The sequence below is a fragment of the Anastrepha ludens genome, unplaced genomic scaffold (assembly GCF_028408465.1).
Source record: "Anastrepha ludens isolate Willacy unplaced genomic scaffold, idAnaLude1.1 ptg000018l, whole genome shotgun sequence".
NCBI lineage: Eukaryota > Metazoa > Arthropoda > Insecta > Diptera > Tephritidae > Anastrepha > Anastrepha ludens.
Genome location: NW_026530029.1, coordinates 176,360 through 248,448, shown reverse-complemented (window position 1 = coordinate 248,448; position 72,089 = coordinate 176,360). Strand labels below are relative to the sequence as shown.

Here is a 72,089-nt window from a genome sequence, read left to right as displayed (position 1 = left end):
GCGCTGGCACGCCCTCAGATGACGTTTGCCAACTGACTTTAAAGCCGATTCGTACCATATAGTGGCACGATAGGTGGCACAGGCCACAAATAGGCCCCGATATACGGTGCGAACCGCACGTCGGCTAAGGCCCCAGTCAAATCTGACCACGCGACGAACTTACCCAACAATTGCCTCCTTCATAGTTAACCCCACGTATTTGACTTGCGTCACATACCTAATCAATACCCCATTCAAACGTACAATCGGTGGACGACTCGGGGACCATCTGCCCTTAAGCAGCATTGTCACCGTTTTGTCCATCGATATGCCCACTCCCACATCAACCCCACAATTGTGGGTAAATGTAAGGAGCTGCCCCCCCCACTCGCTCCAGTTCCTCACGCGAACGACCCTCAACCAAAATGAGAAGGTCGTCCGCATACGCGCAGTGTTTACAAAGTGGCTCTAACTGCCGAAGCAGAGAGTCCATCATGAGGTTCCAAATGAAGGGACCACTGATGGATCCTTGCGGACAGCCTTGCGCCACCCCAATCTCCACACTTCCGCCCACACCTACTATGGATGCTTTTCTGTCCGAAAACTAACTCCGCCATACAGTAATTTCCGGACAGCCAAGCTCCTCTAGCCGTTGTAACACCCGGTCCCAGCGCAAGTAGTCAAATGCCCCTTTGAAGTCAATAAACATGCCAAGGACATATTTATTGACGTTTTCCTTAACTACACTCTGAATATACATCCACGCATCTTCTGTACTACGTCCTTTCCTAAATCCATACTGCCTATCCGACCTAACACCCCGAGTTAGCTCCTGAAGCCGCTCAACCATAACCCTTTCCAGCACTTTTCCAAGTACTGGAAGGAGGCTGATACCACGATAAGATCGAGGATCGGGCGACTTCAAGAGTACAACAACCCTAGCAACTTTCCACTCGCGTGGAAAATTTCCCTCCCATATGCATTTATCATAAATGGCCTCCAAATATTCCGGAATGAACTTCCACAAGCATTTGCACATCTCTCCGTTCAAACCATCGAAACCTGGAGACCTTTTAGACCTGACCAGGCCAAACGCATAATCCAACTCCCCAACGTCTAGTGGAGGGACAGGCACCTCTTGTGCAGGAGGAACCTAAACCTCAGCCCTGGGGAAGAACTCGCCAGTATCACCTACGCGAAGAGAGCTAGCCATCTCATTTCGACGACGCCGACAGATCCTAAGGACCTGTCCCCAAGGGTCGTCCCTATTTTCCCCCACAAATCTCCTCCACTGTTCTTCCTTTACTCTCACAAGCATCTTCTTATATTCTTTCATCCCTGCACTAAATTGATACTTGAGCTGAGACAGATTCTCCGAATTGGTCCGCCTGCCGCGTTGAAACAACCGCCTCAAGCGTCGGACAGACCTCCTCTTTGAATTTAACTCACTCGTCCACCATTTCACACCTTTCATTCTCACAGCCCTAGCTTTCCTAAACACTAAGTCATTCATTCCCCAGACACATTCTGATAGACGAGCAATTTGCTCGTCAACCCCCAATTCCTCAAACTCACTAAGCGGGATACCCAATACCGCTTCCCTAACAGTATGTCCATATCGGTTCCAGTCAGTACACGAGGTATGCCATCGCCTCAATGGACTCCCCCCTTCTAACTGCGGGGTACGGGGAGTAACCATAATTTGTATTAAATTATGGTCACTAATTCCCCAAGCCCCCCTAACGCTCCATTTACACTCGAACCTGCTCGCTGCTGCCTCATTCATGAGCGTCACGTCAATGTCACTCACACCTCTAGGCCCCTCAAACGTATACCATTCGGTTGGTTCGTTTGCAATGAGGAGGCTATTCGCCACAAGCCAATCGCTCATAACCTCACCCCGATCGGGGCTCCGATATCCAGCAGTATGCCTGGATACCTTGCTGAACCACATCGGGGAGGTAGCATTCGCATCAAGACACACGATGGCCGGAATGCTACTCTCATGTAGTAGCACCGCATCTATGTATCTTAAGTAGGGCTCTAGAGGCTCGTCAAACTTGCAGTACAAGCAGACGACATTCATTCTGCCGAATTCCCCCTCGACACACACACATACTCCCCACTGTGATGAGTCAACTACTACACAAGAGTAGCTTGGCTCACACATAGCTACTGCGGCATTGACTCCAAGATCCGTAAAGACCCTGAAGCCCCCAGGAAGACCTCTCACCACCCCATTGGTGGAGTATGGTTCCTGGAGCAAGGCAATGCCGCAGCCCCCCTCCGACATACACGCCCCCAGTTCACACATCACGGCATAAGACCCCTGACAGTTCAGTTGATATAGTTCAACCATTAATGTCTAACGAGCGCACGGGCAACAATGGCACAGTACACCGGGCAGACAGTGGACATCATCAGATGTCTGGCTGGCTTGCCCTTAAAAGCACAGTTGCGACAATGCGGGGCATTGCCACAACCTGCACTCCTGTGCCCTTCTTGCCCGCACCTTCGGCAGACATCCTCCTTGGCTCTGCATTCTGCCACCCTATGGTCGAACCTCATGCATCGGAAGCAGCCGGGCGTCAGTTGGTCCGGCCGTACCCGGAAGGAGAACCACTTTACGTAGCAACGACCTGCTTCCAGGAGGGCGGACATTAGCATGTCCGTGCCCTCAAGGACAACATTCGTCACCCCATCAGGGCTGACCTTCCGAGGACGGCTGACCATCCTGACGTGTTTCTCAAGGCACCCAGGGCTGAACTCCTTGAGGTTCAGCCGGAAGAATTCCCCCATGAACTCATCAGGGGAGATCTCCGTGTGGACCCCCTGGACCACAACCCTAGGCCCCAGCTTCCGACGTACGCTCACATCGAGCCCCACCTCGGAAAACTTGGCATTTTTCGCCAAGTTGTCCCTCTCAGCAAGGGATAGGGTGCGAATAATCGCACCTCCATCCTTCAACGGGCGCACCTCGTGCACCCTAACCCCCATAGAAGACCCTACCTCTTTCACTACCTTCTTAATCACCTCCTTGGATGTAGTGGGGGTCTTACCCCTCACTACGACCGACCAGGTCTCAACTGGCTTGGGCATCGGTGCTGCAGGCAACACAGGCGCAGGCGCCTGAGGTGCCGGCATCGTCGCTGCACCAGCCAGCGGACCTCCAGCCGTCCTCCGAGGTGCTTCCTTCCTTGTTTTCTTCGTGGCTTCTAACTGCCCACGAAGATGGGCGATCTCCGCCACCATCTCAACGAAAAGTTCCTCAAACTCCAAGGAGTATCACAGGAGGTCCTTCGCTACACTCTTCGGGACGCCGTCCATGTCTATGACGGCTCCGCTGAAGGCAGTCACAACGGACTTGAAACGCCCCATATACTCAGCCCCAACTTTCTTTTGTTCGGCACCCCCACCGAACGCTCCCAAATTCTCCAGGGAAGCACCCAAACTCCTACGGAATTTCTCCAAATGCTTCCCGGCTGGACCTAATTTAGCCCCTGTCTTCCGCCCCTTTCTCCCACTCCCAATTTTTCCACTTTCGGAAACGCCCTCGCTTCCACTGACCCTCGACTTACTCGAAGGTACCTTCTCAGGCACCTTTAAAACCGCCTTCCCCAACTTCTCCACCGGGACCGCTGCACCCCCCACCGGTGTTCTTCTTGATACGAGGAGGAGACCGCAAAATCACCTCCTCCTCCCCCGACGTCGTCTCACCCATCGCCGACGATGGCACCGCCGAACCGCCAGGAAGAGGGGTTTTCGCCCTCTTCCGCAAACCTTCTAATTTGGGCATTGCCCAACGCTCCACCACTAAGGTTGCCGAATTCGCCGGATAAAGGCCTCCCGAGCAACAACAAAAATTGGGTCCCTTTTGGGCGACGGCAACTACTGCACGGCAGAAATGAACCCCGCACAGACACGCACACAGCGGCTGCACCTATCGGTGAGCCAAAGCAAAGCGCGAGGGCGTAGCCCACAGCGCCAACCAAAGGTCTGGCAAAGGTCACCACCAATGCCTTGCCAGACGGAACACTGTTCCCCGAACAAGGACGGGTCGACCCAAGTGGAGCTAACGCCGAGCTCGACCGCAGGCAAAAACGCAACACGCTCTGTTCGCAGCACCTGCACAATTATTCAACCTTGGCGCAGTACTGTACCCACGCAGAAAAGGGGACGCCCTTTTTACCGTTGCCAAATATGGCAATATAGCGGCACGACAACCTAGTATACGGCCGCACAGTACACCCACGCCGAAATGTAACGGCACGCGCCAAATACTACGCCAGAAATTAGCGGCACACACAAGTTGTAAACAACTCGGTATAGCGGCTAGTTGCTTCGGCAGGTGAGTTGTTACACACTCCTTAGCGGATTACGACTTCCATGTACACCGTCCTGCTGTTTTAAGCAACCAACGCCTTTCATGGTATCTGCATGAGTTGTTAATTTAGGCACCGTAACATTACGTTTGGTTCATCCCACAGCGCCAGTTCTGCTTACCAAAAGTGGCCCACTGGGCACATTATATCATAACCTCAACCTTCATATCAAGAAAGGTGAGGTTCTTACCCATTTAAAGTTTGAGAATAGGTTAAAATCGTTTCGACCCTAAGGCCTCTAATCATTCGCTTTACCAGATAAGATTATTTTATATAATTTTTAAATGCACCAGCTATCCTGAGGGAAACTTCGGAGGGAACCAGCTACTAGATGGTTCGATTGGTCTTTCGCCCCTATACTCAATTCTGACAATCGATTTGCACGTCAGAACTGTTTCGGTCTTCCATCAGGGTTTCCCCTGACTTCAACCTGATCAAGTATAGTTCACCATCTTTCGGGTCACAGCATATATGCTCAAGGTACGCTCCAGTTAGAGGTATAAATAATAATAAATTATCATTATACATAACTATATGGAACACCCCGGGATTGAATTAATTGACTATTTAAGAAAATAGACTAAAAATTAATCCCATTATATTTTTAAGTTAAGTTAATTATGCCATTAAGTTTAATATAACTCAATGACTTGCACATATGTTAGACTCCTTGGTCCGTGTTTCAAGACGGGTCCCGAAGGTATCCTGAATCTTTCGCATTGTTAATCATATAAATGCATACAAATAAATAGTAATATCATAGATATTAAATTTTTTGTAAAATTCAAAAAATGAATTTTAGCATTATATATAATAAAATCTATCAACACTTTATCAAATCATTAGTATTTATTCTATGTTAATATGCTTAAAAAGCAAATTAAATTAAATAAACTTAATATCACCAATGATCTTTTGATAAATACTTTATTATCTTAACAGATTGCAATGTCCTTATATGAAAAAAATGCACATTATTTTTATTTATTTAATGATGAATTTTTCATAATGGATATTCAGGTTCATCGGGCTTAACCTCTAAGCAGTTTCACGTACTATTTAACTCTCTATTCAGAGTTCTTTTCAACTTTCCCTCACGGTACTTGTTTACTATCGGTCTCATGGTTGTATTTAGTTTTAGATGGAGTTTACCACCCACTTAATGCTGCACTATCAAGCAACACGACTCTTTGGAAATATCTTTCTAGTAATCATTAACGTTATACGGGCCTGGCACCCTCTATGGGTAAATGGCCTCATTTAAGAAGGACTTAAATCGTTAATTGCTCATACTAGATATTGGGATATTCCATACACTGCATCTCACATTTGACATATAGACAAAGTGACTTAGTGCTGAATTATTTTCTTTTCGCTCGCCGCTACTAAGAAAATCCTTGTTAGTTTCTTTTCCTCCCCTCATTAATATGCTTAAATTCAGGGGGTAATCCCATATGAGTTGAGGTCGTTTTAATATTTTTTATCTTCTCACAATTTAATAAATAATTATATCATCTTTTCATCTCTATTTTTCTTTTCTCCTTTTATATAAATATATAACATATATATATATAAATAATTATGTAAAATGAGGCAATTCTAGAATAAAAAAAATTTATTTTTATGCTAGACATTCCTCCTTAATTACATATATAAATTATTATTTTATATATCTATATATATAAAAATGAAATGGTGTTCGTTTGTACGCATTTTTTTGGGCCGATACGAGACCAATTTTATTCGTTCTTTTTTCATATTATAGGGATCCACTAGGGGAAGGTTTTTAGCAAAAAAAAATTTCTTTTAAATATTTTCTTCATATAAAAAAAAGAAAAAATCAAAATATTGTACAAAACAAAACTTGCTCGATTCTTAGATTAAAGTAAGTTTCGAATCGACATTCATTTTATGTGTACAACTTTTTTTGAATTTTTCGTTATTGTATACAGAAATTTCAAATGATTCGAATGAACATTTTTTTTTTTTTATTTCTTCCATAAAATATTACACCTGTCGTTATACAATAAGTAATTTGATTTACAAAAAGATGGAATGAGAGTGATATTGAAGAGCCAATGCCCCCAAGCTCATTTAGAAGTAATATATACATATTATTGTATTTAAAAACAAGTGGTTAACAAACAATGACATATACGATTAGTTGACAATTGATTACAAGGATTTTGCAAGATCTGTGGGTGTTTGACGGTTAAGCCGACTTTGGGTAGATTTTTCTTTATTTGGTAGTCTTCTCATCATAGGATTTGTATGCGTTAATAGTCTATTTATGTGTCTTCTGCTAGCGCTTTGTATTGTTTCATCAATAGTATCGATGTCAAGGTCGCGATGAATATCTGCGTTAGGTATGTACCAAGGTGCATTAGTTAAGGTCCTAAGTATTTATGAAAATAATGTTTCAATTCAATTGAGCTATGCTTTCTTTGACCAATTCTATATGGAAATGAATGCGTTTGCAAACGATGTTTTCGGCTATGAACAAATGTTGGAATCGAATGAAAGAGGAAAGAAACGCGAAATGATAAAAAAAATTCTTGGAAAATTTAAAATGAATGGTGCTTCATTGGAAAAATTCAAAGGTAATAAGAACATACACAAGATAAAGTTAGAATTCGAATTTTTAGATTTATTTTGTTTATTTCTCATTTTTTTCAGAAGTACACCACACAACAACTCATTCCAGCTCTGATTTTGAAATCCTGTTGGAATTGGTGATCGATAATTTTGTCACTATAATGGTCAATGGAAATTTGCGTGTATCAGACCCTGCATATTATTTACCATATCAACTTTTTATGGAACATATGGACCAAATGAACACAAAAAAATAACTTAGTTTTGTTTTGATTTTTTGCAACATTTTGGTTTTCAGTTAATACAATAAAAACAATACTGGTTTTTCGTGAACAAAAAATTCTAAATTTATTACGTTGTTTGTTTAGAATTTTTTTAGAAAAAAAGTTAATTTTTTGGTTTTGAGGAAATTTGTTTATTGTTGCTATTTGTGAAAGCGTAGATATTTGTAAGTATTTGACTATAATCCTAAAAGTTAATGGAATACCACTATGACACATAGAAAACATTTTTTCAAAGGGGTGTTTTTCGAAAATTATAAAAAAAATTGTTTTAAAAAATTTTGAAGAAATAAAGTGAAATAAAAAAATTTCGAAAGCATGAAATTTTTTCAAAACCAAATTTTCCTCAAAAAGATAAAAGAAATTTCTTCGAAGAGGTGTTTTTCTAAAATTAGAAAAAAAAATTTTCAAAAATTTTAAACAAATAAAATAAAATAAAACTTTTTCAAGGGTATGAAATTTTGTCAAAACAAAATTTTCTGAAAACCAAACAAAATTTAAAAAAAAAAAAGGTGTTTTCAAAGCATTTCATATTCCACTATTAATAGAGAATACATTTTTTCGAGGGGGTGTTTTTCAAAGCGGACAAAAATCTTTTTTAACAAATCAATTTAAACTTTTACAAAAGTATGAAATTTTTTCAAGAACAAAATTTTCTCAAAAACGTTAAATTAAAAAAAAAATTGTTTTTTCAAAATATTTAATTTTCAGCAATTAACTGAGAAGAAATTTGTTAGAGCGAAGTGTTTTTCAAAACTTCAAAAAACACTTTTTAACCAAAAAAAATAAACCTTTTTTCAAAAACAACAGGAATGATAACATTGCCTAACAATTTCTGCACTTTTGCACAGTCTAAAGAGGCATTGATACAGAGTGTATTTCCAAACATAGTTCAACATTACAAAAACCATGATTGGCTCAGCGAAAGAGCAATTTTAGCTGGGAAAAATAAGGACGAAAAATAGCGAAGGCAAGGCGAATGGGAACTGCAAACGTTTGAAATCGAATGGTAAATCCGTTGGAATCAGTGGAATTCTGGGTATCAAAACGTCTTCTCCTTTGTACTTCCATTTCAAAATTGTTGCTTCGATAACGTTACCCATTAGCTTCTTCACAGCGAGTCTGGTACCGTTGGAAAGACGTGGCACATTAATGTTGCGCAGCATATAATCGGTGCTCCAATTTTTAATCGTAAATTATGAGGTAGTAGGCCTGACAAATCGAGTGAGTTTAAGAATTCAGTTGCATAATTTACGACATCATCTTGATCAGTAAATAGTGGCCATTGACTTACTTATATGCAACTATGTCACCAGGTATTTGATCCAAAATAGCTACATTTATATCATTTACGTCCTTATTTTTCCCAGCTAAAATTGCTCTTTCGCTGAGCCAATCATTGTTTTTGTAGTGTTGAACTATGTTTGGAAATACAATCTGTATCAATGCCTCTTTAGACTGTGCAAAAGTGCAGAAATTGTTAGGCAATGAAATCATTCCTGTTGGATCGACAGACATTTGGCCATTTCCGATTTTCAGTAATTGGTGTGAAAATTCAGCTGCCGACGGATCGTTCTGTAGTTGAACACGTACGTTTGTAACAAGTGTAAGCGTGTTTACATGTCTCCATAAATACGACGATTTTAAACATGCATTGATTTCATCTGCGGCCGTAGATTTTGGGATCACAGGTAACGTTTGCCTGAAATCATGGCCATACGATGAGCTTACATACTTTAAGAACTTTTGCCATTCCAGATGTTTTCGAAATATTACATGTTGGTGTTTCATTTACCTGCATATTCAAAGGCAACTTTAATGCAGAATGTGCTGTGCGACCGCCTTCCAGTAATGTAGCCGCAATTCCGGAAGAAGCGAGTGCCAATGCAACGAATTGTTGCTAATATCAATGAAATCAAAAAGGTCTTTTCTGTTCCCCCAGGAGGATCGAAGAAAAACAATCCACCAGTTCCATGGCTCACATTATTCATAATTGTATCACCAACAGCAACATGGGTCATTCAATTTCGTTAAATTTGATATTACAAATGTGTTTAATTCATTACAACAACTCGATTGAGAACTTCGGATTGTGTTTTCGTTTCGTGATGAACAATTTCAACGATGAAAATTTAGTTTATAACATTGATCAATTTATAGCCAAATAAATGATAGAAGTTTATTATACGTTATCTCCTTTTTAAGCCCTTTTTGGGAGAATATAAATAAGTTTTAAAATTATGCCAAAGACATACAAAATAATAATCATAACCTATTGTATATATCAAAAGAAAAATAAGTTTTAAACTCCTAGATAAATACAAATGTATGATAGGATAATGCTAAATAATCTAATTTTATCATAACTTCGTAAACTCCTATGTTAAAATGATTTTGGGCAATAAATGAAATGAAATGAAAATTGAGAACTGGAGCGTGAATACCATTATGATTGTAATGAACTAAACACAACAACAGCAACATGTTTATGATACAATCATAAATAATGTTAGCCATGGAACTGGTGGATTGTTTTTCTTGGAGGCTCCTGGGGGAACAGGAAAGACCTTTTTGATTTCATTGCTATTAGCAACAATTCGATCAAATAATAACGTTGCATTGGCACTCGCTTCTTCCGGAATCGCGGCTACATTACTGGAAGGCGGTCGCACAGCACATTCTGCATTAAAGTTGCCTTTGAATATGCAGGTAAATGAAACACCAACATGTAATATTTCGAAAACATCTGGAATGGCAAAAGTTCTTAAAGTATGTAAGCTCATCGTATGGGACGAGTGTACTATGGCACACAAGAAACCATTGGAAGCACTTGATATAACTTTGAAAGATCTACGAGGAAGCCAAACAGTCTTTGGAGGTGCCAAAATCTACGGCTGCAGATGAAATCTAAGCATGCTTAAAATCATCGTATTTATGGAGACATGTAAACACGCTTACACTTGTTACAAACGTACGTGTTCAACTACAGAACGATCCGTCAGCAGCTGAATTTTCACACCAATTACTGAAAATCGGAAATGGCCAAATGTCTGTCGCCCAACAGGAATGATTACATTGCCTAACAATTTCTGCACTTTTGCACAGTCTAAAGAGGCATTGATACAGAGTGTATTTCCAAACATGGTTCAACATTACAAACACCATGATTGGCTCAGCGAAAGAGCAATTTTAGCAGGGAAAAATAAAGACGTCAATGATATAAAGGCAGCTATTTTAGATCAAATACCTGGTGACATAGTTGCATATAAGTAAGTCAATGGACACTATTACTGATCAAGATGATGTCGTGATGTTATCCAGCTGAATTCTTAAACTCACTTGATTTGCCAGGCCTACCACCTCATAATTTACGATTAAAAATTGGAGCACCGATTATTATGCTGCGCAACATTAATGTGCCACGACTTTGCAACGGTACCAGACTCGCTGTGAAGAAGCTAATGGGTAATGTTATTGAAGCAACAATTTTGAAAGGGAAGTACAAAGGAGAAGGCGTCTTGATACCCAGAATTCCACTGATTCCGACGAATTTACCATTCGAGTTCAAACGTTTGCAGTTCTCTATTCGCCTTGCCTTCGCTATGACAATTAATAAGGCGCAAGGACAGTCTCTACAAATGTGCGGTATTAATTTAGAATACCCAATTTTTTCTCATGGACAATTGTATGTAGCTTGCTCACGAGTAGGGAAACCATCGTCATTATTCATTTACGCGAAAGATGGAAAACCCAAAAATGTTGTCTACCAAAAAGTGTTACAATAAAGTTCGAATGAAATTGTATCAAATAATTAGCTTGGTTTCGTATTAATTTTATTCTCTTCAGCAAATCATTGAGTTTATCGCCTAGCGAAGCGGGCGAGGGTACGCTAGTAATAATATATAAATTGATTTTCTTTCAATAATATATATCAAATATATTTAATTCTAAACATTTTTATTAAGTTGCGAATGTCTTAATTCAACAATAATACAGTGGTGGTATTTATTATGATTCATTATTTTGTATTTTTTAATCATTTTATTTATATAATAATAAATATATACCACTTTTGTTATTGTGAACAAATTAACTTATCATTCAATTAAATATATGTGATGAATAATAAATACAACTTTTTATTTTCATGTTTAAATGTTTTTTGAAGAAAAAACGAGGTGTGTGTGTGTCAGCTCCGACACGCGACTGGAGTTTACTCCTTAAGAACGATTACCGTGATATTTAAAAATATATTTAATATGCAAAAGGAGTAAATGAAGACCTTTTCTATATTACTGGAAAAATATAAATTTATTTATTAGCAGCGAATTGCGGAATTAAATTAGCTAATCCTTCTCCTTGTGTTTTCATCATATCGTTAAGATGAAAATAATTAAACAAAGCAAAAACACCGAAATATTCCACCAAAATAATTTCTATGAAGAAAAACCTTTCACAACAGTATTGATAGCTGATTGTCAATTTTGCAGGTATCTGCCATATGTGAACGGGTATATTAATTTTGTTGATTTATTGGTAATTAATGCATATGAGAACGTATTTTAAGCTCTCTGGAACCCTTATTTTTAATATCACGGTAATCGTTCTTAAGGAGTAAACTCCAGTCGCGTGTCGGAGCTGACACACACACCTCTTTTTTTTTTTTGAAAAATCACAGTGGTGTTCCCCCTTAATGAGATGAGAAGGCGCATATGTTACTGTTAACTATTTTTAGTAAAATTGAGATTTGAAAGGTTTGTGGCAGCAGATAATGTTAATTAAATGCAACAGAATGCAGAATTCTCTTGCATGTTAATTAACATTCTCTGCAGAAACTCATTTAAAACGTGCATTGGGTAAAATTTCCGGTACGTTGTGCTGCTAGCTACTCGTCCACTGTTTGATGTGCACTGTAGTATCGTCTTTGCAAAATGGAACCAGAAATGGTTCGTACCTTAGCTAGCGCAAATTCTTAACCAAGTTTCTATTGCTGCTCTGGTGTGGATGCCTTGGCCGGCGGCGTATAAAAATGGCTGTTCTAAAGTTTAATTTGCTTTACACGGTAACTGCGCAATTAATAATTAACATGCACAGTTTACAAAATTTACTTTTATGTAGGATAGCTAACAGAGGCGTTTTATGTTTCCAGCTAAGCATATTTGCTATTTGCAAAATTAGTGAATATACTTTGTAAGCCACACATTTATGATGATGAGCCACAGTTTGATGTCAAATGTAGCAGCGAAACACTCTGAGTAGTTTCTCCATTGTAACAAAACATTCGCAGGCACAATTACGCATGCACAGTTTGAGGTGAAATGTAGTAGCAAAAACACTGAGTAGCTGATGTATGGTTTGTTGTTGCACTAATGCGCTGCGCAGATAATATTCAAATATTCAAAGTGGTGGTTTGTCTCTTCGTTGGAAAAAATTTAAATAAACACTTACCAATTAAATAAACCATGAAAAACACAAACCAAAAGAGAAAAGGGCAACGCGTCACTTCCGTCAGCGTACACTTCCGGTGATTCACACGATTTTACTACCCATATTTTTCATACCATGGGCCTTATATATCGTTTCTTAAGGAGTAAACTCCAAAAATAAGAAACAACTTTACAAAATGTACCATCATATTATATTTAATATGATATAATTGATGGCTCAGAAATTGAATGAAAAAGAATAAAAAGAATATGGATTCAAAACAATCACATATTTTTCTTTTTTTTTTTCTTTTGTTTGTGTTTTTGATTTTATTTTTTTTGGCATGTACTATTTTTTGTTTGTTCGTTTTTCTTACGGATATGGAACACAATAATGATCCTTCCGCAGGTTCACCTACGGAAACCTTGTTACGACTTTTACTTCCTCTAAATAATCAAGTTCGGCCAACTTTTGCGAAACAACCGTGACACACGAGGCGTCACAGTGATCACGTCCGGAGACCTCACTAAATAATTCAATCGGTAGTAGCGACGGGCGGTATGTACAAAGGGCAGGGACTTAATCAATGCGAGTTAATAACTCACACTTACTGGGAATTCCAAGTTCATGTGAACAGTTTCAGTTCACAATCCCAAGCATGAAAGTGGTTCAGCGGTTTACCCGGACCTTTCGGTCTAGGAAATTCACGTTGATACTTTCATTGTAGCGCGCGTGCAGCCCAGGACATCTTAGGGCATCACAGACCTGTTATTGCTCAATCTCGTTACTGCTAGACGCAATTTTTCCATTTAAGAGGCTAGTGTCCTTATAATGGGACACACCAACAGGTACGACTCCACTTATATAAACACATTCAAACACTTGTACATTCAAGATGTACGCATGAAAGAAGGCTATATAAGTTTCAACATCATAATCCTGAAAGCATCTATTTAATATATTTCAGTCTCGTTCGTTATCGGAATTAACCAGACAAATCACTCCACGAACTAAGAACGGCCATGCACCACCACCCATAGATTCGAGAAAGAGCTATCAATCTGTCTTACACGCTTATGTTCGGACCTGGTAAGTTTTCCCGTGTTGAGTCAAATTAAGCCGCAGGCTCCACTCCTGGTGGTGCCCTTCCGTCAATTCCTTTAAGTTTCAGCTTTGCAACCATACTTCCCCCGGAGCCCAAAAGCTTTGGTTTCCCGGGAAGCGACTGAGAGAGCCATAGTAGTAGCTACACCCAATTGCTAGCTGGCATCGTTTATGGTTAGAACTAGGGCGGTATCTGATCGCCTTCGAACCTCTAATTTCGTTCTTGATTAATGAATACATCTTTGGCAAATGCTTTCGCTTAAGTTAGTCTTACGACGGTCCAAGAATTTCACCTCTCGCTTCGTAATACTAATGCCCCCAAACTGCTTCTATTAATCATTACCTCTTGATCTAAAAACCAATGAAAGTAGAACAGAGGTCTTATTTCATTATTCCATGCACAAAATATTCAGGCATTTGGAGTCTGCTTTACGCACTCTAATTTGTTCAAAGTAATTGTACCGGCCCACAACAACACTCGATGAAGAGCACTGAAGTAGGTTTAAATAGGAGGAATATATAAAAAATACATTGTGTTAATCATATATAAGAACTCCACCGGTAATACGCTTACATACATATGGTAATGTACATACCACAATATATAGTTGTACTACCAGTATGAAGCACAAATTCAACTACGAACGTTTTAACCGCAACAACTTTAATATCCGCTATTGGAGCTGGAATTACCGCGGCTGCCGGCACCAGACTTGCCCTCCAATAGGTCCTTGTTAAAGGATTTAAAGTGTACTCATTCCAATTACAGGGCCTCGGATATGAGTCCTGTATTGCTATTTTTCGTCACTACCTCCCCGAACTGGGAGTGGGTAATTTACGCGCCTGCTGCCTTCCTTAGATGTGGTAGCCGTTTCTCAGGCTCCCTCTCCGGAATCAAACCCTGATTCCCCGTTACAATTGCAACCATGGTAGTCCTGGATACTACCATCAAAAGTTGATAAGGCAGACATTTGAAAGATCTGTCGTCGGTACGGGACCATACGATCTGCAAGTTATCTAGAGTTCAATCAATTTAACGATCATTTGATCGCTTGGTTTTAGTCTAATAAAAGCACACGTTCCATAAGGTCCGTGTTTATATTGCATGTATTAGCTCTAGAATTACCACAGTTATCCAAGTAACTGTTAACGATCTATGGAACCATAACTGATATAAAGAGCCTTTTGCGGTTTCACTTTTAATTTGTTTGTACTTAGACATGCATGGCTTAATCTTTGAGACAAGCATATAACTACTGGCAGGATCAACCAGAATAATATTTATTTACATATTTTTCTTTGTTTTTCATATTTGAAAATTTCATAAATTACGACGGTGTATATAAAAAGTAAAGGGGAAAACACACATATAATAGAACGTAATTATAATAACACAATTTATTTATCATCATCATTATTTCTTAATAATGTGTTTTTATTTGTATAAAATATTTGTATTTTATTTGGTCTTCTTTGTTGTGTTTTTCTTTCATTTTCTTTCGTTCAATGTGCGCTCCCGCCGAACCCTTTGGCTTTTCTTATCAAAATTCAAAAAGCGTTTTTTATGAAAAAGAATTTTCGTTCTCTATATATATTTTATATATAGGTGCTCCGAGGTGCTTCCTACCTTGTCCTCTTCGTGGCTTCTAACTGCCCACGAAGATGAGCGATCTCCGCCACCATCTCTACGAAGAGTTCCTCAAGCTCCAAGGAGTAACCCAGGAGGTCCTTCGCAACACTCTTCGTGAAGCCGTCCATGTCAATGACGGCTCCGCTGAAGACAGCCACAACGGACTTAAAACGCCCCATGAACTTTCTCGCGCTCGTCATCCCCACCGGGCACTCCCAACCCCTCCTGAGAAGGGGCAAAACTCTTCCTTAGTTTTATCATCAGCTTCCCGGCTGGTCCCAATTTTGCGGTCTTCCCACTCCTTTTACCACTTTCGGAAGCGCACTCGCTTCCACTAACCCTAGACTTACCCTTTTCAGGTGCCTTTGCAGCCACCTTTTCAGCTGGGACCGCTGCTCCTCCAGCGGTCTTCTTCTTCATACGGGGAGGGGATCTCAAGAGGACCTCCTCCTCCCATCCATCGCCGACGACGCCAATCTTGAACCGCACTGGTGAGGGGTGCTCGCCCTCTTCATCGCCACGCCTAATTTGGGCATAGCCCACTGCCACCACTGTCACTCGCGTCACAGCACTCGCACAGTGAACAATTGTCTACACGCGATAAACCCACCGGTAATTGCCCGCACAACGATAATTGTTTTTCCCACAATAGAAATTACGCGGAACAAGCACGCGCAATTATAGCGTTCCTCGCTACCCGCACAGCGATAATTGTTTTTTCCACGCCACACGTGTTACACCGAACAGGTGCGCGCAATTATAGCGGCACCCACTTAACGGGAAGAGCCCGCAGACAATTACACGCACAGTTTAACAATAGTCTTTCGCACACACAGTTACGCAGTTACGCCGATCAGGCACGCGCAATTATAGCGTTCTTCGCTACCCGCACAACGATAATGGTTTTTCAAACAGAACACGTGTTACACCGAACAGGTGCGCGCAGTTATAGCGCGCCCACTTAACGGGAAGAACCCGCCAACAATTACACGCACAGTTGAACAATGGTCTTTCGCACAATAGAATTACGCCGATCAGGCACGCGCAATTGAAGCGTCTCTCGCTAACGGGAAAAACCAACCGACGGTCACACTACAGTCGAACAGTTTCCCGCACACACAACCACGCCGATTAGGTTCGCACAATATACGTCAGTTGCCAACGGTAAAAAACGGTATTTTCTCGCGAAAAACAACGCTCAAAGAAAAATTCACTAGCTCGCAAAGCAAAACAAGCGCTCACGCGTCCGCTCGCTTCAACGGTCACACTGCGAATGAGTAGATAGGGAGAGCGTCCAGTGTTTTTTACGTGTGCGCCTGCTGGCGACAGCTCCAACCCACGGTACCCAAAGGCACACGGATCAAAACAATGCGTTGATCAGCGCCCCAAGAATGCAAAAAGCACTGAAGGTGCCAATTGGTACTGTGGAATGGAAACACTAACCACCTTGGTAAGGTTCGAGGTCTATCTAACCCTCTGCCGTTCTATGGGTCCCGGCACCCGGTTGCAATGCAACTCAACGTCGAGCCAAAACGCTCTACCCGAATTTAGGTGTTAACCACAGCCACCACGATACTCCCCGAAGGGCCTACCTCAAGAACAGGTCGGAGCAAGCTCCGAGGGCCCCTTTTCCCCGTGGTACCAGATTTAGGTCTGCGGGCAGACCTCGTAGCCGAGACTACTGCCAGTTGAGCTTTCATACAGCTCTGGACTGGTAGCCATTCCCCATGTTTAATCCCCAATCACGTAGCAGAATAACAAGACAAGTATTACTAGAACCTAATCAACTGACCGTCTAATATTTCCTCGCCGCTTAAAAGCCTCTCGCGCATATTGCCCTAACTTTTCGACATACCCACGGTTGGCAAGCACACCGCTCACATCATACCGTCCGTCAGTGCAGCTAATCCCTACACCCACAAGATCTCTAATGTCTGAGTACATCGAGCATTCACAGAGAACGTGCACCCAGTCCTCTCTTGCCGACCCACATACACATTCCTCACTTGTAGACAAGCACCTCTCATGCAAATACGCATTAAGAGGCCCATGTCCAGTATGGAGGAATCCCAGGCTGAGGGAAAATCCAAAGTCAGGATTTTCTCCGACAAATGAAACATCCCGAATGTACTCGTACGTCGCACGGCCTTTGGAACTATTGTCCCAACGGTCTTGCCACCTACGAAGCATACTCTCGTTTAACATTATTTTGCATTCCAGATACCCCCTTCCTACATCACCGTCGGATAACCAAGGATCCTGCGGCAGCGGCATACCTAGCCTCCTTCGCAACCTGAAGGCAACAGCACGCTGAATGACCAACAGGTCAAGAGGAGGTGCACCCAACAACACCTGGAACGCATCCGTACTCAGTGTACGGCATACAGGCATGCCGGCAAGCAACATAATGCGCTGGCACGCCATCAGATGACGTTTGCCAACTGACTTTAAAGCCGGTGCGAAGCGCACGTCGGCTAAGGCCCCAGTCAAATCTGACCCCGCAACGAACTTGCCCAACAATTGCCTGCAGCCGCTCCCTCAACAACACTAAGTGTGGAGTAAAACACATCCTTTCACTCATAGTTAACCCCAGGTATTTGACTTGCGTCACATACCTAATCAATACCCCATTCAAACGTACAATCGGTGGACGACTCGGGGACAATCTGCCCTTAAGCAGCATTGTCACCGGTTTGTCCATCGATATGTCCACTCCCACATCTACCCCCCAATTGTGGGTCAATGTAAGGAGCTGCCCCACCACTCTCTCCAGTTCCTCACGCGAACGACCCTCAACCAAAATGAGAAGGTCGTCCGCATACGCGCAGTGTTTACAGAGTGGCTCTAACTGCCGAAGCAGTGAGTCCATCAAGAGGTTCCAAACGAAGGGACCACAGATGAATCCTTGCGGACAGCCTCGCGCAACCCCAATGTCCGAAAAATAACTCCGCCATAGAGTAATTTCCGGACAGCCAAGCTCCTCTAGCCGTTGTAACACACGGTCCCAGCGCAAGTAGTCAAATGCCCCCTTGAAGTCAATAAACATGCCAAGAACATATTTATTGGCGTTTTCCCTAACTACACTCTCAACACACATCCACGTATCTTCTACACTACGTCCTTTCCTAAATCCATACTGCCTATCCGACCTAACACCCCGAGTTAGCTCCAGAAGCCGCTCAACCATAACCCTTTCCAGCACTTTTGCAAGTACCGGAAGGAGACTGATACCACGATAAGATCGAGGATCGCTCCCTGATCTTATCGGGCGACTTCAATAGAACAACCACCCTAGCAACTTTCCACTCGCGTGGAAAATATCCCTCCCATATGCATTTATCATAAATGGGCTCCAAATATTCCGGAATGAATTTCCACAAGCATTTGCACATCTCTCCGTTCAAACCATCGAAACCTGGAGACCTTTTAGACCTGACCAGGCCAAACGCATAATCCAACTCTCCAACGTCTAATGGAGGGACAGGCACCTCTTGTGCAGGAGGAACCTAAACCTCAGCCCTGGGAAAGAACTCCACGTCGATAATACAGTGTCACCTACACCAAGAGAGCTAGCCATCTCATTTCGACGACCACGACAGATCCTAAAGACCTGTCCCCAAGGGTCGTCCCTATTTTCCCCAACAAATCTCCTCCACTCTTCCTCCTTAACTCTAACCAACATCTTCTTGTATTCTTTCATTTCTACACTAAATTGATACCTGAGCTGGGACAGATTCTCCGAATTGCTCCGCCTGGCGCGTTGAAACAACCGCCTCAAGCGTCGGACAGACCTCCTCTTTGAATTTAACTCACTCGTCCACCATAATTTGTATTAAATTATGGTCACTAATTCCCCAAGCCCCCCTAACGCTCCATTTACACTCGAACCTGCTCGCTGCTGCCTCATTCATGAGCGTCACGTCAATGTCACTCACACCTCTAGGCCCCTCAAACGTATACCATTCGGTTGGTTCGTTTGCAATGAGGAGGCTATTCGCCACAAGCCATTCACCCATAACCTCACCCCGATCGTGGCTCCGATTGAAAAGTATTTTTCTTCAGGGAAGAGCTTTAGAGCAAACCTGCCGACTAAAGGTTCGCCATGAGAAATCTTTATTATCCTGGAAGAGATTTAGAGCAAACCTGCCGACTAAGGGTTCCTTTTCAAATAAAAGATTTTTATTTAGTTAGGGCAAATGACTGCCTTCCAACTACCAGGCTAAGACTGAACTGCCTGCCTTCTGATAGAATGGATTTATTTTATACTTTCTTTTTGTCATCAATAAAATATATAATTACAACCAAACATTGTTACAAGTAAAAATCAATAACAAAATTGTAAACACATAAAAATACTATACAATGAAATTTTGCTAAGGTTGACTTAAATTTTGTTTAGGTTGACTTACAACACAGTAAGCTATGGTTTTGCCTTGGAGTGGGGTATCATATGACAAAAAAAATGTATTTGGTGTGTGCCATGAAATGAAAAGAATTATGTCATTGAAATTGAAGAGTAGAGTAAATTGATATGGTTTACATAATTTAAGTTTGAGTATTAAAAATATATTTAAAGAACTCGAAAGAAGTTTGAAAGGGAAGTGAAGGTAGTCTACACCCCTATGGTTAAGATTGAAATTACTCTGCTAAAAAAATTTGTAGTTTTCAATAAAAATAATTTTATGACTTTAAAAGTTTCTTAGTATATCTAAATTTATTTTTAATTGTATGTTTTATAGTAAATATTTCTTAAATGTATTTAATATGATAACATTTTAGGTGATTTTGTATTTCTTAAGGGTATTATTATGATATTCCTTAGGTTTATTGTTAATTTCTAATACAGAATTGACTCCTTTACGCTCCACTATGAGATAAGGGCCATGATATGGACTTTGCTGTTTTCTTCTACTTTCTAGTTTTACAAATACCCAGTCACCTACTTTTAATTCTGATGTGTTACTGCTCTTGTCATATAGTTCTTTTCTCTTTTGTTTTGTTAGTTTTATCAGCTCTTGTGCCCTAAGAAGTGACTCTTTTAGTCTAAGTTTCATCTCATTTGCGTAATTGTTTAAGTTATATACTGGTTGATTGTCCTCGATTATGTCAGTTGGTAAGCGTGGAAGTTTTCCGTATATTAACTCGTACGGTAAAAATTCCGTCTCTATGTTCGGTGTGGTATTAAAAGCAAATGCAAAATAAGGTAGCCATTGGTCCCATTCGTGATTTTCTACGAAGTGTAACAGAAATTTATTTAAGACTCTGTGACTCCTTTCAACTGTTATTGTCTGATGGTGATAGGGTGCTGAAAAGGTCTGCTTTATATTTAGTATTTCGCATATATTTTTCATTAATTCATTTGCAAACTCTGTACCTCGATCAGATTTTAATGTATTAAAAAGTCCGTATTTTAGTATTACCTGTTCTACCAGTGTTTTTGCGATAGAAATTGCTTCTTTAGTTTCCATTGGGAATAAGATTACGTATTTTGTCAGTTCGCATTGTACCGTTAAAATATATCGGAAACCATTTGATATAATCAATGGTCCTACTGTATCTATGCTTCAATTTTCAAAGCTTGTAATAGGTGTGTCCGTTACTGTCATTTTTTCTTTTATGTACTTTGTCTGTTTGTTTCGAGGACATTCTTTACAACTGTTTATATATTGTTTTATCATTTTTCTCATGTTCTTCCATATGTACTTTTGTTTTAATTTTAAGATAGTTTTTCTTATACCCAGGTGTCCTCCTAGTGCTGAATTGTGATACTCAAAGATTAAATTTTTTATAATTTCTTCGTCATTAATTTGTTTTGGGCCTTTATATAAAATTATTTTTAAGGGTCTTAAATTTTGTTCTAATCTTTCAGTTTGCAACTTGTTGAATGCTTTCTTAAAATTTTCAATATTCATTTCTCTTAATAAATTATCTTTTTCTAGCGCTAGCTTTTCTATATTTCTTTTAGTCGCTATTGATGATAGTTTCGCCATGATTGAAACGTATTTCAAAGGCTCCTCACTATATCGGACTATTATATCCCCATTTTTATTTATCTGTATTTCGGATCCTTTCATTTTTTCTTCGTATACGAATTTTAATCTTTTTATATTTCTTATATCGGCTGTGGACGTACAATCCCAAATGTGAAGTAGGCCTGACTTCGAATGAGAGTTGTAGTTCTCCTTGTCTACCCTGACGTTATTTTTGGCAGAAATTCCCCTTGTTATTACAAACATTTTATTATTGTCATCACAATCCGTTGGTATCATTTTTTTTAGTATGTCTGAGTCTATCTTTATTCGTGATAATGCATCGGCATTTGTGTTCATTTTGCCTTGCTTGTAGACTATTTCGAAATCATAGTCTGACAAATCAAGTCTAATCCTTGTCATCTTGGACGAAGGATTTTTGTGTGAAAATAAGGAGATAAGAGGTCTGTGGTCCGTTACGACGGTAAATTTTCTACCCATTAGGTATGGACGGAAGAAATTTATTCCCCAGTGAATCGCGAGTAGTTCTTTTTCTATGACCGATTTATTTATATCATGTTTTACTAAAGTTTTGCTTGCATATGATATAGGCACATCTTTTCCTATTTCTCCTTGACTAAGTACTGCACCGAGTGATTCAAATGCTTTCTGACATTCGTCAGTCCAATCAAATACTTGTCCCTTCTTTACAAGATTATTTAGGCACTTGGTTATTTGAGCAAAATTGTGTACAAAACGTCTATAATAATTACAAAAAGCTACATATCTCCTAACCTCGTCACTACTCTTGAGTACGGGGTATTTTTTTATCACTTCAAATTTTGATGGGTCTGTTTTTATGCCATCTTGCGTGATCAGATGTCCTAGGTACACGACTTCGGATTTTAAAAATACGCACTTTCTCGCATTTAGTTTTAAGTTATATTTTCGTAGTCTTTCAACAACTGCAATTAAATTACTGTTGTGGTGTTTTAGACTACAGCCAAACACTATAATATCGTTTAAATTGGTAATGACCTTGTCTTGTGGAGAATGCAGTCAGGTGTCTTGAATGTTTGTCTAGCGTTATCTGGTGAAATGAGCTTGTCATGTCGAGCGTTGAAAAATATTTTGCGCGACCCAGTTTGTCTAGTACGTCTTCTATTCTTGTCAACGGAAATTTATCATTGATAATCTTTTTGTTTAGTTGTCTATAGTCTACTACAAGCCTCCATTTTTTTTGTCTCCGCTACTTTTCTTTGGTACAATCAAAAGAGGTGAATTATAGCCGCTCACTGATGGTTCCACTATGTCGGTTTGCAATAAATTTTCTACTTGTTCTTCTATTTCTTCAAGTTGAGTCTGGGGTAATCTGTAATTTTTTATGTATACAGGTGTTGAAAATTCTTAAGCGTTTTTAAGAGAAATTATTTTACGTGGGAAGGATGCGCGAACACAACAATTGCCTGTTAAATAATTAAAATGCGAGCGCGTTCGGTGGTAACTTCACAAGTGATTTATTTATTTCTGAATTCGAGTTTTTATAGTGTCTTAGCCTAACGGATTAAGTTCAAATTTATGTAATTGGAGTAAATATGTATTGCTCTGTTACGTTTATGTAATATAGGTGTTTATACATATATAGTGCTATTTTTAAATTCATATACGAAAATTAAACAGTATTTTTAGAAAACAGTAAGCTTAATATTGAAACGTTACGAGAAATTATGGATTTTAACAAATTATGATAATAATAATTAAAATTAAATTAAATGTATAAAATTAAATTAAATATATAAAATTAAATTAATAATTAAAATTCTAAGCCATTTGGCGTAACAGGTGTTTTATCGTTCAGACTCAAATGTTGGGTATAAAAATTATTAGTGCTCAAAGTTTCCCCTTCTATATGAAAAATGTCTTGAAATTGCTCGAAAATTTTATGTAATGAATCCCTTGCAGTTTTGTCGTCTGAATCTAAATTTAAAATTTTTATTAATTTTTGAAAACGTGTTTTGTCAAAATTATCTTTATTTTTCTGGTTAATCACGTAATAGTTATTTAAGGGTTCTGATTCAAGATTTAGATTTTTTATACGAATTTCGCTGTCGTTAACGTTAAGTAGTCTTATGTGAGCAAATCCTTCCTTGGGTACTATGGAGTTTCCTAGAAATACGCCTTTTTGAATTTATTGAACACGACGCTGTCTTCAGTTAGATCTAATTTTACTCGGTGAATTATTTCCGATCTTGCAGGAATAATTATATCCGAAACTTCAGATGAATGAATGGGTAAAATGATCTCTTCATCATCAAAAACGAGTGTTATAGTATATGTTTATAAATCGATTTTGCAAAGGCAATCTTTCAGAAAATCCTGTCCCAATATTCCGTCAGTTTGTATAGGAAATTTGTCGTCTACTAATATATATTGAATTTTTGGATATGCGATTTCTCTCCAAAATATAATTTTATGTCTGTTACTCCTTTTGAGTAAATAATTTCGTTTGATATCCCTGTTAATTTACATTTATCTTGGTCATTGAAAAATAAGTCGCCATTTAGATTTGTTGGCTTTATGCTAGATACGTCTGCTCCCGTGTCTATTATGAAAGTTAGATTTGTATTTGAGTCTGCACATCATAAAGAAATTATATTCGTAGCATTATTTGAAATTCTAAAAATATTTAATTTTGGGTACCCGGGGATTGACTCTCGTTTGTTTGTCCTTCCTCCGGGGCAAACTCATTTCCCTGTAGCATTACTCTAATTCTGTTATTATTATTATTAAAGTTTCCGCGGTTGTAAGTCTTCCCACGGTTATTGTTTTGTCCCCTGTTGTGCCCACGATTGTACTGATTTCCAAAATTATTATTGTATCTAAAATTATTGTTATAATTATTTCTTATAATTGTTATTATTAGCTCCAAAATAGTTATTTGCATTATGATTTTGTCCACGGTGTCCATGATTTCCTCTGTAATTATTTCCACGGTGTGAATTTTGTCCAACATAGTTTTGGTTAAAGGTATTACGTCCTTGTTTATTTGTGTTATTATGTCCTCTATAATTGTTTCGTCCTCTGACATTGTTTTGACTAAAAAACATAATTTGTCCAGACGTACTGGTAGTCCTTTCTAGGTCTTTTGCCAAGATTATTGCTTCTTTTAGTGTCTTCGTTTAGGTTAAGCATATCGCTTGTCTTAGGTTGTCGTTTAGATTATTTTTAACAATGGTTAAGCCATATTTTTGGTTATTTCTAATGACGTCGTCTTTTCTTTCGTTCGTTACTTTTCCTTCCATCTCTGCGATGTGTAATGTATTCAATTCAGAAATAAGTTGCAGAATATGGTCACTGAATGTAGCCACATTTTGATTTCTCTGTGTATAGCAATTAAGTTTTGAGTACATTTCTGGAATGGTTAATGGATTCTTGTACAGCTTTGTTAGTTCAATTTGTAATTTATCAAAATTGTCAATTGGGTCTAGAATTACAATTGCTGTCCTTACTTTGTGTTCAATTTTACTTCCCCAATAAATTCTATAAATGTTTTTTTTACTCTGTTCATTTAATGTCTTGTAGATCAACTCTTTGATTTTTAAAAATGATGGGCAAGTCCCTGTAGTTTCCAGTAAATTCTGGGACTACTTTTAACGATGTATTTATATCGAATTCTGACATGTTTTGTGTTGAAATATTATTTGAACCGCTCTGTTCTGATTTGTCTTGATAGTTTTTCTGTTCTGTTAATCGTAATTTTGTCTCAGTGTATAATTTCTGAAAATTTGTTTTTAAGATCGTGAGTTCTTTGTAATCTCTGTCAGGGCTAGTTGCAAGTTTTTCAAATTCAAGTTTCAAGTTCTCTATGTCTTTTAATTTTTGTAATAAAGTTTTATATTTTTTTGTTCCCTGTTGTTTTATGTTTTCTAATATCCCTGACAAAGTCCTTACAATTTCTTCAATATTTTCCATTTAAAATGTAATTATAGATTTCATTTTATTGTACGATATATATTTTTTTTTATTTTATTAATGCATTTTTTTTTTAATTTTTGCTTAGCATTTTTGTTTTATTTTTTTTTGTCTTAAACTATCTGCTACTTCTATTCAAGTGTTTGTGTAAGTATGTTTTATAATATTTGTTAATTCTGTGTACAATGTATAAAATTATTATAAAGATAGTGAATAAAATGATTACATGAAGTGTTATTATTTTGTTTTCTAAAATGCTGCTGTTTGGTTGAGGATGATTTTCTTCTTCTTTTCTGTTGACCACCAGTTCCCCATAAACGCAACTTTTTGTATTTTCTATGATTTCCCAAATTTTATTTTTCCTCTGGTGTAGTTTTCCTTAAGTTCTTTGTTTACTTGTTCTAGAGCATGGTCAGCTGCTAACGCTTTTGAGAAGTTATTGCTTGCTTGTTAGTTCACTGATCTTCTTTTTATGTCATGAAGTTTAGCTTTTTCCACTCTAAGGCGTTTTTTATATCCTCCTCGGGTTTTAAGCTTCAGATTTTCCTTGGGGATAGCCACACGATGGGTATCTTTGTTATCTTCAATTTTATTTCTGTACTGATGTATAAAAAGCTTCTTCTCCTGGCAGGATCGCCATGAAAAGTATTTTTCTTCAGGGAAGAGCTTTAGAGCAAACCTGCCGACTAAAGGTCCCTTTTCAAATAAAAGATTTTTATTTAGTTAGGGCAAATGACTGCCTTCCAACTACCAGGCTAAGACTGAACTGCCTGCCTTCTGATAGAATGGCTTTATTTTGTACTTTCTTTTTGCCTTGTCGTCAATAAAATATATTGTATAATTACAACCAAACATTGTTACAAGTAAAAATCAATAACAAAATTGTAAACACATAAAAATACTATACAATGAAATTTTGCTAAGGTTGACTTAAATTTTGTTTAGGTTGACTTACAACACAGTAAACTATGGTTTTGCTTTGGAGTGGGGTATCATACGACAAAAAAAAATATATTTGGTGTGTGCCATGTGTTTACTTATGTTTCGGGTTTCAAAAAAAAGGAAAAGAATTATGTCATTGAAATTAAAGAGTAGAGTAAATTGAAATGAAAAGAATTATGTCATTGAAGTAGAGTAAATTGAAATGAAAGAATTATGTCATTGAAATTGAAGAGTAGAGTAAATTGATATGGTTTACATAATTTAAGTTTGAGTATCAAAAATATATTTAAAGAATTCGAAAGAAGTTTGAAAGTGAAGTGAAGGTACTCTACACGATATCCAGCAGTATGCTTGGATACCTTGCTGAACCACATCGGGGAGGTAGCATCCCCATCAAGACACACGATGGCAGGAATGCTACTCTCACGTAGTAGCACCGCATCTATGTATCTTAAGTAGGGCTCTAGAGGCTCGTCAAACTTGCAATACAAGCTGACGACATTCATTCTGCCGAATTCCCCCTCGACACACACACATACTCCCCACTGTGATGAGTCAACTACTACACAAAAGTAGCTTGGCTCACACACAGCTACTACGGCATTGACTCCAAGGTCCGTAAAGACCCTGAAGCCCCCAGGAAGACCTCTCACCACCCCATTGGTGGAGTATGGTTAGTGGAGCAAGGCAATGCCGCAGCCCCGCTCCAACATACACACCCCTAATTCACACATCACGGCAAAAGCCCCCTGACAGTTCAGTTGATATAGTTCAATCATCAATGTCTCGCGAGCGCACGGGCAACAATGGCATAGTACACTGGGCAGACAGTGGACATCATTAGATGTCTGGCTGGCTTGCCCTTAAATGCACAGTTGCGACAATGCGGGGCATTGCCACAACCTGCACTCCTGTGCCCTTCTTGCCCGCACCTTCGGCAGACATCCTTCTTGGCTCTGCATTCTGCCACCCTGTGATCGAACCCCATGCATCGGAAGCAGCCGGGCGTCAGTTGGTCCGGCCGTACCCGGAAGGAAAACCACTTAACGTAGCAACGACCTGCTTCCAGGAGGGCGGACATTAGCATGTCCGTGCCCTTAAGGACAACATACGTCACTCCATCAGGGCTGACCTTCCAAGGACGGCCGACCATCCTGACGTCCTTCTCAAGGCACCCAGGGCTGAACTCCTTGAGGTTCAGCCGGAAGAGTTCCCCCATGAACTCATCAGGAGAGATCTCCGTGTGGATCCCCTGGACCACAACCCTAAGCCCCAGCTTCCGACGTACGCTCACATCGAGCGCCACTTCGGAAAACTTGGCATTTTTCGCCAAGTTATCCCTCTCAGCAACGGATAGGGTGCGAATAATCGCACCTCCATCCTTCAACGGGCTCACCTCGTGCACCCTAACCCCCATAGAAGGCCCTACCTCTTTCACTACCTTCTTAATCACCTCCTTGGATGTAGTGGGGGTCTTACCCCTCACTACGACCGACCAGGTCTCAACTGGCTTGGGCATCGGTGCTGCAGGCAACACAGGCGCAGGCGCCTGAGGTGCCGGCATCGTCGCTGCACCAGCCAGCGCAGCTCCAGCCGTCCTCCGAGGTGCTTCCTCCCTTGTAATCTTCGTGGCTTCTAACTGCCCACGAAGATGGGCGATCTCCGCCACCATCTCAACGAAAAGTTCCTCAAACTCCAAGGAGTATCCCATGAGGTCCTTCGCTACACTATTCAGGACGCCGTCCATGTCTATGACGGCCCGCTGGAGGCAGTCACAACGGACTTAAAACGTCCCATGAACTGCCCCCGAACTTTCTTGCGTTCGGCATCCCCACCGAACGCTGCCAAACCTTCCAGGGAAGCATCCAAATTCCTACGGAATTCCTCCAAATTCTTGCCGGCTGGACCTAATTTAGCCCCTAGTTTCCGCCCCTTTCTCCCGCTCCCAATTTTTCCACTTTCGGAAGCGCCCTCGCTTCCACTGAACCCCGACTTTCTCGAAGGTACCTTTTCAGGTACCTTTAATACTGCCTTCTCCAACTTCTCCACCGGGAGCGCTGCACCCCCAGCGGTATTCTTCTTGATACGAGGAAGGGACCGCAAAATGACCTCCTCCTCCCCGACGTCGTTTCGTCCATTGCCGCCGATGGCACCGCCGAACCGACAGGAAGAGGGGTGTTCGCCCTCTTCGGAATACCGTCTAATTTGGGCATAGCCCAACGACCCTGCCACCTAGGGTGCCGAATTCGCCAGATAAAGGCCACCCGAGCAACAACAAAAATTTAATTCCTTTTGGGCGACGGCAACTATTGCACGGCAGGAATGAACCCCGCACAGGCACGCACACAGCGGCTGCACCTATCGGCGAGCCAAAGCAAAGCGCGAGGGCGTTGCCGACAGCGCCAACCAAAGGTCTGGCAAAGGTCACCACCAATGCCTTGCCGGACGGAACACTGTTCCCCGAACAAGGACGGGTCGACCCAAGTGGAGCTAACGCCGAGCTCGACCGCAGGCAAAAACGAAACACGTTCTGTTCGCAACACCTGCACAAGGTATTCAACCTTAGGGCAGTACCGTACCCACGCAGAAAAGGGGACGCCCTTTTTATCGTTGCCAAATATGGCAATATAGCGGCACGACTACCTAGTGTACGCCCGCACTGTACACCCACGCGGAAATGTAACGGCACGCGCACACGTAAAAGACGCCGAAAACTAACGGCACGCGGAAATTCCACGCCAGAAATAAGCGGCACACAAGAGTTGTATACAACTCGGTATAGCGGCACTCGCTTGAGCGTCCCACAATATACCAACGGCACTCGCTTGAGTACAACAACAGTACAATTGTACAGCCACGCGAACAGTGGCGTCACTTGCACAACCGTAGTCACTAGAGCAATTGCTCGTAAACAATGTACCGCTATGGTACAGCCACGACAAAACTAGCGTCACTCGCACAACTCTATAACCACCGGTAATCACTCGCGAATATAGCACAAAGAGAAATCGCAAAAAATAGCGCACAGCACACGGCACGTCCGTTCAGCTCAGCAGCCACACTGAGAATGAGTAGATAGGGACAGCGTCCGATTGTCTTTACGTGGGTCCCCACCGGCGACGGCCCGGCACCACGGTGCTCAAAAGCACAACGGATCAAAACAATGCGTTGATCAGCGCCCCAAAACTGCAAAAAGCACTTCAGGTACCAATTGGTAGTGTGGAATGGACTCACTAACCACCTTGGTAAGGTTCGAGGTCTATCTAACCATCTGCCGTTCTATGGGTCCCGGCACCCGGTTGCAATGCAACTCCACATCGAGCCAAAAGGCTCTACCCGCATTTAGGTGTTAACCGCAGCCACCACGATACTCCCCGAAGGGCCTACCTCAAGAACAGGTCGGAGCAAGCTCCGAGGGCCCCTGTTCCCCGTGGTACCAGATTTAAGTCTCCGGTCAGACCTCGTAGCCGAGACTACTACCAGTTGAGCTTCCATACAGCTCTGGACTGGTGGCCATTCCCCATGTTTTATCCCCAATCACGCAGCAGAATAACCAGACAAGGATTACTAGAACCTACTCAACTGAACGTCTAATATTTCTTCGCCACTTAAAAGCCTCTCGCGCATATTGCCCTAACTTTTCGACATACCCACGGTTGGCAAGCACACCGCTTACATCATACCGTCCGTCAGTGCAGCTAATCCCTACACCCACAAGATCCCTAATGTCTGAGTACATCGGGCATTCACAGAGGACGTGCACCCAGTCCTCTCTTGCCGACCCACAAACACATTCCTCACTTGTGGACAAGCGCCTCTCATGCAGATACGCATTAAAAGACCCATGTCCAGTAAGGAAGAATCCTAGGCTGAGGGAAAATCCAAAATCAGGATTTTCCCCGACAAAGGAAACATCCCGAATGTACTTGTATGTCACGCGACCTTTGGAACTATTGTCCCAACGGTTTTGCCACTCACGAAGCATACACTCATTCAACAACCTTTTACATTCTAAAAACCCCCTTCCTACATCACGGTCGGATATCCATCCCTCTACCCGCGGCATACCTAGCCTCCTTCGCAACCTGAAGGCAACAGCACGCTGAATAACCAACAGGTCAAGAGGAGGTGCACCCATCAGTACCTGCAGTGCATCCGTACTTACTGTAGGGCATACAGGCATGCAGGCAAGCAGCATAATGCGCTGGCACGCCATCAAATGACGTTGGCCACCAGTCGTTAACGCTGATTCGTACCATACAGCGGCCCCGTAAGTGGCACAGGCCACAAACAAGCCCCGATATATGGTGCGAACCGCGCGACGGCTAAGGCCCCAGTCACATCTGACCACGCGACGAACTTGCCCGACAATTGACTGCAGCCGCTCCTTCAATGACACTAAGTGTGGAGTAAAACACATCCTTTCACTCATGGTTAACCCCAGGTATTTGACTTGCGTCACATACCTAATCCCTACCCCATTCAAACGTACAATCGGTGGATGATTCGGGGACAATCTGCCCTTAAGCAGCATTGTCACCGTTTTGTCCATCGATATGACCACTCCCACATCTACCCCCCAATTGTGGGTAAATGTAAGGAGCTGCCCCCCCACTCGCTCCAGTTCCTTACGCGAACGACCCTCAACCAAAATGAGAAGGTCGTCCGCATACGCACAGCATTTACAGATTGGCTCTAACTGCCGAAGCAGAGAGTCCATCATGAGGTTCCAAATGAAGGGACCACAGTTGTATCCCTGTGGACAGCCTCGAGCCACCCCAATCTCCACACTTCCGCCCACACCTACTATGGATGCTTTTCTGTCCGAAAAATAACTCCGCCATAGAGTAATTTCCGGACAGCCAAGCTCCTCTAGCCGTTGTAACACACGGTCCCAGCGCAAGTAGTCAAATGCCCCCTTGAAGTCAATAAACATGCCAAGGACATATTTATTGGCCCTTTCACTTACTACATTCTGAACATACAACCACGCATCTTCTACACTACGTCCTTTCCTAAAACCATACTGCCTATCCGACCTAACACCTCGAGTTAGCTCCTGAAGCCGCTCAAACATAACCCTTTCCAGCACTTTTCCAAGTACTGGAAGGAGGCTGATACCACGATAAGATCGAGGATCGCTCCTGATCTTATCGGGCGACTTTAAGAGTACAACGACCCTAGCAACTTTCCACTCGCGTGGAAAATATCCCTCCCATATGTATTTATCATAAATGGCCTCCAAATATTCCGGAATGAACTTCCACAAGCATTTGCACATCTCTACGTTCAAATCATCGAGACCTGGAGACCTTTTAGACCTGACCAGGCCAAACGCGTAATCCAATTCTCCAACGTCTAGTGGAAGGACAGGCACCTCTTAGGCAGGAGGAACCTGAACCACAGCCCTAGGAAAGAACTCGCCTAACAGAACACTGGCGCATTCTCTCCACGGATATGACACAGTGTCACCCACGCGAAGAGAGCTAGCCATCTCGTTTCGACGACCCCGACAGATCCTAAAGACCTGTCCCCAAGGGTCGTCCCTATTTTCCCCGACAAACCTTCTCCACTCTTCCTCTTTACCTTTTACCAACAATCTCTTGTATTCATTCATTCCTACTCTGAATTGAGACTTGAGCTGGGGCAAATTCTCCGAATTGGTCCGCCCGGCGCGCTGAAACAACCGCCTCAAGCGCCGGACAGACCTCCTCTTTGAATTTAACTCGCTAGTCCACCACTTAATACCTTTAAATCTGGCAACCCTAGCTTTTCTAAACATCGTGTCATTAACCCCCCAGACACATTCTGAGAAACGAGCAATTTGCTCGTCGACCCCCAAATTCTCAAACACATTATGGGGTATACCCAATACCGCTTCTCTAACGGTCTGACCATATCTATTCCAGTCGGTGCATGCGGTACGCCATCGTCTCAATGGACTCACACTTTCCGACTGTGGGGTACGAGGAGTAACCATGATTTGTATTAAATTATGGTCACTAATTCCCCAACCACCCTTGACACTCCAACAACATTCAAACCTGCTCGCGGCTGCTTCATTCATGAGCGTCACGTCAATGTCGCTCACTACTCTACGCCCATCAAACGTATACCATTCACTCGGTTCGTTTGCAATGAGGAGGCTATTCGCCACCACCCAATTGCTCATGACCTCACCACGACTGTGGCTCCGATATCCTGCTGTGTGCCTGGATGTCTTGCTGAACCACATCGGGGAGGTGGCATTAGCATCGAGACACATGATGACAGGGTTGCTACTTTCACGTAGTAGCACCGCCTCTATGTATCTCAAGTATGGTTCTAGAGGTTCACTAAACTTGCAGTATAGGCTAGCGACATATATTTTGCCGAAATCCCCCTCGACACACACACATACTCCCCACTGTGATGAGTCAACTTCTACACAAGAGTAGCTTGGCTCACATACAGCTACTGCGGCATTGACTCCAAGGTCAGTAAAGACCCTGAAGCCCCCGGGGAGACCTCTCACCACCCCATTGGTGGAGTATGGTTCCTGGAGCAAGGCAATGCCGCAGCCCCTTCCAACATACACACCCCTAATTCACACATAACGGCATAACAACCCTGACAATTCAATTGGTATAGCTCCATCATCAGTGTCTGGCTTGCGCACGTGCAACAATTGCGCCATATATCGGGCAGACAGTGGACATCATCAGATTTCCGGCTGGCTTGCCCTTAAATGCACACCTGTACTCCTGTGCCCCTCCTGCCCGCACCTTCGGCAGACATCTTTCTTCGCCCTGCACTTCGCCACCCTATGGTCGAATCCCATGCAGCGGAAACAGCCGGGCGTCAGTTGGTCCGGCCGCACCCGGAACGAGAACCACTTTATGTAGCAACGCCCGGCCTCCAGGAGGGCGGACATTAGTATGTCCGTGCCCTCAAGGACTACGTTTGTTGCCCCATCACGGCTAACCTTCCAAGGACGGCTGACCATCCTGACGTTCTTCTCAAGGCACCGAGGGCTGAACTCCTTGAGGTTCAGCCGGAAAAGCTCCCCAATGAACTCATCAGGGGAGATCTCCGTGTCGACCCCCTGGACCACAACCCTAGGTCCCAGCTTCCGACGTACGCTCACATCGAGCCCCACCTCGGAAAACTTGGCATTTTTCGCCAAGTTGTCCCTCTCGGCAATGGATGGGGTGCGAATAATCGCACCTCCATCCCTCAATGGGTGCACCTCGTGCACCCTAACCCTCATAGAAGGCCCTACCTCTTTTACTACCTTCTTAATCACCTCTTTTGATGTTGGGGGGTCTTACCCCTCACTACGACCGACCAGGTCTCAACTGGCTTGGCCACGGGCAACGCGGCGCCTGTGTTGCCGGCATCATCGCTGCACCAGCCAGCGCAGCTCCAGCCGTCCTCCGAGGTGCTTCCTCCCTTGTAATCTTCGTGGCTTCTAACTGCCCACGAAGATGGGCTATCTCCGCCACCATCTCAACGAAGATCTCCTCAAACTCCAAGGAGTATCCAAGGAGGTCCTTCGCTACACTCTTCGGGACGCCGTCCATGTCTATGGCGGCTCCGCTGAAAGCAGCCACCACGGACTTAAATCGCCCCATACATTCCCCCCAACTTTCTTTTGTTCGGCACCCCCACCGAACGCTCCCGAATTCTCCGGGGAAGCACCCAAATTCCTGCGGAATTTCTCCATGGGCTTCCCGGCTGGACCCAATTTGGCCCCTGCCTTCCGCACCTTTTTCTCCCAATCTGGAACTGCTCTGGAGAGGGTTGCTCGCCCTCTTCATTGCTACGCCTAATTTGGGCATAGCCCACTGCCACCACTGTAACTCGCGTCGCAGCACTCGCACAGTAAACAATTGTTTTCTACCGAACAAAAGTTTTATCAATGGTAATTCGCACACACACTTACTCAGTTACACCGTTATAGCGCTCCTCGCTACCCGCACAGCGATAATAGTTTTCCCACACGTGTTACACCGACACAGGTGCGCGCAATTATAGTGGCGCCCACTTGACGGGAAGAGCCCGCCGACAAATACACGCACAGTTTCACAATAGAATTTCGCACAATAGATACCGGTCAGGTACGCGCAATTTAAGCGTCTCTTAGTAACGGCGAAAAACCCACCGACGGTCACACGACAGCCGAACAGTTTCCCGCACAACACAACCACGCCGATTAGGCACGCACAATATACGACACTAGCCGACGGTAAAAAGCAGTATTTTCTCTCGAAAAACAGCGCTCAAGAAGTATTCAATAGTTCGCAAAGTAAAAAAAGCGCTCACGCGTCCGCGCACTTCAACGGTTAAACTTCGAAATGGGGTAGATAGGGACAGCGTCCGATTGTGTTTTCGTGGGTCCCCACCGGCGACGGCCCGACACCACGGTGCTCAAAAGCACAACGGATCAAAACAATGCGTTGATCAGCGCCCCAAAAATGCCGAAGCATTTAAGGATACCAATTGGTACTGTGGAATGGACACACTAACCACCTTGGTAGGGTTCGAGGTCTATCTAACCCTCTGCCGTTCTATGGGTCCCGACACCCGGTTAATTGCAACACTACATCGAGCTAAAGCTCTACTTGCGCTTTAGGTCTCAACCACAGCCACCACGAAAACCTCCCCGAAGGTCCGTTTTCAGGAACAGGTCAGAGCGAACTCTGAGGGCTCCTGTTCCCCGTGGTACCGAGTTAAGGTCTCCGGTAAGACATCGTACCCGAAGACACTGCCAGTTGAGCATCCATACTACTCAGGCACTGCCAAACCTAGATTTTAGTCGCCTTTTACGACAGGCATACCTTACCTCGGGCATATTCTAACCCCTGCACCGCTGGGGGGAGTAGATAGGGACAGCGTCCGATTGTTTTTACGTGGGTACCCACCGGCGACGGGCTGACCCCGCGTTTCTCAAAAGCACAGCTTATCGAAACAATGCGTTGATCAGCACCCCAAAAATGCTAAAAGCACTTAAGGTACCAATTGATAGTGGGGAATGGACACTAGACTGGCCGTAACTTTTTTTTTGTTGAAATCCATAAATTTTCGGGTCTTAAAACATGAGGTTAGGAGTAATGAAAAACGATGTAATTTTTTAACCCGATCCGATGATGCCTAACCGTGCCCGTTTGATCCCAAAGTATGGACAATTTCAAAAAATCACAATTTTTACAAAATTTTTTTTTGTTTCCAATTTATATAATTTAATTTAATTTAATATGTATATACTTAATATATATATAATTTAACTTTATTTATATAATTTATTTTAATTTAATAAAATTTTGATAAAAGAATTGGATTGTCTATTTAATGAGAGATATTTTGGTGTAAGACGGATACAATTGCCTGTAGTGCTCAACAACTTGCAGTAAGTACTGTTTGTCTTCTTCATTATAAGTAAGCGATCTGTTGTAGTCTGTGATCAATTTCAATGCCCTCTCTGCAGCGTCATTAACTACAGACAAATGCTGACGAATTCGTTTTCCCGCTATATAGTCTTCACTTTCTTGCCATGTTGAAGGATCTGATTCCAAAAAACTTGTTTCAATTCCTAAGCGGGTAAAGAATGTTTAAGTTCTTGATGAAATAAAACCATTTATATTCTTGCTGCCGTAAAGCGTTATTTCTGCCATTGTTGCAACAACTCTCTTTGGAACAGCATCTTCCTTCTGGTTATCGCTAGTAATTGCTTCCACCATTTTTCGCTTAATATGTGAAGGAATTTGATCATCAAAAAATGAAAGGCCAACCCCTTCTTCCGACAAATATCATACATGACTTTTAATTTTATGTAAAAAAGCATTGGATACATTCTTATCGAAATATACAATCACATCTTGAATGAGCTTAAGCTATTGGATCCACACAACGAAACCAATATGGAACGTAGATGCAGGTTAAAAAAATACAAACGCTTCTTAGACTCTTTATCTCTGAAGTCGTTAACACGAATTGCTCGCGAAACAGAAACATTTTGTAGCAATATAGGCACTTCGACATAAACCTTGCGTGTGATGTTGCACCAGGTGACCGTACTTGTGAAAAATTTGGTACGTCTTCCCCAACAAAGAGCAACGATAGTTGTAGTAATTATTTATAATCGGCACGAGTGTGGTGACTATTTAATGCAGTTAGACAAAAATTCTTAAATATTTTCACTTCAACTATTGTAAAGACTATTCCACTTTTGAATGACTTAGAATTAATGTTGTTCCAGCTGTTAGAGAAACGATTGAATAAGGGAACTTCCGGTGCTGATGATTTGCCAAAATTTAGTTCGAACACTGCTTTGACTAGCAACTCACTAACATGGTGACGACAGGGAAAGAAAAGTAGATTTGGGCCCAACCTTTTTTCAAGCAAGAACGCTGCTCCATTATTAACTCCCGTATTAGCAGCTGTTGTATCAAATGATACAATTTCCACTAAATCATCGAGCTTCTACTTGCACAAAAAATTATGTATTTCCGCAGCTATTGCATCTCCCGTTGAACTTTCAATTTTTGGTATCTCCAGCAGTTTTTCCATATTTTCTCCTGTGACAACGAGAGACAATCAATCTTTCTTTTCTGTGCCTCGGATTTCTGCAAGCAGCTTGCAATCGCAGTGAAGGACAAAAACGTCGGGAATCTACAAACAAGTAAAAAGAAAGGTTAAGAGTCCAAAATCTTATTAACATATTCAGTAAAACCATTACATTGAATCCATTAATAATCTATTGAGCTTGTCTGCGACGATAATCTCTCCTCATCGAATGTAATGTTGTTCGATTAAGAATTAATACTTCCATTTTTATTGACGGCGTTCCATTAACACTTTCCATGGTATTTATGAAGGCAGCAACCGTTGCACTCACCAAATGCATGGCATCTCTTGTTGAGAGGTTACATTTGTCCATGCATGCAAGCATTCTATCATCAATAAAATTAATTTTTCCTCAGTTTGCCTTTTTCGGTAGTAAATTAGTGTTACACCCGTCTGTATCTTCGCCTTCATTCATATCGTTTGCTGCATTTTCTTCGCCAGCTGAAATATCCTTTTCAGCATCCTCGGTATCAGAGACTTCAAGAGGATAATTAGCTTCAAATGGGATCAAATATTAAAAAAAAGAGTAAAGCTTAGCTTTAATAAACTTACTATGAACTAAATGCTTCTCAACGCGCTTTCTTTCTTCTTCCATTCGTTGCTCTTTGCGTTTTTCTTTTCTTGTGAGTACAGTATCAACCCATACCTACTACCTGGACGTCCTCTATTTCTTTGGAGCAAAAGAAAGTCTTTATCTTCCTGCATTTTCATTATACCTAGAGCATCCATGGCTGCAATGTCAAATATGAAGTTTTCAATTTTATCCACTTTCACATTCACCCACAAGAAATATTTTCTGCTCAGAACGTAATCTTTTTTTCGGAATGCCTGATAATGATTTTGAACTCCATGAACAATGCCATAGCCTACCAATTCAAATATCGAGAAAAAAATTCAAAACTTTTAGCGTATTCAGCGAACACAACAGTTGATGAATTGTTTAGTGATCCCCAAAGTGTTGACTATGAAACAAATGTTTATTTTTATTATTATAGTGAAGTGTGAAAAATTATTTAAAAAGTACCTTTGCATAAAATTTAAAAATAATTGTTTCATTTAGCAGCTGTCTCAACACACCGTTCATAAAACACAATTTCTATTACTCAACTGACGGTGACATATTTTCCACGTATCACTAATCAGTTATGTGTGCTGAAAGCGCTTTTTGTCAGGTGGCTTTCGCGATATAAATTGGGCCATACCGCCATAAAATAAACAAGAACATTAATTAAAATCGCATCACATCAATAAATATAAGATTCGAACAATAAAATTGGAAACGAAAAAAAATTAGTAAAAATTGTGATTTTTTCAAATTTTCCATACTTTCGGATCAAATGGGCACGGTTAGCCATCATCGGATCGGGCTGAAAAAATATACCGTTCTTTATTGCATCTAACCTCATGTTTTACGACCCGAAAATTTTTGGATTTTCAATTTTAATTTTCTCCATACAAGCTGCGGCCAGTCTAATGGACACACTAACCACCTTGGTAGGGTTTGAGGTCTATCTAACCCTCTGCCGTTCTATGGGTCCCGGCACCCGGTTGCAATGCAACTCCACATCGAGCCAAAGCTCTACCCGCGCTTTAAGTCTCAACCACAGCTACCACGAAAACCTCCCCGAAGGGTCGTTGCCATAGAACAGGTCAGAGCGAACTCTGAGGGCTCCTGTTGCCCGTGGTACGGAGTTAAGGTCTCCGGTAAAACATCGTACCCGAAGACACTGCCAGTTGAGCACCCATACTACTCAGGCACTGGCAAACATAGATTTTAGTCGCCTTTTACGACAGGTATACCTTACCTCGGCCATATTCTAACCCCTGCACCGCAGGGGGGAGTAGATAGGGACAGCGTCCGATTGTTTTTACGTGGGTACCCACCGGCGACGGCCCGACACCACGTTTCCCAAAAGCACAGCTTATCGAAACAATGCGTTGATCAGCGCCCCAAAAATGCTAAAAGCACTTAAGGTACCAATTGGTAGTGGGGAATGGACACACTAACCACCTTGGTAGGGTTCGAGGTCTATCTAACCCTCTGCCGTTCTATGGGTCCCGCCACCCGGTTGCAATGCAACTCCACATCGAGCCAAAAGGCGCTACCCGCATTACGGTGTTAATCACAGCCACCACGATACTCCCCGAAGGGCCTACCTCAAGAACAAGTCGGAGCAAGCTCCGAGGGCCTATGTTCCCCGTGGTACCAGATTTAGGTCTCCGGTCAGACCTCGTAGCCGAGACTACTACCACTTGAGCTTCCATACAGCTCTGGACTGGTGGCCACTCCCCACACCCCAACGCTTTAAATTACGTCGCCGCCTAAAAACTTCCATACAGCTCTGGACTGGTAGCCATTTTCCATGTTTAATCCCCAATCACGTAGCAGATAACCAGACAAGGATAACTAGAACCTAATAAACTGAACGTCTAATATTTCTTCGCCGCTTAAAAACCTCTCGCGCATATTGCCCTAACTTTTCGACATTTCCACGGTTGGCAATCACACCACTCACATCATACCGTCCATCAGTGCAGCTAATCCCTACACCCACAAGATCCCTAATGTCTGAGTACATCGGGCATTCACAGAGGACGTGCACCCAGTCCTCTCTTGCCGACCCACATACACATTCCTCACTTGTAGACAAGCACCTCTCATGCAAATACGCATTAAGAGGTTCATGGCCTGTAAGGAGGAATCCTAGGCTGAGGGAAAATCCAAAATCAGCATTTTCCCCGACAAAGGAAACATCCCGAATGTACTTGTATGTCACGCGACCTTTGGAACTATTGTGCCAACGGTTTTGCCACTCACGAAGCATCCACTCATTCAACAACCTTTTACATTCTAAAAACCCCCTTCCTACATCACGGTCGGATATCCATCCCTCTACCCGCGGCATACCTAGCCTCCTTCGCAACCTGAAGGCAACAGCACGCTGAATAACCAACAGGTCAAGAGGAGGTGCACCCATCAGTACCTGCAGTGCATCCGTACTTACTGTACGGCATACAGGCATGCAGGCAAGCAGCATAATGCGCTGGCACGCCATCAAATGACGTTGGCCACCAGTCGTTAACGCTGATTCGTACCATACAGCGGCCCCGTAAGTGGCACAGGCCACAAACAGGCCCCGACATATGGTGCGAACCGCGCGTCGGCTAAGGCCCCAGTCACATCTGACCACGCGACGAACTTGGCCGACAATTGACTGCAGCCGCTCCCTCAACAACACTAAGTGTGGAGTAAAACACATCCTTTCACTCATAGTTAACCCCAGGTATTTGACTTGCGTCACATGGCTGATCAATACCCAATTCAAACGTACAATCGGTGGACGACTCGGGGACAATCTGCCCTTAAGCAGCATTGTCACCGTTTTGTCCATCGATATGTCGACTCCCACATCTACCCCCCAATTGTGGGTAAATGTAAGAAGCTGCCCCCCCACTAGATCCAGTTCCTCACGCGAACGACCCTCAACCAAAATGAGAAGGTCGTCTGCATACGCACAGTGTTTACAGAGTGGCTGTAACTGCCGAGGCAGGGAGTCCGTCGTGAGGTTGCAAATGAAGGGACCACAGATGGATCCTTGCGGACAGCCTCGCGCCACCCCAATCTCCACACTTCCGCCCACACCTACTATGGATGCTTTTCTGTCCGAAAAATAACTCCGCCATAGAGTAATTTCCGGACAGCCAAGCTCCTCTAGCCGTTGTAACACACGGTCCCAGCGCAAGTAATCAAAGGCCCCCTTGAAGTCAATAAACATGAAAAGGACATATTTATTGACGTTTTCCTTAACTACACTCTGAACATACATCCACGCATCTTCTATACTACGTCCTTCTCTAAATCCATACTGCCTATCCGACCTAACACCCCGAGTTAGCTCCTGAAGCCGCTCAACCATAACCCTTTCCAGCACTTTTCCAAGTACTGGAAGGAGGCTGATACCACGATAAGATCGAGGATCGCTCCTGATCTTATCGGGCGACTTCAAGAGTACGACGACCCTAGCAACTTTCCACTAGCGTGGGAAATATCCCTCCCATATGCATTTATCATAAATGGCCTCCAAATATTCCGGAATGAACTTCCACAAGCATTTGTACATCTCTCCGTTCAAACCATCGAAATCTGGAGACCTTTTAGACCTGACCAGGCCAAACGCATAATCCAACTCCCCAACGTCTAGTGGAGGGACAGGCACCTCTTGTGCAGGAGAAACCTGAACCTCAGCCCTGGGAAAGAACTCGCCTAACAAAACATTGGCGCACTCTCTCCACGTCGATAATACAGTGTCACCTACACGAAGAGAGCTAGCCATCTCATTTCGACGACCTCGACAGATCCCAAAGACCTGTCCCCAAGGGACGTCCCTATTTTCCCCCACAAATCTCCTCCACTCTTCCTCCTTAACTCTCACAAGCATCTTCTTATATTCTTTCATCCCTACACTAAATTGATACTTGAGCTGAGACAGATTGTCCGAATTGGTCCGCCTGGCACGTTGAAACAACCGCCTCAAGCGTCGGACAGACCTCCTCTTTGAATTTAACTCACTCGTCCACCATTTCACACCTTTCATTCTCACGGCCCTAGCTTTCCTAAACAAGAAGTCATTCACTCCAAAATTCCTCAAACTCACTAAGCGGTATACCCAATACCGCTTCCCTAACAGTATGTCCATATCGGGTCCAGTCGGTGCATGCGGTACGCCATCGCCTCAATGGACTCCCCCCTTCTAACTGCGGGGTACGGGGAGTAACCATAATTTGTATTAAATTATGGTCAATAATTCCCCAACCCCCCCTAACGCTCCATTTACACTCGAACCTGCTCGCTGCTGCCTCATTCATGAGCGTCACGTCAGTGTCACTCACACCTCTAAGCCCCTCAAACGTATACCATTCACTTGGTTCGTTTGCAATGAGGAGGCCATTCGCCACAAGCCATTCGCTCATAACCTCACCCCGATCGTGGCTCCGATATCCAGCAGTATGCCTGGATACCTTGCTGAACCACATCGGGGAGGTAGCATTCGCATCAAGACACACGATGGCAGGAATGCTACTCTCACGTAGTAGCACCGCATCTATGTATCTTAAGTAGGGCTCTAGAGGCTCGTCAAACTTGCAATACAAGCTGACGACATTCATTCTGCCGAATTCCCCCTCGACACACACACATACTCACCACTGTGATGAGTCAACTACTACACAAGAGTAGCTTGGCTCACACACAGCTACTGCGGCATTGACTCCACGGTCAGTAAAGACCCTGAAGCCCCCAGGAAGAGCTCTCACCAATCCACTGGTGAAGTATGGTTCCTGGAGCAAGGCAATGCCGCAGCCCCCTCCAACATACACGCCACCAATTCACACATCACGGCATAAGCCCCCCGACAGTTCAGTTGCGGGGCATTGCCACAACCTGCACTCCTGTGCCCTTCTTGCCCGCACCTTCGGCAGACATCCTTCTTGGCTCTGCATTCTGCCACCCTATGGTCGAACCCCATGCATCGGAAGCAGCCGGGCGTGTTTTGGTTAGGAAGGAGAACCACTTTACGTAGCAACGACCTGCTTCCAGGAGGGCGGACATTAGCATGTCCGTGCCCTTAAAGACAACATACATCACTCCATCAGGGCTGACCTTCCAAGGACGGCTGACCAGCCTGACGTCCTTCTCAAGGCACCGAGGGCTGAAGTCCTTGAGGTTCAGCCGGAAGAGTTCCCCCATGAACTCATCAAGGGAGTTCTCCGTGTGGACCCCCTGGACCACAACCCTAGGTCCCAGCTTCCGACGTACGCTCACATCGAGCCCCACCTCGGAAAACTTGGCTTTTTTCGCCAAGTTGTCCCTCTCAGCAACGGGCACCCCTCGCGCACCCTAACCCCAATAGAAGGCCCTACCTCTTTCACTACCTTCTTAATCACCTCCTTGGATGTAGTGGGGGTCTTACCCCTCACTACGACCGACCAGGTCTCAACTGGCTTAGGCATCGGTGCTGCAGGCAACACAGGCGCAGGCGCCTGAGGTGCCAGCATCGTCGCTGCACCAGCCAGCGCAGCTCCAGCCGTCCTCCGAGGTGCTTCCTCCCTTGTTTTCTTCTAACTGCCCACGAAGGTGGGCTATCTTCGCCACCATCTCAACGAAAACATCCTCAAACTCCAAGGAGTATCACAGGAGGTCCTTCGCTATACTCTTCGGGACGCCGTCCATGTCTATGACGGCTCCGCTGAAGGCAGTCACAACGGACTTAAAACGCCCATATACTCCCCTCCCAACTTTCTTTTGTTCGGCAACCCCACCGAACACTCCCAAACTCTCCAGGGAAGCACCCAAATTCCTACGGAATTCCTCCAAATGCTTCCCGGCTGGACCTAATTTAGCCCCTGTCTTCCGCTCCTTTCTCCCACTCCCAATTTTTCCACTTTCGGAAGCGCCCTCGCTTCCACTCACCCCCGACTTACTCGAAGGTACCTTTTCAGATAACTTTAAAACCGCCTTCCCCAACTTCTCCACCGGGACCGCTACACCCCCAGCGGTCTTCTTCTTGATACGAGGAGGAGACTGCAAAATCACCTCCTCCTCCCCCGACGTCGTCTCATCCATCGCCGACGATGGCACCGCCGAACCGACAGGAAGAGGGGTGTTCGCGCACAGCACACGGCACGTCCGTTCAGCTGAGCAGTCACACTGAGAATGAGTAGATAGGGACAGCGTCCAGTATTTTTGCTGGCGACAGCTCCAACCCACGGTACCCAAAGGCACACGGATCAATACAATGCGTTGATCAGCGCCCCAAAAATGCCGAAGCATTTAAGGTACCAATTGACAGTGTGGCATGGACACTCTAACCACCTTGGTGGGGCTCGAGCCCTACCCATACCTCTGCCGTTCTATGGGTCCCGGCACCCGATTACAATGCAACTCTGCATAGAGCCAAAAGCTCTACCCGCGCTTTAGGTCTCAACCACAGCCAAAACGAAAACCTCCCCGAAGGGCCGTTCCCATAGAACAGGTCAGAGCGAACTCTGAGGGCTCCTGTTCCCCGTGGTACTGAGTAAAGGTCTCCGGTAAGACATCGTACCCGAAGACACTGCCAGTTGAGCACCCATACTACTCAGGCACTGGCAAACCTAGATTTTAGTCGCCTTTTACGACAGGCATACCTTACCTCGGGCATATTCTAACCCCTGCACCGCTGGGGGGTGTAGATAGGGACAGCGTCCGATTGTCTTTACGTGGGTCCCCACCGGCGACGGCCCGACACCACGGTGCTCAAAAGCACAACGGATCAAAACAATGCGTTGATCAGCGCCCCAAAAATGGAAAAGCACCTAAGGTACCAAGCGGTAGTGTGGAATGGACACACTAACCACCTTGGTAGGGTTCGAGGTCTATCTAACCCTCTGCCGTTCTATAGGTTCCGGCACCCGGTTGCAATTCAACTCCACATCGAGCCAAAAGGCTTTACCCTCTCTAAAGGAAACATCGTGAATGTACTCGTATGTCACGCGACCTTTGGAACTATTGTCCCAACGGTTTTGCCACCCACAAAGCATACATTCATTCAACAACATTTTACACTCTAAAACCCCCTTCCTACAACACCGTCGGATATCCATCCATCTAGCAGCGGCACACAAAGCCTCCTTCTCAACCTGAAGGCAACCGCCCGTTGCGCGACTAACAGGTCAAGAGGAGGCGCCCCCAACAACACCTGCAACGCATCCGTACTCATTGTACGGCATACAGGCATGCAGGCAAGCAACATAATGAGCTTGCACGCCATCAGATCACGTTTGCCAACCGACTTTAAAGCCGATTCGTACCATATAGCGGCACCATAAGTGGCACAGGCCACAAATAGGCCCCGATATACGGTGCGAACCGCACGTCGGGTAAGGCCCCAGTCAAATCTGACAACGCGACGAACTTGCCCAACAATTGCCTGCAGCCGCTCGCTCAACAACACTAAGTGTGGAGTAAGACACATCCTTTCACTCATAGTTAACCCCAGGTATTTGACTTGCCTCACATACCTAATCAATACCCCATTCAAACGTACAATCAGTGGACGACTCGGGGACAATCTGCCCTTAAGCAGCATTGTCACCGTTTTGTCCATCGATATGTCCACTCCCACATCTACCCCCAATTGTGGGTAAATGTAAGGAGCTGCCCCCCCACTCGCTCCAGTTCCTCACGCGAACGACCCTCAACCAAAATGAGAAGGTCGTCCGCATACGCACAGTGTTTACAGAGTGGCTCTAACTGCCGAAGCAGAGAGTCCATCATGAGGTTCCAATTGAAGGAACCACAGATGGATCCTTGCGGACACCCTCGCGAAACCCCAATCTCCACACTTCCGCCCACACCTACCACAGATGCTTTTCTGTCCGAAAAATAACTCCGCCATAGAGTAATTTCCGGACAGCCAAGCCACACGGTCCCAGCGCAAGTGGTCAAAGCCCCCTTGAAGTCAATAAACAGGCCAAGGACATATTTATTGACGTTTTCCCTAACTACACTCTGAAGATACATCCACGCATCTTCTACACTACGTCCTTTCCTAAATCCAAACTGTCTATCCGACCTAACACCCCGAGTTAGCTCCTGAAGCCGCTCAACCATAACCCTTTCCAGCACTTTTCCAAGTACTGGAAGGAGGCTGATACCACTATAAGATCGATGATCACTCCTGATCTTATCGGGCGACTTCAAGAGTACAACGACCCTAGCAACTTTCCACTAGCGTGGGAAATATCCCTCCCATATGCATTTATCATAAATGGCCTCCAAATATTCCGGAATGAACTTCCACAAGCATTTGCTCATCTCTCCGTTCAAACCATCGAAATCTGGAGACCTTTTAGACCTGACCAGGCCAAACGCATAATCCAACTCCCCAACGTCTAGTGGAGGAACAGGCACCTCTTGTGCAGGAGGAACCTGAACCTCAGCCCTGGGAAAGAACTCGCCTAACAAAACATTGGCGCACTCTCTCCACGTCGATAATACAGTATCACCTACGCGAAGAGAGCTAGCTATCTTATTTCGACGACCCCGACAGATCCTAAGGACCTGTCCCCAAGGGTCGTCCCTATTTTCCCCCACAAATCTCCTCCACTCTTCCTCCTTAACTCTCACAAGCATCTTCTTATATTCTTTCATCCCTACACTAAATTGATACTTGAGCTGAGACAGATTCTCCGAATTGGTCCGCCTCACGCGTTGAAACAACCGCCTCAAGCGTCGGACAGACCTCCTCTTTGAATTTAACTCACTCGTCCACCATTTCACACCTTTCATTCTCACGGCCCTAGCTTTCCTAAACAATAAGTCATTCACTCCCCAGACACATTCAGATAGACGAGCAATTTGCTCGTCAACCCCCAATTCCTCAAACTCACTAAGCGGTATACCCAACACCGCTTCCCTAACAGTATGTCCATATCGGTTCCAGTCAGTACACGAGGTACGCCATCGCCTCAATGGACTCCCCTCTTCTAACTGCGGGGTACGGGGAGTAACCATAATTTGTATTAAATTATGGTCACTAATTCCCCAACCCCCCCTAACGCTCCATTTACACTCGAACCTGCTCGCTGCCTCACACCCCTAAGCCCTCAAACGTATACCATTCACATGGTTCATTTGCAATGAGGAGGCTATTCGCCACAATCCTTTCGCTCATATCCTCACTCCGATCGTGGCTCCGATATCCAGCAGTATGCCTGGATACCTTGCTGAACCACACCGGGGAAGTAGCATCCGCATCAAGACACACGATGGCAGGAATGCTACTCTTACGTAGTAGCACCGCATCTATGTATCTTAAGTAGGGCTCTAGAAGCTCGTCAAACTTGCAATACAAGCTGACGACATTCATTCTGCCGAATTCCCCCCTCGACACACACACATACTCCCCACTGTGATGTGTCAACTACTACACAAGAGTAGCTTGGCTCACACACAGCTACTGCGGCATTGACTCCAAGGTCAGTAAAGACCCTGAAGCCCCCAGGAAGAGCTCTCACCACCCCATTGGTGGAGTATGGTTCCTGGAGCAAGGCAATGCCGCAGCCCGCCTCCAACATACACGCCCCCAATTCACACATCACGGCATAAGCCCCCTGGCAGTTCAGTTGATATTGTTCAACCATCAATGTCTAGCGAGCGCACGGGCAACAATGGCGCAGTACACCGGGCAGACAGTGGACATCATCAGATGTCCGGCTGGCTTGCCCTTAAATGCACAGTTGCGACAATGCGGGGCACTCCTGTGCCCTTCTTGCCCGCACCTTCGGCAGACATCCTTCTTGGCTCTGCATTCTGCCACCCTATGGTCGAACCTCATGCATCGGAAGCAGCCGGGCGTCAGTTGGTCCGGCCGTACCTGGAAGGAAAACCACTTTACGTAGCAACGACCTGCTTCCAGGAGGGCGGACATTAGCATGTCCGTGCCCTCAAGGACAACATTCGTCACTCCATCAGGGCTGACCTTCCAAGGACGGCTGACCATCCTGACGTCCTTCTCAAGGCACCCAGGGCTGAACTCCTTGAGGTTCAAACGGAACAACTCTCCCATGAACTCATCAGGGGAGATCTCCGTGTGGACACCCTGGACCACAACCCTAGGTCCCAGCTTCCGACGTACGCTCACATCGAGCCCCACCTCGGAAAACTTGGCATTCTTCGCCAAGTTATCCCACTCAGCTACGGATGGGGTGCGAATAATCGCACCTCCATTCTTCAACGGGCGCACCTCGTGCACCGTAACCCCCATGGAAAGCCCTACCGCCTTTACCACTTTTTTGATGAGCTCCTTGGATGTAGTGGGGGGTTTACCCCTCACTACGACCGACCAGGTCTCAACTGGCTTGGGCACCGGCAACGGAGGCAACACAGTCGTCCATGTCTATGACGGCTCCACTGAAGGCAGTCACAACGGACTTAAAGCGCCCCATAAACTGCCCCCCAACTTTCTTGCGTTCGGCATCCCCACCGAACGCACCCAAACCTTCCAGGGAAGCACCCAAATTCTTACGGAATTCCTCCAAATGCTTCCCAGCTGGACCCAATTTAGCCCCTAGCGTCCGCCCCTTTCTCCCACTCCCAATTTTACCACTTTCGGAAGCGCCCTCGTTTCCACTCACCCCCGACTTACGCGAAGGTACCTTCTCAGGCACCTTTAAAACCCCTTTCTCCGACTTCTCTACTGGGACCGCTGCACCCCCAGCGGTCTTCTTCTTAATACGAGAAGGAGACCGCAAAATCACCCCCTCCTCCCCGGACGTCGTTTCGCCCATTGCCGACGATGGCACCACTGAACCACTTGGAAGAGGGGTGTTCGCCCTCTTCCGCAGCCCTTCTAATTTGGGCATTGCCCAACGCTCCACCACTAAGGTTGCCGAATTCGCCGGATAAAGGCCTTCCGAGCAACAACAAAAAATTGGGTCCCTTTTGGGCGACGGCAACTACTGCACGGCAGGAGTGAACACCGCACAGGCACGCACACAGTGGCTGCACCTATCGGCGAGCCAAAGCAAAGCGCTAGGGCGTAGCCCACAGCGCCAACCAAAGGTCTGGCAAAGGTCACCACCAATGCCTTGCCGGACGGAACACTGTTCCCCGAACAAAGACGGGTCGACCAAGGTGGAGCTAATGCCGACTTCGACCGCAGGCAAAAACACAACGCGCTCTGTTTGCAGCACCTGCACAAGATATTCAACCTTGGCGCAGTACTGTGCCCACGCACAAAAGGGGACGCCCTTTTTACCGTTGCCAAATATGGCAATATAGCGGCACGACTACCTAGTATACGCCCGCACTGTACACCCACACCGAAATGTAACTACACGCGCACACGAAAAGGACGCCGAAAACTAACGGCACGCTCCAAAAACCACGCCAGAAATTAGCGGCACACAAAAGTAATAAACAACTTGGTATAGCGGCACCCGCTTGAGCGTCCCACAATATACCAACGGCACTCGCTTGAGTACAACAAAAGTACTCTTGTACACAATTGTACAGCCACGCGAACAGTGGCGTCACTTGCACAACGGTACTCACTAGTGCAATTACTCGTAAACACTGTACAGCTATGGTACAGCCGCGAGAAAAATTAACGTCACTCGCACAACTGTAATACCACCGGTAATCACACGCGGATATAGCACACGATGCCAAACATCCTCAGACATGTCATCTCTATACTTAACCCACAAATCTTTTGGATTCGAGGGGAAACATGTCGATATGATAATCGCAAACAATGTACGAATTTGATGCGGCGACGAAGATATTACGGAATCCTTGAGTGTATCATCCCAGTGCGAATCGTTCTCAAGTAAATGTAATAGTTGACATGCCTCACGGTAAGTCGCACACAGCTGTCCATTAACTGTTCTCAGTTGTTTAAACGATGTCGGACCACGAACATTCACCAACAACAACCGCAAATAATTACATTCATCGTTATTTGGATATACTGTGTAGATGCGACCCAGAGCATCTGAAGCAAATACATTTGGATGTCCTTCAACTGGTGTTCCTTGTTTTCGACGCTGAAACGATTTCGATGATGCGTTCCATGTGTAATAGCGTGGCATGTCAGCATACAGCAAAGTGCGAGCAAAATCATCAGTTTGACAGACTGTGAAGAAACTTGTTAATGTTGTCGACGGTGGATGTGCCGCCCTGTCTGCCGCGTAAGATTCATTAAAATAAACTCGTTGACCATTTTCTAAATGGACTGCCAAATGGACTACTGTAGGGTGTCTTTCATGGATCGCAAATGAAGAGATACGCCAAATAGCTTCGTTGCTACTTACATAGCGACCCATCTGGTACTGTGATATTTCATCATTTGCATTGGTTACACCGAAGACAGCCATATACCTTTATTACCATATTTACATATGTACTTAATCGACTTCGCAGAATTACAATATTCCACATTGAAGTGAGTCTCAAAAGCTTTGGACAATATTGGCGGGTATGGCACAATCCAACGATTGTCTACATCAACATTTGGTCCTCTTACCTTCACCGATCGCCCACTGTCCGCAACTGATCGCCGACGATACAATGGGTATCCATCATTTCCTGTTATGGTTTCAGCAAGCAGGTCTCTTGGGTATCGCTTGGAACACCTACCGTCGACCATACAGGGTGAATTGTAGTTGAAATGTCCGCAAGGTCCATGTATCATGTGTTTGGTAACTACTGCATGCAATTTTGGGTCAGCTATATCATCTGGAATTTCAGCTGAAATTATGGAATCAATCTCATCTGGCCTTATTTTGTCCACTAGCCAGACTAAAATGTGCGCATGTGGCAATCCACGCTTTTGCCATTCCACAGAGTACATCTAACAACGGACTCGGCCATACACAATGCTTTATTAAGAAATTCATGAGAGATTTTAATTTTTGTTTAAAAACTCTGGCAGTTATGTCATGTCTATCAACTGGTGTTTGGCTATATAGTAATTCCTTCTCGATTTCGGACCATTTTGGGTTACATGTGAATGTAACAAATAAGTCTGGGCGGCCATAATGCCTAACTTATGACATAGCATCCTGAGCATATTCATGCATATGGCGTGGGCTTCCTATATAAGTAGCTGGAAAAATTGTCATTCTTCCTACATTATTCACATTGCCATCAGCATTTATAGCATCACGGAGATGGATGTATTCCTCTGACCGTAGCCGTCGTTGGTTCAAACGGATGTATGTCAATCGTTCAGTCTCAATTTTGACATACATGTCAACTGCAAACTGATGAAAAAGTCGTTGACACATCAAAATATGATTTACTTCACCTTGACGGATCATGAGTCTGTATGAATAGAAATTCATAGCACTAACTTTTTTGTTGGTTTCAGCACCTGCAATCAAAAATGATAAATGTTTAAATTGTTACTTAGATGAATTGAATTTAAAAATATTATTCAATCTTGTTCAATTCATTTACCTGTTACTTGATTTACCATTTTGATGTTAAAATGGTATCCATCTTCCCCCTGCCAGAAGATCAAAGGATATTGTAGTGCATCATAACTCCTGTGTGTTTCAGATACACGTTTTAAATCACTATTCCGACGATGAAGCACAATATCTGTAGATTGTAAATTTTCTCCCACAATGACAACAGCCACTTCATCAATGGTAGGTGAATTGAACCTCCTTGTGTGTTCACCGGCAGGTGATTTGTCAGCTCGAATAATAATATTATGGCTATCAGATGGCATCCGATCCAATGCTATTTTGAACATGTTTACTAAATTGTTATACTGATGAAGAAACATTTGTAATTGTTGGACAATGGTTCTCTTCACTGTTGGATTGTGAGCACAACGATTATTAATTTCCGCATCTGAATTGCCCATAAAATAAATTTGTAAAAATTGATGATCTGCATCAGGTAGTTATAACAGAGTTCCCAGTAAGTGATAAATTTGTCCTTGTATCTGTAATTTTTAAAAATTTGTCCATTAATTATTTCCGATATATATATTTTAGTACAAACTTGAATAATATAAAAAAATATTCTTATATAATACCTGGAAAGTGGGCATGAAATTGTCTTGTATAATATGTGTAGCACCAAATGATGTAATCTGGAAACAGTTGTTATATTTCTGAATGTTGGTCAAGAAGTGCTTAGAATCATTTCCAATCCCAGAAACTAAAGAGCGTAAAGGATCTGGTGGTGGGACCAATTGTGGCAATTTTACTTTGCTTTCAGCACAACATAAACCAGTAGATTCACCAGTGTATTTTAACGCCTTACAATATTAACAAATTGTTTTCATTTCCCCAATTGTTACCGATTTGTCGGCACAATAATCAATTGCCGGATCATAGTGGAATGCAGCTCGTTCAAGAATCACAGGAGCACTGCGTCTGCGGATTCGCTCAATTTCATTATGTCTAGCTTGCTGTTGTTGTGTTTGATGTGCACGAACTCGTTGCATTCTAAGCCTATCTCCTACATTGTCACTCACTAAAGAATGCAATTCTGGCATAGCAATACGACTATTTTCTTGATCTGTCTGTCTCTGGTCATCAGTGCGGTTAGCACGTGAGGTAGCTCTTCGCACATTTGATTGACCACGACGACCTAAGTCAGGTCGTCTTCTCCTCGGCATCGTAAATTGTAATTAATCAAAGTGAGAAAATTTCCCGCTCATTTAGCAGTAAAGTGTCACTATCACAAAAAAGAGCACATTACTTGGAATGTCACTATCACAAAGGATCACCAAAGTAAAGAAAGTTCTCGCGCACGTAGCCACAAAGATAGATATAATATCGTAATAATACTTTTTTCCGTGCTCTGAAATGCGACACGATGGATTGACATATTAGTTGGTTGTCAAATCCAATGTCAAATATTATGATTGCGTTCAGAAATTTAACTTAAGATTTATAATTTAATTTGTGACAAAACTTAAGATTTATATTTCGATTTCTATATAGTCTTATTAAAAAAATAATCGGACAGATTAACAACTGAAGTTAGCTAAAATTGAGTTTCTCGAAGCCGACTACTATTTATGTACTATGTATTTTGAGACTATGCAATTTTGTCTTCAGAGCCAATCCTTATCCCGAAGTTACGGATCTAATTTGCCGACTTCCCTTACCTACATTATTCTATCGACTAGAGACTCTTCACCTTGGAGACCAGCTGCGGATATTGGTACGGCCTGTTGAGAAGTTTGCGTGACCCCACCATAAATTTTCAAGGTCCGAGGAGAAAATATCGACACAACAGTAGTCCATCTACCATATCTCTCTTCGAAAGACTTCCATGGCAGTACGACTATAAAACAGAAAAGAAAACTCTTCCGATATCTCTCGACGGCTTCTTTATGGTCGTTCCTGTTGCCAGGATGAGCACAAGGCCCATTTTTAATAACAAACGGATACTTAACAGGTTACGAAATTGAAACCGTATTCCCTTTCGTTCAAAATAATTCAAGTATTTAATTATTTTTAAAATATATATAAATTTTATTAATATTTTTTATTGAAAACTTGAAAATTTTCGGCTTTCACCTTGAACTTAGGACCGACTAACTCGTGATCAACCACTGTTCACACGAAACCCTTCTCCACTTCAGTCCTCCAAGGTCTCATTCGATTATTTGCTACTACCACCAAGATCTGTACCAATAGCGGCTCCATGCAGGCTTACGCCAAACACTTCTAAGCACACTATTGTACCCTCCTACTCACTAAAGTTTCAAAATTTATAAATCAATCGAAATTGTTTTATAAATCATCTACTTTAGCGGTAATGTATAGGTATACAACTTAAGCGCCATCCATTTTAAGGGCTAGTTGCTTCGGCAGGTGAGTTGTTACACACTCCTTAGCGGATTACGACTTCCATGTCCACCGTCCTGCTGCTTTAAGCAACCAACGCCTTTCATGGTATCTGCATGAGTTGTTAATTTAGGCACCGTAACAGTACGTTTGGTTCATCCCACAGCGCCAGTTCTGCTTACCAAAAGTGACCCACTGGGTACATTATATCATAACCTCAACCTTCATATCAAGAAAGGTGAGGTTCTTACCCATTTAAAGTTTGAGAATAGGTTAAAATCGTTTCGACCCTAAGGCCTCTAATCATTCGCTTTACCAGATAAGATTATTTTATATAATTTTTGAATGCACCAGCTATCCTGAGGGAAACTTCGGAGGGAACCAGCTACTAGATGGTTCGATTGGTCTTTCGCCCCTATATTCAATTCTGACAATCGAATTGCACGTCAGAACTGTTTCGGTCTTCCATCAGGGTTTCCCCTGACTTCAATCTGATCAAGTATAGTTCACCATCTTTCGGGTCACAGCATATATGCTCAAGGTACGCTCCAGTTAGAGGTATAAATAATAATAAATTATCATTATCCATAACTATATGGAACGCCCCCGGGATTGAGTTAATTGACTATTTAAAAAAATAGACTAAAAATTAATCCCATTATATTTAAGTTAAGTTAATTATGCCATTAAGTTTAATATAACTCAATGACTTGCACATATGTTAGACTCCTTGGTCCGTGTTTCAAGACGGGTCCCGAAGGTATCCTGAATCTTTCGCATTGTTAATCATATAAATGCATACAAATAAATATTAATGTCATAGATATTAAATTTTTTGTAAAATTCAAAAAATGAATTTTAATATAGCATTATTCTATATATATAAAAATGAATTGCTGTTCGTTAGTCTCGCTAAAACTCGAGAACGGCTGAACGGATTTATCTTATCTTGGTCTTGAATTATTCGTGGAGGTCTAGGGAAGGTTTAAAAGGTGAGAAAAATTCGAATAATTGTCGGGAAAATCCTCAAAACAGCATTTTTCTATTTCCCATACAAACGTTTATTAGAATTTAATCCAATTGGGTTATTAGATCCTGTTTGATGTAAAAATAATAAATAAATTAATGTTATTGCTAATACAATAAATGGTAAAATAAAAAGAAATGTAAAAAATCGGGTAAGGGTAGCATTATCTACTGCGAACCCTCCTCAAACTCATTGAACTAAATCAATTCCTAGGTAAGGGATTGCAGATAATAAATTTGTAATAACTGTGGCTCCTCAGGATGATATTTGTCCTCATGGTAAAACGTAACAAATGAATGCTGTTGCTATAACTAAAAATAAAATCAGTACTCCTACTAGTCATGTAGGTGTAAATAAATATGAGCCTTAATAAATTCCTCGACCATTATGTAGATAAATACAAATGAAGAAAAATTATGCACCATTAGCATGTAATGTTCGTAATAATCAACCGTAATTTACATCTCGACAAATATGATTAACACTATTGAAAGCTAAATTAATATCTGCTGTGTAATGTATAGCTAAGAAAAGTCCTGTTAGAATTTGAATAATTAAGCATACGCATTAATAGTGATCCGAAGTTTCATCATACTGAAATATTAATTGGGGCTGGAAGATCTACTAGAGCATTGTTTGCAATTTTAAATAATGGGTGTTGGGTTCGTAGAGGTTTCATCATTAGTTTAATTTATTAATCGTAGGTGTCCGTGGAATAATTTAGTAAGTTTTACCACTGCAATTAATGTAATTAATAGGTAATTTATTAATAAGATGGTAATTAAATTTGTTGGATAATTGTATAATTTATGAAGATTTAAAGAATTTTCTTCTGTAAATATATTTAAATTAATTATGGTTTGTATTTCATTATTTTGAATGAAGGATGAAATATATAGTTTATCTATAAGTCATCTGGTACTTAATAATAAAATGAAAATTAATATAAATGAGAAGGCTGTTTTCATTGAAAGAGAGAATATTTCATTTGATGCTAGGGATGTAACGTAGATGAATAATACTAATACTCCTCCTAGGAAAATTAAAAATAATACATATGAGAATCAGAATCTTTTAGTAATCCAGTTAGAAGACAAATTTGTATTGTTTGAATTAATAATATTAGTCCTATTGCTAATGGAAGATTTATTTGAATGAAAATAAGACTAGAGATTAATGTTGTGGAATATAAAGTTAGTTGTATAATATCAGGAGGTAGTTTATTTAAAATATCAATTTTGGGGATTAATGATAAAGTTATTTCTTTTCTCTTGAAGTTTTAAAAGATTAATTCTTATTTTTGATTTACAAGACCAATGTTTTTGTTAAACTATTAAAACTAATGTTAATGTTATTATATTGGGGATTACCTTGTTTTTAATTTTAATAGAAGTATTTGTTTCTGTTTTTAATCGTAAACATTTATTGTCTATGCTTTTAAGTTTAGAATATATTGTTTTAAGTTTATTTTTTTTTACTATTTATTTATTTGAATTTAATAGATTTTAGAAGATATTTTAGTATCATATTTTTGACTTTTAGTGTTTGTGAAGGAGCTTTATGTCTTTCAATTTTAGTGTCTATAATTCGAACTCATGGAAATGATTATTTTCAATCATTTATTGTATTACAATGTTAAAGTTAATTTTTATAATAATTTTTATTATACCTTTTTGTTTTATAAAAAATTCATTTAGAACGGTTCAAAGTTTACTATTTTTGGTAAGTTTTATTTTTATTTTAATGAAGTTTTGTACAAATTATTTTGTAAATGTTTCTTATTTTTGGGATTAAATGTAATTTCATATTTATTAGTTTTATTAAGTTTTTGAATTTGTACACTTATAATTACTTCTAGTGAATCTATTAATAAATATAGTAATTATGAAATTTTTTTTAATTAATGTAATAATTTTGTTATTATGTTTAGTTTTAACTTTTGGTAGAATAAATTTATTTATGTTTTATTTATTTTTTGAAAGAAGATTGATTCCTACTTTATTTTTGATTTTAGGGTGAGGGTATCAACCAGAACGTTTACAAGCCGGTATTTACCTTTTATTTTATACTTTATTAGTTTCTTTACCTATATTAGTAGGAATTTTTTATTTATTGTATATAATACTTTAATAACATTAAATTATTATCTTTTGATAAATTATGTTAATTGTTATGATTTATTCTATTTATCTTTAATTTTAGCTTTTTTAGTTAAAATACCTATATTTTTAGTTCATTTATGATTACCAAAAGCTCATGTAGAAGCTCCTGTTTCTGGTTCAATAATTTTAGCTGGGGTTATATTAAAATTAGGTGGATACGGATTGTTGCGAGTTTTTTCTTTTTTACAAGTAAGTGGTATTAATTATAATTATATTTGAATTAAAATTAGATTAATTGGGGGTGTTTTAATTAGTTTGGTTTGTTGGCATCAGACCGATTTAAAGGCTTTAATTGCTTATTCTTCTGTTGCTCATATGGGAATTGTTTTACGGGGTCTTATAACTTTATGATATTTAGGATTTTGTGGTTCTTATATATTACATTAATAATTGCTCACGAGCTTTGCTCTTCTGGACTTTTTTGTTTAGTTAATATTACATATGAGCGGTTAGGGAGTCGAAGTTTATTAATTAATAAGGGTTTAATTAATTTTATACCTTCTATAACATTATGATGATTTTTGTTAAGAGCTTGTAATATAGCTGCACCTCCTTCATTAAATTTCTTGGGTGAAATTTGTTTATTAAATAGAATTGTTAGTTGATCTTGATTAACAATAATTTCTTTATCTTTGTTATCTTTTTTTAGAGCTGCCTATACTTTATATTTATATGCTTATAGTCAGCATGGTAAATAATTTTCTGGGGTAAAATTCCGGAATATTATTTATTATTTTTACATTGATTTCCTTTAAATTTATTAATTTTGAAGAGTGATATTTGTATAATTTGACTTTAATTTTATTTAAATAGTTTATTTAAAATATTGTTCTGTGGTGTCAATTATATGATTTTTAATCATTTTAAATCGTGGGAAATATTTATCTATTTGTAGAATTAGATTTCTGGTTTTAATTTTATTTAGAATTAATTTTTGTTTTTTAGGTTATTAATATTAATTAAGGATTTTTGTATATTTATTGAATGAGAAGTGGTTAGATTTAATTCGTGTAGAATTGTTGTGACTTTTTTATTTGATTGAATGAGCTTATTATTTATATCTTTTGTTTTATTAATTTCTTCTTTAGTTATTTATTATAGAAAGGAGTATATGGGGGGAGATTTAAATATTAATCGTTTTATTATATTAGTTCTTATAGTTGTTTTATCTATAATATTATTAATTATTAGTCCTAATTTAATTAGAATTTTATTAGGATGAGCTGGATTAGGGTTAGTTTCTTACTGGTTAGTAATTTATTTTCAGAATGTCAAATCTTATAATGCTGGTATATTAACTGCTTTATCAAATCGAATTGGTGATGTTGCCTTTTTATTGGCTATTGCTTGAATGTTAAATTATGGAAGTTGAAATTATATTTTTTATTTGGTAACAATAAAAATTGAATTGAAATAGAAATTATTGGTAGATTAATTATATTAGCTGCTATAACTAAAAGAGCACAAATTCCTTTTTCATCTTGATTACCTGCTGCAATAGCAGCTCCTACTCCTGTTTCTGCTTTAGTTCATTCTTCTACTCTTGTTACTGGTGGAATTTATTTGTTAATTCGATTTAATATTTTATTATGTAATTCTTGAATAGGTCAAGCTTTACTTTTATTGTCTAGTTTGACTATATTTATAGCTGGATTAGGAGCTAATTTTGAATTTGATTTAAAAAAAATTATTGCTTTATCTACTTTGAGTCAGTTGGGTTTGATAATAAGAATTTTATCAATAGGCTTTTATAAATTAGTTTTTTTTCCATTATTGCGTCATGCTTTATTTAAAGCATTATTATTTATGTGTGCTGGAGCTATTATCTATATATATAAAATTCAAATTATGTATGTATCTATAGATCGACTTGCGTCCTAAACGCATAAACCGATCGTAACCAAATTTGAAACACGAACTGGATACCTTACCGGGATGGTCATAGGCTAAAAAATATTTTGATATATATAGGGGGCGTGGCACCTCCCATATAAATGGAATTTTTAACAGTCCGTATTTCTTGAAGTATTTACGTTAGACTACTGAAATTTGGTAATTGTTAATCCTTACCACATCCAGAAAAACTGCGTATAACGAAAAAGGGGGCGTGGCACCTCCCATACAACTGGAATTTTTTATAGACCATATCTCTGGAAGTATTTAGGCTAGACCAATGAAATTTGGGAAGGGGTTATATGAGGTTAATCCCTAACACCTCCAAGAAAACTGAGAAAAACGAAAAAGGGGACTTGGCACCTCCCATATAAATGCAATTTTCTTTGTCCATATCTCCGGAAGTATTTGGGCTAGACAACTGAAATTTGGTAAGAAATTATATAAGGTTAATACCTAACACCTGCATGAAAACTGGTGATAGCTAGAAATGGGGCGTGACACCTCATATACAAATGGGATTTTTCATACTGCATATCACTGGACGCATTTATGGTAGAATACCAAAAATTGGTAAAAAGTTTAATGAAGTTAGTATTTAGTACTCCTAGAAAAAATATGAGCATAGAGAAAAATGGGGGTTAGACAATTTGATATAGAAACGAATATATATTACCAACGACAGAGGTATTGCTGAATTGAATGCAATCTCTTATTGGTAAAATATCTTTGCAAATATGTGAATAAGGGCAGCGACATGGCAGTTCTGGGAATAACTAACGCTAATGATGGAATAACGCAATTTCAACTGGGACGATACATTAACAGGAATGAAGCAGTTTGGCGCATACTCGGCTTTTCCATCCACGAGAGGTATCCACCAGTTGTTCACCTGTCAGTTCACCTTAAGAATGGTCAGCGGATGTATTTTACCGAGGCGAACACGTTAGCACGAGCTTTAAATCCACCCGACACTACATTGACTGCTTTTTTCAAGTTGTGTCAGCATGACAGTTTTGCCAGAATATTGCTGTATGTGGAAGTTCCTAAGTTTTATACCTGGAATTCCTCCAAAACAGAATTCATAAAGAGAAAACAAGGCGCAATTGTGCCTGGTACAGAAGCTCGCCAAGGATACTCTCTAGGACGTGTTTATACAATCCATCCAAGTAACGCTACCTAAGGCTATTACTACACAAAGTTAAAGGACTGGTGTCCTTTCAAGCTCTGCGAACTGTGGATGGGGTATTATGTTCCACGTATCGACAAGATTGCCAACATTTAGGTCTACTGGAAAACGATAATCACTGGGAAATTACATTATCTGAAGCTGGACTGTCATGCCTTCCTTCGCAGGTTCCCAGCTTATTGGCAATAATATTGACAACCTGCTCGCCATCAGGTCCAAAAGCACTATGGGAAAATCACAAAGATAACCTTAGTGAAGACTACATGAGAGCAGCACGAGTTGCAAACGATAATACAAACCTGAACTGCTCTTTGCAAATTTACAACCAAGCGCTAATCGACATAGAAAATATATGTATTTCAATTAATAGCAAATCCTTGGAGCATTTGGGATTAGCTTCTCCCGTTCGAGACAGAATCGATTTGGCCGACAAAGATATCTCCCGGGAGATGAATAACGATATCGAGGCTCTTCGTACTTTTATAAGCAAAAGCAAACCTCTATTGGTTACGGATCAAAAAGTCGCCAACGAAACTATTCAAGGAATGATTATTGAAAATAAGGGAGGATTGATTTTTTTGGATGCGCCTGGAGGAACCGGCAAAACATTTCTGCTTAATTTGATATTGGCTGATGTAAGAGAAAAGAAAGAAATCGCTGTGGCAGTTGCTTCTTCAGGAATAGCGGCTACCCTTTCGTGTGGCGGACGAACAGCTCACTCAGCTTTTAAGTTACCACTGTCCATGCAAATATCTGACACACCGATGGGCAATATAAGCAAAAACTCAGGTCAAGGTAGGGTTCTAAAGACATGTAAGCTAATCGTGTGGGATGAGTGCTCAATGGCCCATAAAAAGCCGCTGGAAGCTTTAGACCGATCTCTGAGAGACTTGAGAGGTAATGATCAACCCATGGGTGGTGCCTTACTCTTACTGGCAGGGGATTTTCGACAAATTCTTCCAGTTATTCCGAAAGGAACCGCCGCAGATGAAGTGAATGCCTGCTTAAAATCGTCATACCTATGCGACTACGTTCAAAAATTGACTCTTTCTACAAATATGAGAGCACATTTGGGAGGAGATGCATCAGCAGAAGTTTTTTCTGAACAACTACTTACAATAGGCAATGGAAAAATAGAAGCTTCTTTACCACCAAATTTAATTTCTTTTCCTCCAGGTTTTTGCCAACTTATGTTATCATTCGATGCTTTGATAGAAAGGGTATTTCCAAATATTTCTGCCAATCACACAAACTATAGATGGCTTCGAGAAAGGGCCATTTTGGCACCTAAGAATGACGATGTAAATGTCATTAATTCCAAAATTCAAGAAATACTACCAGGAACTGTCACAACTTATCGTTCCATTGACACAGTCGTCGTTATCCCGTTGAGTTTCTTAATTCCTTGAACCCATCAGGAATTCCTCCTCATCGACTGATGCTTAAAAAGGGCCATGATAATTATGCGCATCGAAAAACCTTTTTATTTATACTCAAAATAATATAACAAAAACTTTGGTATATCCGATCGTTTTAAATAATACCAAAACTGACTTAAAAAAGTTAAAGTTGTTTTATTTACATTGCATACTTTTTGATAGAAATGTGGGGTGAAACCCACGGGTATAAGCTAGTTCATAATATAAATAATTCACAAGATATTCGGTTGATAGGGGGATTAGGAATTTATATACCTTTAACTTCTGGTTGTTTTAATCTTGCTAATTTAGCTTTATGTGGTATACCTTTTTTATCAGGCTTTTATTCTAAGGATTTAATTTTAGAAGTTGTGTCTTTGAGTTATATTAATATATTTTCTTTTTTTCTTTATTTTTTTCGACTGGATTAACGGTATGTTATTCTTTTCGGTTGGTTTATTATTCTATAACTGGTGAACTAAATTGTGGTTCTTTAAACATATTAAGAGATGAAGGATGAGTTATATTGCGTGGTATAAGAGGATTATTGATTATAAGAATTATTGGTGGTAGTATACTTAGATGATTAATTTTTCCTACTCCATATATAATTTGCTTACCAATTTATTTGAAATTATTAACTTTATTCGTTTGTATTAGTGGCGGATTATTAGGGTATTTAATTTCCAATGTGTCTTTATTTTATTTTAATAAGTCTTTAAATAATTATTTAGTGAGTTATTTTTCTTATTCAATATGATTTATACCTTATATTTCTACTTATGGTGTAATTAATCCTCCTTTAGTTTTGGGTAGAATTGTTTATAAATCTTTTGATCGAGGGTGATCTGAATTTGTGGGAGGACAGAATTTATATAATAAGTTGGTTGAATATTCTCAATTAGTTTATTTTTTACATATTAATAATTTAAAAATTTATCTTTTATTATTTGTTTTGAGAATTACTTTTCTTTTTAGATTTTTTTTCTTATTTTATTCAAGTTGCTCAAATTATAGAGTATAACGCTGAAGATGTTAGGGTAATTGTTTAATTCTTGAATGTGGTGAATAAGTTATACTAAACTAGCAAACCCGGCCCGCGTCGCTGGGGAAAGACACGGCGGGTCCACGTTTTGGCATATATTTCGAGACCCTAGTCATCCATAGGTATGAAAATTACCCCGTATTAAAGCACTTATCAACAGCTTTCATTTGATACCCATATTGTACATACACAACCAAAGGTTACCGGGTCCACGTTTTGACTTATATCTCGAGACCCCAGTCACGGAACGGCATGAAAAATACTCTGTACTAAAGCATTCACCAACAGCTTCCATTTGATATCCATATTGTACAAACACATTGTAGGGTCCACGTGTTGGTCTCTATCTCGAGACCCTAGTCACGGAGCGGCATGAAAAATACTCTGAACTAAAGCATTCACCAACAGCTTCCATTTGATACCTATATTGTACATACACATCCGAAGGTTACCCGGGTCCACGTTTTGACCTATATCTCGAGACCCTATCTACCAATAGGTATCCAAACTATACGGGAACCATCTGCAATACCTACTTAACAATGTGTGAAAATTTGGTTTAATTCGGTGCAAAGACACGGCGGGTCCACGCTTTGGCATATATTTCGAGACCCCAGTCACGGAGCGGCATGAAAAATACTCTGTACTAAAGCATTCACCAACAGCTTCCATTTGATATCGATATTGTACAAACACATTCTAGGGTCCACGTGTTGGTCTCTATCTCGAGACCCTAGTCACGGAGCGGCATGAAAAATGCTCTGAACTAAAGCATTCACCAACAGATTCCATTTGATACCCATATTGTACATACACATCCGAAGGTTACCCGGGTCCACGTTTTGACTTATATCTCGAGACCCCAGTCACGGAGCGGCATGAAAAATACTCCGTACTAAAGCATTCACCAACAGCTTCAATTTGATATCCATATTGTACAAACACATTCTAGGCTCCACGTGTTGGTCTCTATCTCGAGACCCTAGTCACGGAGCGGCATGAAAAATGCTCTGAACTAAAGCATTCACCAACAGCTTCCATTTGATACCCATATTGTACATACACATCCGAAGGTTACACGGGTCCACGTTTTGACCTATATCTCGAGCCCTGTCCACCAATAGGCATCCAAACTATACGTAAACCATCTTCAATACCTACTTAACAATGTGTGTAAGTGTGGTTTAATTCGGTGCAAAGACACGGCCGGTTAGCGAACACACACAAAAAGTTGACTTTATTTTATATATAAGATTAGGAATTTACTAAATAAATAGATTTAACTAAATTTATACATATACATAATTTATTTAGTTAAGCTTATCTATTACTATGTATGTATATAATATATACACATACAAATGTGAAATAACTTATTTGAAATGAAATAGGCTGTTTACATTATTTTTTTTATTTAAGAAGTTTTTAATTTGTTTTATGATAAATAATAGTTTACTATAAAACAAAATTTAATAATTTTATTGATAAATTAATTTAAATAATAAAATTAAGTAATTTATAAAAAAAAATATTTTCAATTTTACAATGAAAATGTAATGTTTTTGTTAAACTATTGTATATAAATAGAAGTATAAATGGAATTTAACCATTAAAAGATAAAAGTTAGCAGCTTTTTCTTGAACATCTTACTTCCTTAATTGGAAATTAAAGTTCAGTTCTATCATTAACAGTGATATGCCTCTTTTTGGCTTCAATTAAATTAATAATTAGGAATTTACCAAATAAATAGATTTAACTAAAAACTAAATTTTTAGAATAAGGGTAGTAAATTACCCAAAAATTAGGTCGAAACTAATTGCAATAAATCGCTTCATATTCGTTTGAGCTTATTAAATTAATAATTAGGAATTTGCTAAATAAATAGATTTAAGATAGATTGAAAATTCAATACTTTGTGAATGCAAATCAAATGTTATAGTTAACTACAATCCTGTTTAGTTTATATTACTTTTATATGTTAGTTAGATCAATTTAATATACCTTGGTTTCATTCGTGATATAAACCAATAATTAAGATTATAATAAAAATGATTGATGTAATTGTTCATATTATAATGTTTGATAAGTCAATAATTAGGATTATCGGTAAGATTAACGCAATTTCTACATCAAAAATTAAAAAAATAATTGTGATTAGGAAAAATCGTATAGAGAATGGAAGACGTGATGATGATTTTGGATCATATCCACATTCAAATGGGGAGCATTTTTCTCGATCTGTTATACTTTTTTTTGATAAAATAGAAGCTAAAATTATTACAATACTTGTAATTGTTATTAAAGTTAGGGCTATAATAATAATTGAGAAAATCATCTATACTACTAATTAGTGGACTTTATGATTGGACGTCAAATATACTTTATATATTATATAGATATTTTAAATATTAGTTATATTATTTTATTATCCTCCTCATCAGTAAATTGAAATATACAGAAATAATCAAACAATATCAACGAAATGTCAGTATCAAGCGGCTGCTTCAAAACCGAAATGATGTGTTTTTGAAAAGTGATTATTCAAATGTCGAATTAAACAGATTAATAAGAAAGTTGTTCCAATTAATACGTGGATTCCATGGAATCCTGTAGCTATAAAAAATGTAGAACCATAAACTGAGTCAGCAATTGTAAATGGTGCTTCAATATATTCATATACTTGTAAAATAGTAAAATATACTCCTAATAGTACTGTAAAGAATAATCCTTGTGTGGCTTGAGAGTGGTTACCTTCTATTAAGCTATGGTGGGCTCATGTTACAGTTACTCCTGAGGCTAGTAAAATAGCTGTATTTAATAGAGGAATTTGAAATGGGTTGGAAGGTTTAGTTCCTGCTGGTGGTCATGAAGCTCCTAATTCAATTGTTGGAGATAATCTTCTGTGAAAAAAGGCTCAAAAGAATGATACGAAAAATAAAACTTCTGATAAGATAAATAAAATTATTCCTCATCGTAGACCTAATGTTACAGGTAGGGTAAGTAATCCTTGGAAAGTTCCTTCACGAGAAACATCTCGTCATCATTGATAGACAGTTAAAATAGTAATAATATTACCTAATAGGAATAATGAAATATCATATTGATGGAATCATTTACCTAAACCTGAAACTGATGTTATTGCTCCAATAGCTCCTGTTAGAGGTCATGGGCTATAGTCTACTAAATGGAATGGATGATTAGCGTGTGTTGACATTAATTAAATTAATTTACTTCTCTAGAGTATAAAGAACTTAATACAGCAAATACATAGGATTGAATAATTGCTACTGCTGATTCAAGTACTAATAAAGCAATTTGGGCAATTATAGGATTTTATTTATCTAAATAATTAAAAATTCCAATATAGACATCTACGAGAGGTAAAAGTACAACTCATAGATAAATATATAGATGAATATAAAAAATTTAATTTTTATTATTAATTTATACAAATGTCTAACGTTAGATCAAAGTATGTGCCTATACATGTAATATACAATTCTGCATCTTCTAATTAACAAAATTAATAGGCATCTATTAATTAATTAAATATTTATATACATATAGATATTTATTGGTTTAACTTAGTATACGTCTTATTATTATAAAATATATTATTTACGAAATAAAAAAAGTTTTAAAATTAAAAACTAAGAGGATTATTTATCAATAAATGTTAAAATTTAATAAATATATATATATAATTTAAATTTTATTAACTTATTAAATTCAATGAAAATATTTGAAATGAAATAGGCTGTTTTCATTGAATTTTTTATAATGAAAAATAATAAATTTGATTAGGGGTCTTTTTACTTTGTAGGAGGAAATACTAAAATATTTTATTAAATATATAAATTTAATTATAAGCATTTTTATATATTACAAATAATTGGTATTTTTGATTTTACTAAATAAATAGATTTAACTAAATTTTTAATTAATTTTAATTATTAATAAGTTAATTAATTAATAATTTATACTTATTGTATTGATTTTATATAAACAGTTAAATTCAATGAAAACATTTGAAATGAAATAGGCTGTTTTCATTGAATTTTTTACAATGAGAAACAGTAAATCTGATTAGGGGTCTTTTTACTTTTAGGGAGGAAATACTAATTAATTATTATTTTATAATAGATTTAACTAATTTTTTTTTTATTTTACTTTTGTTAATAATTAGGAATTTACTAAATATTTGTTTGATTCAAATTTATTTAATATTTATATATTAATTATTAACTAATTAATGTTACTAAATAAATAGATTTAACTAAATTTTTAAAGTATTTTTTTGATTTATTTAGTTATTAAAGTTTTATTTTGGCTTATATTTTTGTTATTGATTTATTTTACATGTAAATTTTTGTGTGAGATTTTATTTATTTTAATAATAATTAATTTTTTTTTTATTCTCAGTAATTAATTTTAAAAATCAAAGAAATTTGGAATTAGTAATTTTATATAGTATTGGCTAAATTTGTGCCAGCAGCCGCGGTTATGCAAATAATACAAATAAAATATTTTTGGTAAAAGTTAAATTTTATATAAATAAAATATGTATAATTTTATTAGCTGAAATTTTAAAATTATTTACTTTTATTAAATTTTAATTGAAGCTTGTAAATTTTATAAATAAACTAGGATTAGACACCCTATTATTTAAAATGTACAATAATTAATAAATACTAAGGTAGTAACAGTTATGTTCTTGAAACTTAAAAAATTTGGCGGTATTTTAGTCTATTCAGAGGAACCTGTCCTGTAATTGATAATCCACGTTGTACCTAACTTAAATTTGTTTTTCAGTTTATATACCGTCGTTATTAATATAGAATATCTTATTAGAGTAATAATTTTCAATAATTTTTATTAAAATTTATATCAGAATATCTTATTAGAGTAATAATTTTCAATAATTTTTATTAAAATTTATATCAGATCAAGGTGTAGCTTATATTTAACCCTAGAACGTCATCCTTATTTATTGTACACTAACGTCATCCTTCGTCATTTTGACTACGATGTATTTTAAAAAGCTGTACAAAAAGTTGTCAACAAAAATAGGTATCAAAATTGATTTGTTATTTTTATTTAGATACTTTAAAATTAATATTTAACGAAACGCATAAAATTTTATTATTTTTTGGGCGTAAAATTAACATTGAATAGCCTTCTTTCAATTGGCATGGTTTTTTAAACAACTTTTTATAACATTTCAAATAAAAAATAAATCACATTTTTATCCATTAAGACTTATAGTTTCTTATAAATAATACATTAAACTAAAAAAGGAACATTAGTTTTAAGATAAATTATTTCATATAAAGCATGAGTCACAAACTTCTATTTTGTGCTCGCCGCACAGCCTTTTCTTGCACTTTGCACAAACGACGTTTGTCATTCTTCGTTTAGCAGAAGGACAAACTGTGCATATTTTTCTTTTTCCAGTTGAACTTTTTGGTATTTTGTTTTCAGATTCTGTAGATTTATTTATTTGAAGCTGATTCTCGATATCATTTCTCACAGTGGATGTTATTGTTGGCATAACAAGCCTGTCCTTTAGTTGCTCTTTTATGAGTTCCGCAAAAAGTTTTTTCATAAAATAACGCGATTTAGTGGCTTTTGACCACCTTGAAACACATTATGGGTATAAATTATATATGAATTAATGAAAGCTATGTTTAAAATTCTGAAAAATTGACATAATGGCCATCTGTTAGTTTTTCTTGAACAGCTCATAACACTGCACATCTGATCGAATGTATCAACTCCTCCTTTGGTACTATTATAAAACTCCACCATGTTGGGTTTATTTGTATTGGAATTGATAGTGCCCTGTTCGTTACATGAAGATAAAAGATAAACCATTTTGTTTGGCTTCGGCTTACGACCCTTTTTTTCTTTTAGCTGAACTGGAATTTCTCTTTTATTTGACCGAAGAGTGCCGACAATTGTCAAATTGTATGGGCTCTGCCCTAATGATTTTGCCAGAGGTATTGAAGTGAACCAGTTGTCCATTGTAATATTTCGGTTTGAGCCATGTACAGTTTTCGTAAGCTCTTTCACATAGAACTCTCCAAGAGGCATTGTAGTATTGTTCGAATTTTTGCCAAATATGGAATTGCGTCCACCATATACTTGGTTCCACTATCACATAACATCACCATTTTAATTCCATATTTGGCAGGCTTATTCGGGATATACATCTTGAAACTGCACTTGCCTCGGAAAGCCAAAGGCTGTTCGTCCACTGTAAGGCATGGACCAGGACTGTAATTTTCCCTGCATTTTTTTACAAACATTTCCCATATTTTTCTGATGGGTACGAATTTATCACCCACTAATTGCAGGCGCAGAGATTTATCGTCGAACCGCAGGCAGGACATAAGAAATTGAAATCTGGCTTTGGTAGGAACGCTTGCGTAGATGGATCCAGAATAACACCTGTCAAATAATTCCTCCACAGATAAATGCTGTTCTTTTTTAACAGCGGTCAACACCAATATACCCATAACTGCATATATTTCATTTGCATTTGTGTTACGTCGTTGTGTCTGATCCGTATTTGCTAGTAAGATTGATTGGCGTTGATTTATTTCAACATTTGTCCACTTTACAACTTCGTCGACGATATCTCCTGTTATGAACAGTTTGAAACAGTCGAACGGATCAATTATGTTTTTACACTGACGGGTAGGCCCTCGACTTTTATGTACGATATTTAGCCCATAATGATGAGTTGTACCTTTAACTGATGACAATTTATGACCATTTTTCCCTCGAAGTATAGTTTTCTCACATGTAATAACGTTATCTTCATCCTCATCAGTTGCTTCATCTGATGAGCTGGTGTTTGCAACGAAATCCTCTTCCTCAACTTCTGTGTCACAACCTATTTCACTGTCATCGCTTTCAAATTCATCGTTGCTATCACAACAAGAGAGAAATTTCTCAATTTGTTTATCTGTTAGTGATTGTTGATTAGCCATTTTAGAGTTACGATAAAATTATTCGTACTAAAAAAGTACCCCGTCAAAACTGGAAGTTACACAAACGTCATCTTTCGTCATTTTGACTACGGCAAAAAATTATAAGCGAAAAAAAAAAATACTTACAATGTGCGTTGTTTGCTGTACGTCTTCGTCCACCAACAGCTTCTAACCAACTAACGCTATCAGAAAAATCAGACCAAAACAATCTAAAAAAACCGGTTTTAATTTTAAAATAAAATCGGGCGTAGTCATTTTGACGAAGGATGACGGAGCAAGGTTAAGTAGAGATGGGTTACAATAAATGTATTTAAATGGATTTAAATTTGAAATGTTTTTTTGAAAGTGGATTTGATAGTAAAATTTTAAAGATTAAATGTATGTGAAAGAATATTGAAATAAATTGAAAAATTTTTGTACCTTGTGTATCAGGGTTGATCAAATAATTAATAATTATTTATTAATCTCGATTTTATAAGAGTTAATAATTTATTAAAGTTAATGTGTCAAAACTATTTTAAATAAATTATTAGAAATTAAATGTTCGTTTATAAATGTATCTAGTTTTTTTAGAAATAAATTTTATTTACAAATTTTTGATTTATTTTTTAAATTTAAAAATTTATTAATTTGAATATTTTAAGGGATAAGCTTTAAAATAAAATATTAAAAATTATTGAATAATTGATTTAAAATGTATGCATAGAATTAGCAGTCATTTATAAGCTTGTTATAAATTATTTTATAATTTATATTATTTAATTCTGTTTTCATTTAATTTATAAATTTTTTTTTATTAATTTTAAATAAAAAGTAATAATGGTTAAATTAGTATATTTATATTATTTATTTTTAAAATATTTTATATTGAAAAGTTTATATAAAGAACTCGGCAAATTTTATTTTTATACTCGCCTGTTTAACAAAAACATGTCTTTTTGAATCTTCTATATATATAAAAATGAAATGATGTTCGTTTGTACGCATTTTTTTGGGCCGATACGAGGCCAATTTTATTCGTTCTTTTTTCATATTATAGGGATCCACTAGGGGAAGGTTTTTAGCAAAAAAAAATTTCTTTTAAATATTTTCTTCATATAAAAAAAAAGAAAAAATCAAAATATTGTACAAAACAAAACTTGCTCGATTGTTAGATTAAAGTAAGTTTCGAATCGACATTCATTTTATGTGTACAACTTTTTTTGAATTTTTTGTATTTGCATTGTGATACAGAAATGTATTGTATACAGAAATTTCAAATGATTCGAATGAAATTTTTTTTTTTTTTTTTTTATTTCTTCCATAAAATATTACACCTGTCGTTAGACAATAAGTAATTTGATTTACAAAAAGATGGAATGAGAGTGATATTGAAGGGCCAATGCCCCCAAGCTCATTTAGAATAAATATATACATATTATTTTAAAACAAATGGTTAACAAACAATGACATATACGATTAGTTGACAATTGATTACAAGGATTTTGCAAGATCTGTTGGTGTTTGACGGTTAAGCCGACTTTGGGTAGATTTTTCTTTATTTGGTAGTCTTCTCATCATAGGATTTGTATGCGTTAATAGTCTATTTATGTGTCTTCTGCTAGCGCTTTGTATTGTTTCATCAATAGTATCGATGTCAAGGTCGCGATGAATATCTGCGTTAGGTATGTACCAAGGTGCATTAGTTAAGGTCCTAAGTATTTATGAAAATAATGTTTCAATTCAATTGAGCAATGCTTTCTTTGACCAATTCTATATGGAAATGAATGCGTTTGCAAACGATGTTTTCGGCTATGAACAAATGTTGGAATCGAATGAAAGAGGAAAGAAACGCGAAATGATAAAAAAAATTCTTGGAAAATTTAAAATGAATGGTGCTTCATTGGAAAAATTCAAAGGTAATAAGAACATACACAAGATAAAGTTAGAATTCGAATTTTTAGATTTATTTTGTTTATTTCTCATTTTTTCAGAAGTACACCACACAGCAACTCATTCCAACTCTGATTTTGAAATCCTGTTGGAATTGGTGATCGATAATTTTGTCACTATAATGGTCAATGGAAATTTGCGTCTATCAGACCCTGCATATTATTTACCATATCAACTTTTTATGGAACATATGGACCAAATGAACACAAAAAAATAATTTAGTTTTGTTTTGATTTTTTGCAACATTTTGGTTTTCAGTTAATACAATAAAAACAATACTGTTTTTTCGTGAACACAAAATTCTAAATTTATTACGTTGTTTGTTTAGAATTTTTTTAGAAAAAAACTAAATTTTTTGGTTTTGAGGAAATTTGTTTATTGTTGCTATTTGTGAAAGCGTAGATATTTGTAAGTATTTGACTATAATCCTAAAAGTTAATGGAATACCACTATGACACATAGAAAACATTTTTTCAAAGGGGTGTTTTTCGAAAATTATAAAAAAAATTGTTTTCAAAAATTTTGAAGAAATAAAGTAAAATAAAAAAATTTCGAAAGCATGAAATTTTTTCAAAACCAAATTTTCCTCAAAAAGATAAAAGAAATTTCTTCGAAGAGGTGTTTTTCTAATATTAATATACAAAAAAAAAATTTCAAAAATTTTAAACAAATAAAATAAAACTTTTTTAAGGGTATGAAATTTTGTCAAAACAAAATTTTCTGAAAACCAAAAAAAATTAAAAAAAAAAATGGTGTTTTCAAAGCATTTCATATTCCACTATTAATAGAGAATACATTTTTTCGAGGGGGTGTTTTTCAAAGCGGACAAAAATCTTTTTTAACAAATCAATTTAAACTTTTACAAAAGTATGAAATTTTTTCAAGAACAAAATTTTCTCAAAAACGTTAAATTAAAAAAAAAATTGTTTTTTCAAAATATTTAATTTTCAGCAGTTAACTGAGAAGAAATTTGTTAGAGCGAATTGTTTTTCAAAATTTCAAAAAACACTTTTTAACCAAAAAAAATAAACCTTTTTTCAAAAACAACAGGAATGATAACATTGCCTAACAATTTCTGCACTTTTGCACAGTCTAAAGAGGCATTGATACAGAGTGTATTTCCAAACATAGTTCAACATTACAAAAACCATGATTGGCTCAGCGAAAGAGCAATTTTAGCTGGGAA

General features: G+C 39.7%; 1 protein-coding gene and 4 pseudogenes across 1 annotated transcript; 1 reads left to right on the top strand and 4 right to left on the bottom strand.

Annotated features, from left to right (window-relative positions):
* Nucleotides 1-13,055: 13,055 nt before the first annotated feature.
* Nucleotides 13,056-15,044, bottom strand: LOC128870660 (small subunit ribosomal RNA; annotated as a pseudogene).
* A 39,240-nt stretch (nucleotides 15,045-54,284) lies between these two features.
* Nucleotides 54,285-54,951, bottom strand: LOC128870640 (cytochrome b-like; annotated as a pseudogene).
* Nucleotides 54,952-54,955: 4 nt separating this feature from the next.
* LOC128870639 (NADH-ubiquinone oxidoreductase chain 6-like) lies at nucleotides 54,956-56,989 on the bottom strand (annotated as a pseudogene).
* Nucleotides 56,990-57,473: 484 nt separating this feature from the next.
* On the top strand, nucleotides 57,474-61,748 carry LOC128870643 (NADH-ubiquinone oxidoreductase chain 5-like; annotated as a pseudogene).
* A 6,296-nt stretch (nucleotides 61,749-68,044) lies between these two features.
* On the bottom strand, nucleotides 68,045-69,136 carry LOC128870638 (uncharacterized). The gene is made up of 2 exons (XM_054113269.1): nucleotides 69,098-69,136; nucleotides 68,045-69,020 (listed from the first exon to the last, which is right to left on the bottom strand). The coding sequence occupies exon 2, from the start codon at nucleotides 68,969-68,971 to the stop codon at nucleotides 68,045-68,047; it is 927 nt and encodes a 308-aa protein (XP_053969244.1). The 5' UTR covers nucleotides 68,972-69,020; nucleotides 69,098-69,136.
* Between the last annotated feature and the right edge of the window lie 2,953 nt (nucleotides 69,137-72,089).

Coding starts and splice junctions, on each gene's coding strand:
- LOC128870638 (XM_054113269.1), bottom strand. CDS start 68,971: ATGGCTAATCAACAATCACTAACAGATAAACAAATTGAGAAATTTCTC.